Here is a 56539-nt window from a genome sequence, read left to right on the forward strand (position 1 = left end):
TATTTTATTGCGATATTGCAATATTCATTTCATTTAACACGTTAAAGATTTAAGGTTGACAGGTAAGTCAATGCGAGGGTGAAATGGAGAGTATTTATAGAAAATGAAATAACTAGACGAAAGAAGGTCGTGGGGAGAATCGTACGATCAAATATAACTTTGATCTTGATCATTGAATGAAATAGGGAAACTGGAAGATATCACACCGTCGATGTGGTCCCTTAGCCCCCCCCCCCCCCCCCCCCCCCCCCCCCCCCCCACGTAGACCTATGATCCTACCTTCGGAGCTCGTTTTGTTGATTCGTGTTTGTAATAAGTTTAATAATTTATATTTAAAAAAAAAAAAAAAAAAAAAAAAAAATCGAAAAAAATAATTACGAAACTGTTGCAAGCAAATGCCCGTAGGCACACACGTACCAACACACACCCGCACACACGCACGACGCACATTATACAAGTAGTTTCGAGATGCTGTGCTGTCAAAAGAAAAATAAAGATCGCACCGCTCTCACACACTGCACACAACCACACTCGTCTAGACTACACAACCACATTTCTTAAGACCTAGGCAGTGTTTTATAAAGAGTTGCGACTGATTCAAATCCATCCCAACTAGTTATGAGATGGAGCCCCGTCTTCTTATATGGATCAGATTACAAATGAACCCTTTACTCCTGAAAATTATATATAAGGGTACGAAAAAAGAAAATGTATGCACCCTTATAAAACCTGTCACTAGACGCTCGGTCTGTGGTCCCTTAACACAAAACTTAGCAAGTGATCTTGAATTCCATATTTGCGATTGATAGTATTGATCACTACTCGCAAAGATCAAACCTACGATCTATTGCAACGCTTTGTACTACGGGCCCAGAGTTGCGACCACTAAGACTGAGGTCGAGGTTATCGACTAAAACCACTCTCACCCATCGTCGGGCTAGTACACATGTCCCTGTGTGTTTGGTTGATGTAATCATAGCCTTCCATAAACTTTGACGTTGAGGCCATGGATTAAAGATAAACTCCAGTACTGGTAACAAAAAAAAAATAATTCTCACAGAATCAAACGAAACTTACACTGAATGTTCAAGATTACAAATAAATGACATGTGCCAAACAATTTTGGAAGAAAATGTATACTGGCTGAGTAATGAGCATAGAAAGTCAAGGAAATCAAGGTAGTACTAGCCCCGACACCATGTGTGTTGTCCCATATATAGATTTCTATGTGAGTGCTTGTTACTTTACCAAGACTCGGTTAAATTTATTATGATTTTGATGACTCCAGAACCTTGCAGTGCACACCAATACTTACATGCTACATGATCAACTGTTTCTGATCCTTTCCACACCTTTTCTTTCACAATGCAATCGCATTACCAGTACTAAAGTTTATCTTTAAGGTTACCAAACAATAGACAATAGATAAATGACAACGTTAATTAATGACACAAAAATGTAAAATGATGCTTTGTTGAGGGAAAGGATATGTAGTTTAATTCATTTTAGGCGCTCGTCCGTTTACAGGCACACTCGTTTCAGTTGAAATTGGTTAACATGAAAACCAATACATGACTGATATATGATTAAACATGTGACAGATATTTGAATCATGGCTTATTGATTGTAATACTTACAACGGAACCTACGTGAGGGATTGAAAATGTTCAGGATTCCAACTTAATCTGAAACATTAATCTCCCAGGGTTGTGGGTTATTCCACATAAAAAAGGACAATTAATACAGAGGTTAAAACTTAATTTTTGTTCAAGTTCAATGAAAAGGGAGATTTAGATATAATCTTTTGTCGGGTGTCTACCTAATCTGATGCCATTCAACAGCTAATTGTGGCACGTGCTGCACTTTTTTGAATAATGACTCTGTACTACCATTGCATTTTTATAAGGGCAGTGTAGCCAACATAACGCAGAGACCCCCCCCCCCCCGGTAGTCGTTTGGACTGCTCATTACAGCAAATATGGCGTTTCGTATGCCTCAGAAAGGGGGGGGGGGGTCATGGGAGGGGAGGGCGGCATGTAGTGCCGCTTTTGTCATCTTGCTACATTTTGACCCCTGTTACTCAATTTCTAGATACGCCATCAACGACGGTTAATAAACTTAAAGTACAAGCACATGACATGGTTTTAAGAAATGCAGTTATCATAAGAGAGGTCTTCTGATATTCGAAACGGGTTCAAATCAAAATGAGAACACCGAGTATGATTATTGTTATATACAAGAATAATACAAATTTACATTTCATATTGGAGGTACGATTATACTCAGATTTGGTCAAAAGCCAGGAATATCATCTGGGGCATGTCTATATGAAGTAGCTATTATTATAAGACCAATATTCTTAGTTATTCTACATGGACGATAAGATATCAAACAATGTTCACCTATTCAGATTGCAAGTACAATAGACAGTCATACTCTTACAATTCTTCCTTAATATTGTTCTCATTTCGCAAATCTAATGAATTTGTTATATTTACATCATTTTTACTTCTTCTTCATTTTAGTGTATATTATCGTAAAAGGCTTCCCAGAAATGTTTTAATGGCAAGCAAAGGAGCTCAGCAACATGATTACATATTATATATAACTTATTTGATTAAAATAAAAAGCGATTGGATTGTATGTACAGTATAGGTCAAAATCAACTTGAAGGATTGCATTTAGTTTGTCAACAGAAAACTGCACCTCTTTTGAACTTCATTGTGTACTGACTGTGTAATCGCTCAACGGAAAAAAGAATTTCGATTCCTTTTTTTTAGCCCGAGTTTTTTTCTTCAAATGCAGTATTCTTGATGTTCATCGGATTGATACGTCATTGAGCAACAACAACAAAAGATGTAAATAAAAGGGAAAACTAAGAAGTAGTACTAATTATAAGTCTTGTGTACGGGTAGATGACTTGACAGCCTCTGGTGAACGTCTGATCCGAATAAAAGATATCTATTTCCTGCTAACTGTAAAGGGGGAAGAGAACGAGTTTTTAATTGAGAGAGAGCTGGTAATGAAAGGCTAAAGATCAAAGAATCATGTTCGTCTATATCACATATTAAAATAGGAATTAAAACGTTGAATTAACCAAATCATAAAATCCTGACAACACACAAAAAGAGGTAACAATCTCGTTACATAACATTCTATCTTACTCCTCTCAAGTCGTTTTTCTATTTGATAATTTTCTTTAATATTTATTTTGTTGGGTGTAAATTCAACATTACTATGAAGGCAGGTACTAATGGATTACGAAGTGTTGTTTCATACTTATTCAGTAGTATCTCTCTTTGATTTTTTGTTGTTGTTCCAACTGCTGTTTTTAGTTAATTGATTAAGTTATACCTTAAAGGTACTACAAAGTTTTGGTATGGGGTCATGAATTTGGTTCAAATTAACATATTGGAAGCATATGCATTCCTACAATATTCATTGATCGTTGTCGCGGTTGAAATTGAGTCTAAAGTTATGAAATAATAAATAATACAGGTAAACTCTTTATGTTGTATAGCTCCCTCTCAAGGTCAAGATATTAATTTAGCTATGAAACAATGTTTCTTGACTAAAATCGACCGATTAGCTATTTCCGTTTGGAAATTATATATCACAACTACATATTCTGAGATTTTCATGGTCGCAGCTACCATTGTACGGCCATAGGCGCTATTTGAAATTCATCAAAATTTACCGGGAGCACCGGCAAATTTTTATATTTAATTTTTCTCGAAAACAGAAGTGTTTTAGGGGCTAATTTTTTTAGTGTTTATAATTCATCCCCAGGGGCATCCAAATATATCAAAATTGTAAAGATTCACTATCCACCCAATTTTCAAAATTTCCCAAAACTTTGTATTACCTTTAACACAGATTCATGAGAAACGTAATCCATCGTTGACATAAAAGGCCTACCGAATGCACAAACAACAACCATCAGATGTATTGATGTTTATTCCAGAACACGAATAAATACTTTAAAATGATATTGGACTTAAATACCCGATAGCCCTGAATAGGGAATTCACATCACATATAGATCTTGGGATTAAATTACGATTTAAAGACATTAAAACTAAACAAAAACGCATCCACAAAAAAAATGATGCTTAATAAGGAACAAAACAATTACGTGATACGAACTATTGATTGCGAATGATTTGGTGGGGTCAGTTTCACATGAATTATTCGGTTTTTTCCAAAGGTTCACTTTTCCGAGGGTTTATAATTCTAAAACACAAATTTCACATACTAGGGAGTTTATAAATGAAATAGGGCTTATAATTCCAAACATTCCATACATGAAATATATAAAATGAAATATATTTTGTAATTTAGAAAAATGAAAAGGGTTTATAAACACAGAAATGTAATATGGTTTATAATTCCGAAAAATGAATAGGGGTTCATCCTTCCCCATTTCATTTTCGGAGCTAAGAACCCTTTTTAGTAAAATAAAATTATGAACGAAGCTTCGAAAAAACAACCATTGGAAAAGCGACATGTAAAGCCTCGGTCACAAATGCCCTTACGAACGCCGTACGAACGATTTTCAGACAATGGAAATTCGGGAAGACAATGGAAAAAACAGGGAGATTCGTACGAAATTATTGTTCGTACGAACCTTTGTGACCGTAGCATAACCGATTTCACCCATGAACAATTCCCTGTGGGCCTCACACGAGACCCAAGTCAGACTTGGGATCCGTAAGAGCCTTATTTTATGCGAGCGCATACGGTTGCGTCAAGTGGTCTGCTCACAAGACGCCCTTATGTCACTTGAGAGTGTATGAAACTTGCAAAATTTCTTTACATAAGTACCATTAGAATCTCATATTTTGAATATACTATGACGACTTGGATCTAGTTCTAAAACACAGAAAAAAACATTGTTTGGTGATTTTTAAAGTACAAAGTTACTTACTTGCATTGTTGCAACTGGCAAGAGACTCTCCTTCCACTCTGTGGATAGATCATCTCGTACCTGTCGCTAGTTCCTTTGCCGTACTCTGTGCACAGATAGTTATACGGATGGCATCCGATCGCTGTACAAAAGGGTAAAAGTCAGATGAAGTCAGTAGGTTACATACTTAACTTTCCCCAGTCAAATAAAACTACTGATGTAATTAATGTAAGCGATGATTAAAAAATGTACTAGGCCCATGTATGCATTATATACCCACACATGTGTTTGTGTCCATATACGACAAATCAAAACTGATTGTACCCTTTTGAAAAGTGTGGAATGCAAAGGCTGCAAAAGTTTCATATACTCTTGATTAGGGGCGTACTCACTTGTGCTGAATATCGTGTGTGTAGACCCTACAAATCACGGAGTTCCAAATTAAAGTTTGACCAATCACAACAACCTTTTGTATCCTTCAAGGGGATACAACACACAAAAATACATTACACAGATAAACTTTAAAATAGTTTTTAAAAATGAATATTTGAAAATTTGAAAAAATGTCTTACCGCCCATATTGAAATTAAAGCGGATGCCGTTGATACTCATAGAACCGCCAGGGACAAGGGATGTCTTGGCCTGCTTGGGTGTGAGAACATTGCCAGTGTATCCGAGTTTGTCGCGGCCCGAACCATCACTCTGTGAGTTACCGTAGAAAGCAACGTGCCACAGGTTAGGGCCAGCAGGCACCCCGGACTCAGGGGAAGAGGTTAGGTCCATGTTCGCCGTAATTGGTACATCGCCATCTGACACAGGGTACCGATCAAAGTTCACATTCATGTTGAGTAGGGTCACTTGAGGTGGACCAGATGATTGTTGACCTGCACAACACCAATAACAAAAAGACCGTTCTCATTCAGTGTTATCCAGTGCTTTACAGGCATCAAAAGCCCCGGTGAGAAAATCCCATCGACAAAACGGCAGTTCATAGAGACATTTTAATATTCAACATGACAATTTATTCTACTTACAGTCAGGGGCGTCGCTAGACCTTTTTCAGTGGGGGGGGGGGGGGTGTAGAGGCCAACGATTACCGAAAAAACTAGCCACCAATTACCGACAAAATTAAATGTCCAATATCTACAAATTCAACACTATAAACCTGGGGCCGAAGGCTAAATTGTTTTTCCTATGTACTATCTATAGTACTTGCATATGCGCAAAATTGTCATTTTCCTCAACGACATAAATATACGAATTATTTCTTCAATTTAGTCAGCATCATAGCTATATATTTTAATGCAGGCGCGGAGCTAAGATCTTATTTTAGGAAGGGGCGGTAGTGAGCAAGAGAATCACTTAAAAGCGCGCTCCTTATGGGCCTCCCGCGCGAAGCTTAGACGCTTCCTTAAATTATTAGAAAAAGAAGACGATTAATTGTACCGTTTTCGACTGTTAATCCTTGGCTGAATGAAGTCCCCCCCCCCCCCGCCCCGCGCGAAAGCTATGACGTTTCATTAAATTATTATTAAAAAAAGACGATTTGCTGTACCGTTCTCGACTGTTTATCCTTGTCTGAATTCAGTTCCCCCCCCCCCCCCCCTCCCACGCAAAGCGCGGAAGCTTAGACGATTCGTTGTACCGTTCCCGACTCGACTAAATGTAGTTTTCCCCTTCCGCGCGAAGCGCGAAATTTTTGGCGTTTGATCACAATATAGAGAAAGGAAGACGATTCATCGTACCGTTTTCGACTGTTATTAAGCCCTATTCATCTGAATTCAGTTTCCCCTCTTGCGCGAAAGCTTTGACGTTTCCTCAAATTATTAGAGAAAGAACACGATTCGTTGTACCGTTTTTTACTCTAAATAAGTCCTATTAATTGTGTCTGAATTCAGTTTCCCCCTCCCGCGCGAAGCGCGAAAGCTTTGACATTCGTTGTAACGTTCTCGACTCGTCTTAATTAAGTTTCTCCTTCCGCGCGAAGCGCGGATTTTTCGGCGTTTCATCACAATATAAAGAAAGGAAAACGATTCGTCGTACCGTTGTTGACTCTTAAACCTTGTTTGAATTTAGTTTCCCCGAAAATTTTAAACCTCTGATTTCTTTAGCTGATACTATAGGAAAGTGAAACTTCAGGAAAATACAAATATTTTAGTTGTAGTCACTCTCGAAGTCGTCACAGCGGAGAGACTTGTCGGCCGACCGACAATATACCGTGTGAGTCAAAAAAAAGTTTACACCTAGAAAATTGCTAATTGTTTTAAAAATCATCTATGAACAGTACATTATTATACACCTTATGAAAGAGTGTTTTATCCCAAATCATTTGGTACCAATTTTGTGTGGTATATGTTCACGCTTGGATGAACAGGTGGCATTGTTTGCGAGAGTGCAAAAATTGATGAAAACAAAAGCCTATAATTACATGTCAACTAACGACTATGACATTTGACCTTTGACTTACATACTCTAAAACCTAATCAGATTTTCGTCCTATGGTAATACATATTGTCACCAAGTTTGAAGTTCATACCTCAAGTAGTTCTTGAGATATCGTGATGTCACAGCTAATACCTGTAATTTCAGAGATTGAACCCTATGACCTTTGAACTTTGACCTTCATACCCCAAATTCTTATCAGATCGTATTCCTATTACGGTATACTATTAATTAAGTTCATACCTTAGGCGGTTCTTGAGATATCGTGTTAACGAGAAAGCGAGACGGACAGACGATCAACCCGAAAACATAATGCCGCCTGCACCACTTTCGGTGGGCGGTTTGCCGCGTCATGTCTGAACAAGCCTTTAAAAAGGCTGGGTATTGACCTTTACTTACCACCACCGCCAGAGTTACCACCACCACCCATAGCACCACCGCCATGACCGCCACCACCACCACCTGTTGAGGCGGGTTCGTTTTCACCGGGAAGGCACGCCAAGGGACTGCACTTGGTGAAGACTTTGCTGTTTGGTTTGCCCTTCAGGGTGAATCCAGGTCCAGTTTTGGAGATCTTAATGCATAAGAATTTGGTACTTCCACATGCCTGGCCATTCAGATCAAAATCGTAAGGAATACTGTTGAATCTGAGCACACCTCCTAGTTCAAAGTTTTGTCGAGCTGCGGATCCCAGTCTGAGATTAGCAGGGGAAACTTTGGCCTTCTTGCCATTCTTCTTAGGACTGCCCCATGCTTCGAGAGCCCATCCTGGATTGCCGGTGATATCGGTAGTGGTAGCCCTGTCGTAGACCACGTTGATGTCCAGGGTCATGTCATTACTGCGACCTGATCGAACAGCTGAGAAAGGGACGCGAACCACTCCAATGGTCGACACTGTGAACTGTGGCTTAGCCTCGGCTGTTGGATTGGAAGGGTTTGGGGTAGGAGAAGGGTGCACAGGAGGAATAGGATGGACAATACCACGAGAGGGAGTTGAGGTAGAGAGCAAATCAGCAGTCATGTTAACACCTATTCAATAGAAGCATAAATTAATCATGATGAAGTACAGACCATTTGAAACGATATCATAAATCAGGCAAAGCTACGTTACATACAGATTCATCAAGTGGAAAACACCAATTGCAAATCATTATGGACAAGCCGAAGGCATATTGTGTCCCAAATGTTGACAAGTTTCATGGGATATTCAATATAATAATCAACATTAGCATTATCATTATCCTTCATACTTCATCTGATCCAAGCTATAGTAGGGCTTCTAGATTACAAATTTTAGGAATACTAAAACCTGTCATCTAGGCGGTAACGTATAGAACAAAATACCTGAGCCTTTCCCTCATATTTCGTAAAATATCACAACACCATTAATTTTCATAGTAATATATGGCTAGTGTTGAACACATCAGACTATAAGGACAATGATGCCCTTTGTGTAACTCATGCAATCTTTACAGATCCCTGTCAGGACTCGTACTTGTTCCTTTAGAGTAAGCCCCCCCCCCCCCACCCCTCCTTTTCACACAGGGGTAAAATTCTTTAAAGCTGATTTCTCTAAAGAGCTGTAAACTAATCAGCTTTAGATACAACATCATTCACACACAGAAAATTTCGGTGCGGTTAATCGAGATTCACTGCTCTTTAAACGCTCAGTAGGGCCATTGCGCATTTACGAGCAGTGACTCACTTCTCGTAAATGTGCAATGGCCCTACTGAGCGTTTAAAGAGCAGGTCTAGTAAAGGACGTATATCCATTCCCACACAAAATGTCTTGCTCTCTAGATACGGGGTTCGTATCTGCATCCTGCTTTGACCGGCGTATGAATCGCGACTTTGTATCTGTCCGAACATCGTATAAACGACGTTCACACAAGGAAAATTTTCTTTAAAAATAATCAGCTTTAGATATGATGAATTTTACCCCTGTGTGAAAAGCCTTTCGAAGATGTGGGCAGCTACGACAATGGAAACAATGGGTACACACAAAGACACGAGATGCGTAGTCTAATTCACTATGATCGTATGCTTTTATACAAACAAAAAAAGGTTGTTACATCACACGCTCATGCACGTATACCAAATTCTTGAGTGCAACGTGACACATTTTACGCCAATCGAATACTCATTTAGAAACTCGGTATTACATAATTGATGTATTAAAGAGTGAAAATATATATCAAATAATTGAATCTTACCAATGCATCGGACTTTGACACAACCCATGAGGTTATCGGCATTATTATCTCTTGCCATCAGTTTGAAGTCAGGTTGTGGACGGTCCTTCTGGAGTCGGGCGCATAGGAACTTCATTTTCTTACATTTCACGTCAGGCCTCATTTCGATTGTATGTGAAAGTCTCTGAAAGTATGAGCATTAATAATGAAAACGATATATATTATGTATCATAATTATACACTTACCAACGTAAAAAACTCTCCGCCGCCCCTGATGATAGCGATAATAATAATAGTAACAACAATAACAATAAAAAAAAAATTATGAAAAAAAAATAATATAATACAGAAATTATAATAATATTAATGATTATAATAACGACAATGAAATAAATAATTAACAAGAATAATTAAAATAAGAAATATTAATAATACATTCATGATAATAATAGTAGGCCTAATGATAATAATAACGATAATAGTAATTATGATAAAGTGAAAATCTAAAATGTAAAGGAAGAATGAATATTGACAAGGCTATGATGACTGCGATATGAACATTTGATTCAAATAAACTGAATTAATGTTCTCTAATAACCTCCAACTAAAAACAAATTCGAAATCAAAGGTTTGTTCTATTTCTTTTTTAATTGATAATTGTTAATAGAATGTAGAATGTGCACAGATCCAAACACATGCTACGATCCACTTATCATCCATGACACACACCCATATCCGCGCACACCCTCACACATACACGAACCCACACCCACGTGTATAGCAGTACCTGGAACTTAAACTCGGGTCTCTCAGATCCCATGTCTACTGCGGTATCCCTTTCGAAGTCGCCCAAAATCTGATCGGTGGGAGAAATTTTGTCCTCGGTGTCTCTATCAGTCGCCGAGCCCCATGCCTGGACCTTCCATAGATTCCGACCCTGCAGGCATGAAAGTCATTAAAAAAGCAACATCAAAGTATCAAAGAGTGGCGAAAAAGGATTATATAGATATTGAATGCTCCGTAGTTTATGTTAATCAAACTATATACCATGCACGATCTCTCTAAGGTGAATGGCATAGTACTATTGTATTAGTACTCAACAATATGTTATGCAATATATTATGTATATTGTTGACTGCCGCACGGCAGCTAATCAGCCAATAAGACGCTTTCTAAAAAGACTAAATAAGGGAGTATCTCACGGTGAAAGGTCTTAATCTCGATGGTCAAACAGTAAAAGAGTTTGGAGTACATTTAAATTTGCGTGCAAAGTGCGCCGAGTGTATGCAATGACAATTTCATTACACGACATTCGTAAAAATTTGAATTCACAATTAAAATCTGTGCGTTCAGAAATTGTCGATAATGTCAGGGATTCAGAATCCACCGATCAGAAGTATATGTAGGATTTACAAAGCAACTGTAGATCTGGGGGGAAATGACATGCGTTACCTTCTCTCAAGTATTGCAATGAATACTGGATATGCTAAGAAACTGTGAATAATTATGAAGAACATTTCATTGTTTGTTCTGAATAACTGATCTGGATAAGGATGATATTTACTAGCTCATATTCATGAGTGGGATATGGTAAAATGAAGCAATAATTGGCTTAAGACAGAAAAGCATAGAGACACAATAATTGTTTGAGAAGATCATAATGGGGTCCCTGAGCCCGTGTTAGGACATATCCCACGGTAAAATTTGCTTCCAAAAAGAAGTGCATTCATATTATTTATTTGGGGTGTTTCAAATAAGGATTCTTATACAACAAACTAAATAATTTTGCTAGAAACTCGCCAACATTTTATATGATGTTAGAAAAAGATTTTTGAGTTGCAAATACCTCATATTGCACCTTGCACACACAAATTCAATATGGGATCTTTTGATATTTTAAAATGAAAAAAAATCACTTCATATGTTTCTCTCTTAAATCTATTTTATCTTAAAGTGGGACTGCACTACTTGTAGCTACTTGGTCCCTTTTTCTCATGAGAGCTGATTTGATGAGAAAATCACCTGCCAGTGACCATGCAGGGAGGTGTAATCCATCATGACCAAACTAGTGCTTTAAATCATCTGTAAATATGTACGATCATAAAGCAATGAGTAGTATGCGTCACAAAATGGGCTTACCCGAATGCCCATACTGGCACCACGGTTGTACTTGACAAGGACATCGAAATCGACTTCGTTTTGCTCTCCCTCACGTATTTCAATGCCTTCGCTGCTTGTAGGCCTTACGCTGTTCACTAAAATCTTGGGTGCTGTCAAATCAAATAATGTAATAAATTTTTTGCATTTACCTTTTACCTTGATTTTTATTAAGTTCCCTCTGAAGAACAGTACAAACTAAATTAAAGCGAACCTGCACGCACGTTTCATAGTTGTCAGTGTATGGATTTTCTTACTGCCAATTTGTTGAAGAAGTACACAATATACATAATCCAGACGTTTTTTTTTTCTTCTCATTTCGCCTTTTCAGAGGCTTCAGATGTACTACCACGAAAGTATATGTTCATCACGATGAAATAAATCTCCTACAGATAACATTGTAGTTATAGAGACAACGTTCACTACTGGTGAAGATGAGAACTTATTATCAAATTTTTCATCCAATTATGTTACTGTGAAAGTATCATAGAAGAAATTCTTTGAAATTCTTTGAAATGCATCGCTCTTAAAAGGCCGTCATGTTCGAAACATGAGAGGAAATGACTGAAGTATCACTGAGTCAATTTATCATCATTTTGATGATTCCAAACCTTCAAAATATACACGAAATCTTATGTTCCACATAATCATAATCAACCTTTTCCTATTGCATCAATACACTATAATTAAAAACGCGCTTGCATGACCAGAACTCAACTTACAGGTTGATTTAAAAAAAGATCATCCTAAACAGTTCTTTTGCACATTACGACATTACGAGTAGCATAAATGTGTGTACTGCAATGCCTCACTGTCATTTATATTAAACGTATGTAGAGTAGTGAAGAGTTTTCTTCGTGAAAAAAAAATATTCATAATAAAACGAGGACTTACTTATTTTACATTGCTGAACCTTGCAGGATACCCTAGTGCCTCCGTCTGATTTCGAATCTCGTATGGTATATGGCGGGTTGGGACGACTGCTCTTGCCGAACTCGAGACACAAGTAGCGCTTTCCGTCACATCCGGCATCTGAGATATTTACTCTACAGGAGGAAGAAATGTGTACACTCAACATATGAGATAAATTAAGTTGGGCAACCACTTGTTGGTTAAAACTCTACCTATTTCAAAGCTATTTGTTAAGCAATTCAGCTCAAGAGAACTTGACCAAATTATGACATTTTTTTATCTTTACCTAAGGCCTAAAAAAAAAAAAAAAAAAAAAAAAAAAATATGTTGCCCTTTGCGACCGACCCCAAAATCTTGAAATCTACGGTCGGCTTTAAAAAAAAAATTACCATTTTTTTGAAGAAAAAAAATGTATTAAAGCATTCAAAACTGAAGAATATCAGCCCAAAGAGGGGGTAAACAAAAATTAATAAAAAGATTTCCGACCGACCGACCCATGTTTTGGCACCTAAAGGGCAATATAACATCTTTCTTTTTTTAGGCCTAATAATGAGGTATATAATTACCAACGATTCCTGATGAATGAGGGTTGAGAAAGACTTACTCATGTTTGTACTAATTTTATCAGGTTTGGTAAAAACGCAATAGCTGGTCCAAACAAAAATTAGCAGACAGTGAAGGGTAAATAGCTTTAATTTCTGGCAGTATGTTAACGCATTATACCCTCTATTTCCCTTTTTCTCGTTCTGTATCTACCCCCCTGTATCTTTTCTTTTATCCAAGACCTTGGTAATCATTACTAAGATCAAAATATATCAATAGACTACAATGCAGCCTATCTTTTTTTTTTGAAAGAAAGGTTTAGAAACATCACTGAGTGAAATTTTAAAAAAAAAAATCACTTTATTTTCTTTAATTTAAATTTACATTTTTCGCCGACATTTCAGCCTGCGGTCGCCAAATTTGTTATAAAATTATTTGATGATCAGACAATGTTTGCAAAACATTCAGCAAATGAAAATACATATCATAAGCCTTTTGAAACTAAATATAACCCACCAATGACTTTTAAATCACAGTAAATATAAATCAATGATTCGTACCTGGGATTTCTTATTTGGAAAGTATTGGGCCTTCCTGATACAATGGACCTTGATCTGTCTCCCATATCTAAGACCTGGGGGGCTTCGTCATTACGACTGGTCCCTTGGGCGTCGTCACTCGCGAAAACTCCCATCCTCCACAAGTTTGTACCGTCGAAAGTAGATCCAGGAGACACGTCTAGGTTAACAGTAGCCTCAACCGAGTCAAAGAACCCCCCACGAGACAATTCAGGCGCCCATGCTAGGCCAGTGATGTCAATATTTTTGTTCCTGTTGTCTTCTACATTTGACCCACTACCACCGTTTCCATGACTACCACCGCTAGGACTAGTACCACCGCTAGGACTAGTACCACCGCTAGTACCACTGCCAGTACCACGATTATTGTTTCCTCCGCTGGTACCAGATCCCCCTGTTCCGTGTCCGCCCGTCGATCCTGTATTTACATTAAAAAAAGTACATAAGAACGTACACCGAAATCATAAACAAAAAAACAGATAAGGGTAATCTGTGCACATGACACCTACCTCTACTTTTCCTTCCATAACGACTTAACTGTCAATGTAAAATATCTTATATAATTAAACAATACCTTTTCATATGAAAAATCCTTTTTTTTTTTAAACAGGCATAGTTTTAGAGAATAATTTTGTACTTTTGTACATGTTTTATCAAAATATCATTGGTTATCATGATTTAATTATGGCATTTCCTGTTTAAAAAAAATTGTTTTGTTGTACTCTTGTTCTTATAAATAAATATCTGCATAACGACATGAATGTCATTAGCATCAGCAAAAATCACTCCATGTCTACATTATATACATCTGTTCTTCAATAAAAGCAAACAATCACCTAATTGATAATAAAAAGCCTAGATTATGGACTATCTCGTCACGTGAACCCGTTCAAAGCTACGATGATGCATGTGCATGTAGAACACCCTTAAAGCGATACTGAACTGATTAACTTTCTCCCCTTAGCGCAACTCAATGCCCAATTTCCACTTTGCAGACAGAGGACTCGATGCGAGAACCAACAGCGCAACAAGTTTTGGACCATACTGCTACAGCTTAACTGAGATGGCGCCACAGGGGATGCTACTAGTACAGTGCGGCCGTGATCTCGACAGTAGTGAGTTATTACCTCCCCGTAAAAGTGCCGGAAACGGAATTGCCCCTGTCATACCATGCAAATGATCACCTTTACAAACACAAAATATGAAATTCCCGTGAGCTTACCACTGTCACACTGTTGTTCTTCACAGAGTACGATTGGCGACATGGAAAATTCGGTGGATGGATTGTCTCCTTTAGCGTACTCAAAACATAAATAGCGGTAGGCATTATTGCAGCCCAGCTGATCGGCATCACGGAAAGTAAAAGAGCCAGACAGCTCCATGATGTTATCATCCCGTCTTGTAGGTGGCTGGAGAGTTTTGCGCCTGCCAAGATAATCGAGGATGTCCGGGACTTCGCCACTTCTGTGAATGCAACGAGTAAGTGGAAAGGTTAAAACATCTTTCGAACAGAAATTAAAAACTTAAAGAATAAAGAACTGCTATACAATATTCTAAAACAGAAAGAAACAGCTGGCGAACATAGGAATTCGGTAAGGGGTAAGAATGAACTTTGAATAGAATTTGGAATTCTCAGTTTGTGGTTCATTAATTGTGCTAAAAAAGCATTGAGAAAAAACAAATGTTTCAAGTTTTGGATAGCTCAAGAAAATATACCATAGGATTCGGTTGAAGTGGGGCATACCAAAAATGTACCTAGGTTTTAAGAATACAGCATATGGTGGAAGAACTACTGTTGAACACTTACCTTCGTCCTTCGCCCCGTGAATTTGCACTGCCAAAAGCTCCGACCCTCCAGAGTCCATCGCCGCTAATGATGTCCGTATTCTCTGCGGGGGTCACACTTAGAGTGGCGCTCACACGTGTGTTTCTTCTGCTTAGTGAGGCGCCGATATTGGTGTACCTGGCGGTTTTCCCCGAGGAGCTGCCCCCGTTGCCCCTGTTTGAGGGCTCGTCTGTAGGCACATAACAATAATAATGATAATAATAATCATCATCATATTAAAAATATTACGAATAAGATTGATTTACAAACCTAACTACTCTACTCCACTCTACTCTACTGCGCTACCACCACATGTACAAGTACCTTCTACATGTAGAGGATTGGAATTCATGTTCAAAATAATAGACTCTACTTTCAGAAGAATAATCAAACCACTTCTCTGGAGCTAAATGGTTTAAATTCCAAAGTGAATCATCCATATAGACCATATTTATATGACTCCTAAAAAGGTGGCTTTCATCACCTCTGTTTTAACCCTTACTTCACCGGGTGACAAATTTCGCAACATAAATGTTGACCCGCTGCATTTGTTCACGCCACACCACGCGCTGACCCATTACTTTTAAGTCTTGTGATTCTTTTAGCATCATTATAGAGTATCGTAAACCTCTGTGGCCTCATACTAGCTTGAAAACGGGAAATTTGTGTAAAAAACAAGATGGGAAATTTCCTTATGTTTTTTTAAAAATAAGTAATGACATTAAGATGTAATATTCATAATGGATAGTCATTCAGAGACCTAAAAAATGACAAACTGTAAGTAAGAAGAACATTGAAATACACGGGGAAAATGTAAAACATTAGCATACATAAGTACTCAAAATGTGGAATTTATTTGAGCTTACCACCGCTACACGTCTGTTCCCGGCACATGGTATTCGACTGCATTTCAAATGTCATGGAAGGTCGGTCTCCTTTAGCAAACTCGAAACACAGGTACTGGTAGTCAGCTCTGCAACCCAAATCGGCTCTCCGGGGGAAATCGAATTCGCCATTCAGAGTCATTTCGCGACCAGCTTCCATAGGAGCACGCAGTGATTGTCTGTCAAGGATGTTCCTTACTTCGCCGTTCCTACGAATCCGACCAGAGTAATAAGAAAACACAGTCAGTTCAGGACGCTATCTTATTTAAACTTGCGATTAATCGTTAATTATTTGCGATTGAGTTCAAAGACAACTATGTACATAGGAGATAGGAGACTGCAAACTTGCAATTGATTAAAGGATTTTCGATTGATTTGGATCAATCTCAACTCTTTATAAGACGGGGCCTAGAACTTTTTTTTTGCCCATGCAATTTCAAAACTTTCACAAAGCTTTCGTTCAATCATGAAAAGACAAGAGTTCGTTCTCAACTTTCTCTTTTTTCTTTCATAATTTGTATTATTATTATTTAGTTATTTTTTCGCCGGGGGAGGGGGTGGGGGAGTCTCAACCTGACATAAAGCCTATGTAGCATTTAATATTCTCGCCGTATTCGGCAAACACTCTGTTTTGCGAGGTCAATATACCTTGTATAACGAATATCAGTATGGGGGACATTGCCATAAAGTAAACAAAACCAAAATATAAAAAAATATATAACGTATGTTAATCTGCCTATTAAACGACATTTTTAAAACGACAATTATACCCTTTAGTGGTGGATGCCCAATAATAGTTATCGTACAGATGGGTCTTCATCGCCGACTTGAAAAAACCCTTAACAAATAAACTCCAGTGGATCGATACATGTATGATTTAAATCTGATGAACATTATCAATAGGGTTAATAGAAATGTTGGGCCGTGATTTCACCTAGTGCCTGTGCCTTGAGCATTTCTACTGGCGAAAGCTGAAACTTTCCACAGTCCATCACCAACGATTCTAGTGGTATCAGACGCAGGGGTTATAGTAAGTGAAGCACCAATCTGGTTTCCACTTGAAGGCATGTCTATCTGAGCGCCCATCCTCGTGTACTTGGCGGTATCACGTATAACAGCTACGTACAGTAACAAAAACAGAAGACAGGCAGGCTCACATAAATGCAAATATTAAATCCACTGCAAGTACTGAATCGATAATTTTTCATATCAGACTTACATTATTTTGACTAAATTTGATGTATATTGAAATACAGTTTCTCCTAGGCCCCTGTAACACATTGCGTTCTGGTTTGGGGTCCTAATTGAGGTGATCTCAAATACGCGATTAAGAGAACCCATAGAAAAAACAGACATTAATGATAATATTATTGTACACTACAAACGGGAGAGTTGTCCGTGACGTCGTCCCAATCCACTGACCAAATTGTTAATATTTTTAGACATTATCTCTTATTATTGGTCCAATTTCACTAAACTTTAGCCGTCCGGATTCTCTTGTTGCTCAGCTTTTTTACAAATGAGCTTATTATAAAAACGGAGTGCACGTCAAAAAGACGTCGAAACAGTTTACGAGCGACATCATTGCTTTTTATTCCTAAACAATAATTATTTTATAATTGTTGATAGGTACATATTTTGATGTAGGCCTATGATAAAAAGTTAAATGTGAAGAACAATATACGACACGAAACAACACGTCTACACTATAACTTAAATGAATAATCACAAACATTTATCACGGGGTATAAGACGTCTTGTTCTCTAAAAATAATGCATCTCGAAATATTTGTACTACATAGATGTCGCAATATAAGTGCGTTATACAATTATCATTATTACTATAACTATGGAGTAAGGGTATTACTCAAGATCCATTTAAATTTGTCATTCAATAATTAAGCTCCATAGTATCATTTTTAACGAGTTTCATTGTCTACATGAAAATTGAAATGATAATTTGTTTTACGCTCCTGATAACCAACAAAAGCACTTGCAGTGTATCAAGTAACTAATGTCAAAAGATAAACCTTAGGCATTTGTAATGTCCTTGTCTGTCACCTATGGAAACATGCGAAGAAGTACGAATATGAAAACGTATTACGTTATCCGAACATGATTTGTATGGGACATACAATAGGGTATTGGAGATTGCCCTTGAGCTGATATTTCCAAAATGGTTGCGATCGTCTTGTTATTACACCGGTCAGTTACGATCCTGCACGTTAAAGGTCAACGCACACACTTTCTTTCACTGAAGAGCATTCCAGAAAGTCCCTGTTTTTCAGGCACATAAAATACACATAAAATACAGTCAAACCTGCTTTAGTGACCACCTGTCTGCAAAGACCACCTGTCTACAAAGGCCACTTTTGTGTTTCTCTTAGGTGGTCGCTATAGACAGGTTTGACTGTATATTGTTCACTACAGACAAACGAAAGCTAAGAAACCGAATACAATGTATTTTGCAGTATACCAACCGCTGGGTCTACCCCTGAGACACGTGGCCCGTTGACAGGAAACAACTGCCCCTCCTCCAGGTAAAGGAATATTAAAATTTGGATCGGGGGAGTCCCCTTTACCGAACTCAACGCACAGAAACCCAATATCGTTACACCCAACCCTCCACAACTCAAACTGTGTAGCGACGTCAAACTCGAGGGGTGCTGCAGCATGCATAGGTGCACTGGCATCACGTCGTGCCAGGATCTGCCTGCGATAGGCGACTTTACGTCCTACTCCAGTTTGTGACGAGCTTCCGAAGATGCCCAATCTCCAAAGACCGTCGCCATAGATGTAATCGGTCGTTGGGGATGGGGTTATCCATGCTTGGATATTGACGTCGCTTGACTCAGCATCTCGATATGTTGTTGGTTCTACGGTCCATCGGAAGTTGGTAAGTCTTGCTGTCTTGAGGTGATCGTTCTGATTGCTGACAGGACGAGGACCTGGATTGGGACGTGGGTTGGGGACAGGATCGGGATTGGGATTCGGTCGTGGTCTTGGTCTTGGAGCACGGGTTGGCCTTGGATTTGAATCTGACGTGGGTGAAATATAATATAAGATTAATACATGATACCAAGACGGCTACCCCTAGATTTCAAAACCCTGCAAAATAAATCCCTAGGACATTTACATCCCCTTTGACAATAAGCTCGCTTCGTTCGCTCGCGATATTTGGCATACGGGTACGATATTTTCTGGCAATAGGCCCTCTCGGGTATATGTACAACTATGTGTAGGAGGGAAGGAAGACAGATCCTCTCTGATGAAGTTTAGATTGGGGTAAAGCAAACAAAAACTCCTAAAAGGGTGCCGTGGCTAAAAACAAAAACAACAATTGAATACGCTGATTTAGTAGACTAAAGACTGGTGTCCCCCCCCCCCCCCCCCCTCCCGATGACTGAGCCACGTTACGCCACTGGTCATGGGATACTAATTCTAATATAAAACATGATATTATATGAAAGTACGTCGCATGCATTAATGTACCTTAAAACATAACCGATCGAAAAGCGACAAACCTTATAGTCATGTACATGTACTATAGGACTGTTTTGAAGAAGAAACAAACAACAATTTGAATGTTTGTATTGCAGTCGGGCTTAAATCACACTAATACAAATTTTTAAAGACAATGACAAATTTAGATCAATCTTCATAAAAATGTATAGCCCTTGACGCTGTAAATAAAATAGCTGTAGGCCTACACTCACCTCGACATCGATACAGGTGACACTCGACGAAGTGGTTATTGACAATTGGTAGATTAAAGTTGGGTCGCGGTCTATCCCCTTTTGCAAATTCAAGACAAACGTAGCGTTTGTCCCCACATCCAACTCCTTCCATGTTAAAGTTTGTGATTAAATCAAATATCAAGGGTGACGACACGGTTAGTTCTCTGCTCGTTTCATAGTCATCGAGGATCTGACGAACATATTGGTGCCTAACTCCGCCGCCATCTCGCTCGCCGCTCAAATACAACCCCACCCGCCACAGACTCGACCCATGGATGTAGTCGGTTGCAGCCTCAGGCATAACGATGAGCTTAACACGGACTGTTAGGGCTGCTCCTGGAGCTCCTAAAGTTGACATTGGAGTCAGCAGCCACTGCATACTAGAGAAGCGAGCCGACGGCAGACCCGCAATATTGCCGCTTGTGTCTGGGTTGGAACGAGGAAAAGGGAAGCAAATGGGGGCTGGTCCAAACATTGTGCAGACCAAAGACGACAGAGAAAGCATCGACCAGGTAAAATATTCAGTTTTGTGCAAGTCACCAACATTCATGCTTCAGGCAGGTGGAAGGCTGCATCCATCTTGTCCATTCTACTTCGTTGATGTTACGGTGCTCCATTTCAAACGGTGCAACAATGCATTCAGTGCGTGCGGCGTATGCAATTACCAAGCAATATTTCCTTACTTTGATCAAAAAGTTGGCGGATGCAATAAAACAACATTCTGAGGCTTAACATTGACATAAACATGAAAATCAATATCAAAACATCAACCATTAGTTTCAGAGTAAGACACCTATTTTACATGTTAGTAATTGTGTTTGCCTATGTTAGTTTAATGCACGCGCGCGTTTTTGTTACACGCATTGTGGGAAACATTTACATTTTAATTCCCTCGCTACGCCCTTTATGAAAATGCATCACTCCATTTAGAAAAAAAGGTTAACTATGTGCCAACATGATTTGCATACAATTCTACATCATTTGCCATTGATGCGATATAATTTCTGATTTAAAATCGCATGAATTGTATTCGAAATATCATTTCAACTCAAAATATTATGTTTTATGTTAGACATAGGCATTACAAGTAAACTTATGTCGCCGACCGAATACGATGTGACTGATCGACGACTGTCCCGATATGGTAAGTCAACATTATCGGGGAAGGGGAGGGGGAGGAGGAGAGCTGCCGTTCACAGCTGCTGCTCACTATGATTGGACTAAATGGTAGTTGTTTTAGCACTGGTCGGGTATATACACTGCATCTCTTCCAATTAACTTTTGTACAAAAAAGAGAGCATCGTTGAGACCGACGAAATGACAATATTTCAGGTTTCTCGGTCTACCGTGGTAGCTTGCGGCCCCCACCATATTTTTGTTGTTAATATACACACACTCCCGGTGAGAGGAAATGCACTTCAGCTAGAAAGAATAAGAAATTTGACCACTCATACATTCACACTGGACTCATGCACTGCACTTGAAAATGTATCACCAGACTGTGCAGCTAATTGACTCGTTCCTGAATAAAGACACAAGAAGACTAGGAGGTGGTAAATATTTTATCTACATGTAATTCTACCTAGCTAACATGCTACAATCAACACTCATAGTTTATGGTTAAAGTTAGATAGTACATGATTGGGTTTGAAATCACTCATGTTTGTTGTACACGACTGTATTATTAGCATCGCTAATCAAGTGTGTCCGTGCAATACAAAGCCAATAGTTCATGCGCCAGTGAAACAAAGGTTTGATTGCACTTTTCATTTTGCATCCACCCCATTTTTTTACGATATCCATCTCAGAAGGCGCGTCAATAACCGAGCCAATCGCTGACCCAGTCCTGTGTCAGGCAAATGACGGCTCATGTGCAACGCAACGGTTATTAGCAAAATAATAAATGTGTCAAACAAGATCGCGATCGAGCTAAAGCATGCCTTTACACACTAAATCACATGTCAACATGCATTTAAATACATGTATATGCAAACTATTGAAACATTGATATTCACATTTACTTGAGGTCAAGGTTTCCTCGAACCCCTCCATAAATTATACTTTCTTCTCAGAGTATAAAGATTCCATCTCAAACTTCCATGTGAATACCTCCAGCAGGAGAGCTCAGAGAATAATTCACAACATCAAAAATAATCTTGACTAATTCCACAATGTCTAATACATATCTATTGAGACTGAATGGCGTAACTATTATATTTCACTCCATTAGATGCCAATTCTATAAATATTCGTTGAAAATATTTAGGTACGTTAAGTCTATCTTATTTTGCACCGATTTTCTGATTATTGCACAATGACGACAACAATCGTAATACATATACATAACTGAATGATACATGGTTTAAAGGAACACAATCGTAATCGACTTCGCGTAAATTTGTAATCAAATTTTATTTACCTTACGTAAAAATATTTCCCTGGTGGGATCATAATCATTTAAATAAATCAATGTCGGTCATAAGTAGATTTAGCTTTGGCACCTTTTGGAATACTCTCTTCATGTTTCCCATAATAAAAAACATGGAGAGATATCAATAACACTACAAGACAATGACATCAAGTTGGAAATAATAAATGACGTAAGGTGTTCTTCTTTTATTAATTTATATTGCATGTATATGATTTGACTTCAAATTACATTACGTAATGGAATACATGGGGATGATCTCAGTGTACATGACTTCATAGGTTCCAACAGAATGGTTAGACCCTATCGGATGATGTACAGGCATTGTTACCTTGGCAATTGAAGCGGTTGCATACTTTTAAGATGCCTCCACTGATCGGAATGGTAAAATCCACGGACGAAGCTTCATTCCTGCGCATTTCAACGCAGAAGTATGGGTGTGGGTTTGGTCCATCGCACATAAGTCTAGTGTCGAAATCAACTTCACCGGACAGAACGAGATTGGTTCCATACTGACTGTAATGGCAAAATTTAAGAAAGGAAAGTTGAATCAGTCGTAATTGTTGTATTACCCTCTTTTGTTCTCAGTACAGACAAGAAGGGTTTTCTTTAATGCCCGTTGTACATGAGGCATCTTTTTTTTTTGACGAAGTAATTAGTAAGCAATTTCGCAGTACTTCATGCTTCGAGCGTGTGTGACAAATTCATCCATAAACAGTGAAAGGAAAATGAGCTTTTGGCACATATGCACTCTTATCTTCCATTGGCTTCATTGGTGTGGGTTATAGCATGGCAAAATGGTAGGTAATAACATGATGAATGGAAGAATGTATCAAAACAGAGTAATGTAAATATCGTACTAAAACTCAATGTAAGTTAATTCAGAGTTATTTCATCAATGAATCAAAATATCGAAGTGAATAGAGTGAAGCATAGTTTTCAAAATTTGGTCCAAAGGTGTACCATTCCGGCATCTTCTATCATGCCTTTCCCGTAAACCAGATTTCTAGCAAGCGAGCGTAAAAATATAAATGTATAACAGTCTCAGGCAATGCACATTGTGCATATTAACTTACATTGATACTAGCTTGCTGATAATAATACTATTGCATGAGTTCTTGTACAGCGCTCATATCTGTCAGACTTGATGACACTCCTGGCCCTCTCGATTATTACCCTGGCTTTAACATGGCTGCCATTACGGCGCTCTATAGCATTTCAAGGAATTAATTCATGCCAGGTACCCATTCACATCACCTGGATTGAGTGTGGCAAATGTAGATTAATGTCTTGCCCAAGGACATTAGTGCCGCGGACCTTGCGATCCACAGTCCGGTGACGTATCAACTCGACCAAGACACCTCTACTCGAATATAAGATAACAATTGCCAAAATATTGGGAGATTAGAAAACACCTGTTCGACTAGCAATGCCCATGAATTCATCAATAAGGAATAAGTACATGTTTCGTGATTTATGGTGACACATCGACATATCTAAAAAATTGCGAATTTTCTTACTAGCTAGGCGTCATCATAGCTTGCTGAGTGAGTATGTTTTGCCTGTATCCATACTTGGTAGGGTTCTCAGCTCGTTGGGAATCCGTTGCATAGACACCCATCTTCCATAGGTTGTTTCCCCTGATGGTATCACTACCGGTGTCTGGTGTTAATGTCATCGTTACCTCGATATTAGCACTAGGGGATCTTACGCTTTGCCAGTTTGCTACCACCCGCTGGAAGAGGGCATTCTTTTGAGACTGCGCCGCTGGGGTTTCAATTAATTTACGGGGGGTGGTGGAATAAAGGGTTGTAGAAGAAAATAGAACATGCAAATTATTACAGTATCAAACGGCTATTCAAAAAATATATCTTCTTTTCCTGTAAGGAAGAAAATAAGTCAGTTAAGAGTGAAAATATCAACTTCGCAATCACACTCTCACAAACTCCACCATTCACTTCACCTGTTCTGTCCGATTCATACCAACTTTGACATCGCACACACATTACCCGCTCATGCACCTCGATCTACACCATCACAACATACAAAAACGAACTACATTTGAACACTAACAAGAGGGTAGGGTTGACAAGGAAAGGTTTTATTTTTTTACAAACTAAATAAGCATAGGTTGGCTAAAAGGATATGCGTAATGACAGTAACATAACAAAAACACACGAGTTGAACAGAGTTACAAACACAATACAGCAAGCATGAAGTAAGGCGTCGGGAGTGGGATAATTTTGTGGTTTTTCATGTACACTTACCCAACTAGAAGCAATCGTAGATTCACGAAACTATAAGAAATCGTTTCTTGTTAATATGATATACACTAAAATCAGAAGAAAAATACATGGGTAAAAAATGAAACAAATATTACGACACGGGGAATATGGTAAATTTAACGAGATTCATTGTTCGAAATCTTCATTCCTGAATTTGGAATCACGCAGCTAGCGCTTAATCTTAGCCATGTGGCAAATATCTATTTCGATATCATTGTAGCCATTTACTCTCGAATTATGGGTAATGCTATTATCCAACTTGTCTATAATTATGAGTTATCTCTTTATCTTGAGGAAAGAATGGCAGCGTTAGATGGCGACTACGCATGCAAGCTTGAAACAGCAGACTCACCTTGGCAAGTTATTCTCTTGCATGAAACAGCTTCGTCATTACGCAACGGTAAATCAAAGTCCGGGTTTGGAGAGTCTCCCTTGGCGAACGAAATGCAGATGTAGTTGAACTCTGACCCTGTGCATCCCATACCAGTTACGTCGACGGAAGAGAGCACGTCTACAAAGTCCAGTGGCATCTGTAAAATGAGGGAAATGAGAAATTTCTGCAGTCCTTTTCCGAATGACTCAGTATCCGAAAGATATAAAGTTTGGATAACAATTATTAGTTAACATTAAAGATCGTAGTGCAATCAGGTAATTTCTTACTACTCTTCATTTAAAAAGGAAAAGTCATGTTCCATCTGCATACTTACCCCGGGAGTAATAGGAGTCGACGAAGCTGCCTCGGTTAAGATCTGCTCCCGATGCTGTCCTCTGATAGCACCTCTGTCTGGACCATTTTCGCTGGTGAAAAATCCCAATTTCCACAGGTTGGTACCGTTGAGCGGGGACGATCGTTCTGAAGTAGCAATTGTGACGCTGATGCTTACATTGTTTGGGCGGCCGATGTTGTGCTCAAGCAGATGTAAATCCCAGTCGAGTGAAAGCAGACGAACGACTGGTTTTGAAGGACCTTTGTATCATAGAAAAATTGCTGACAGAATCAAATATTGTTCAGTGACAGAACGTTGACAGGAGTGGATGCAGGCAACCAAAGATCGGGTAAATGATAAGAGAGTTGTGATTTTTTTAAAAGTCAAGATCCTTATTAATATGGGGAGTCTCTCGCTGCAGCCGTATTGGTAAAACGTGATGGCGCACGTGTGCAGAGCTAAAGTTTTCTAAGAGGGAAGACGCCTATAAAAATGTTGTCAAATTGGGGGAGGTACTAAATTATCATTTGGAAAACTACAGTTGCTTTTGAACGAGCAAATACCGCCATTCTCATCTTATGATAGAGTAGCCATACTTTTAACGTAAAGTGTGATACTCGTAATATATTTTAACAGACGGTTGAAGAAGAAATGTTATCAGCACCCCGTACCATTGGTGCAAGCACTTCGTAAGGTTATCGTTACTGAATATGGTGATTATGTATAAAGAGAACGTATTAAACATGTTCCAACACAGACAAAATCTATGTATGCATGCAGTTGTCTTTGTAACAATCGACAATCCCCAATTCGTATTAGCCACTTTTATACGTCAGTCACACCTCCAAACCCACCTAAAAAACGATTAATTCTTGGCCATACGAAGTAATGTAATTTCATGTTTGACTTGTTCTTAATTTAGTGACAGTCTTTAGGATGTGAAAGCGGTTTACATTTCTCGTACATGCTATGTAGGATTAACCAATTTGCTTACCTGGACATGACACGGATTTGCAGAAGATAAGGGGTTTCTGCGCATCGTTGTGAAAGACGAAATCTGGTCGAGGTTCGTCACCCTTCGCGATCTCGAGGCATATATACTTGAACTTCGAGCAGCCGAGCTTCATAATGTCAAACTGAGTTGGAAGAGACGGAAAGTTGATTTTTCCCCCGGGTATGACAGGTACAGATGCCTGGGAAGGATCGAGGAGCTGCCGTACGTAATTAAACCTCTCATCGGAGCTCCCATTGGCCATAGGGCTGCCGAACAATCCTACTCGCCAAAGACCTTGTCCGCGAATGACGTCACTGTCAGGACTGAGTTGGGCATTCAAATCAAGTACGATGTCACTGGGAGCGCTTCTACGGGCGGCCATCACTGTAAGCCCCCAAGTGACTGGTCCAACCGCCATACGGAGCAAACTGGCTGGCAGAAAACAAATTACAAAACAAAAGTCTTGAGTTCATCATGGTACAGATGGTTTAGAATTAAAACGTAATGACTCAAGTTATGCCACAAAATCAACGTTTGCTGTAGGTATTGGCTTGGATGAAAGCAGCTAAATCTGATAAACAAATTAGGAGTAATTGTTGCCGGATCTACAACTTGTTTACGCACAAGACCAACTGAACTAGCCTATACAACTCGGAAAATATGATTGAAAAGGGTTTATGCCTGTTCACTACTCACCTAGTGGGTCACACGGCGCCGCCCGGCAACTTGTGAAGACCTCCTTCCCACTGTTGGTTTGGAATGGAAAGAAAGGTTCCGCATTATTGCCACGAGTGAACTCCATACACATGAAGTGGAATTCGTTACAGCCAATCGTCCCAACGTCGAAAGGAAACCGGGCTCGGATTGGAAGCGGAAGGCCAGATACCAGTATCTGACTCGCACTTTTTCCTTCCAGAATCTGCCACAAATGAATCAAAATGTTAATCAGCAACTGATAAAGAATAGAGACTGTGATTTGTCTCTTTCATTGTACAAAATGTCTTGAAAATAGACTTAAGAACGTTTGCATCTAAATTTCAACGCTGCCCATTAAAAATATTTGTGAATAAGTGCAAGTACATTACTTAGACTTAGTGCCTACTCTATGAGCTTGCAATGCTGTCTCTGTTTAACGTAAACGACACCGACAGCCGCTCCGAAGAGATAGTGGCTACTCCTTAAATTGCTTGGTCAAGGAAACACCCGTAAGTCACCATTTATTCATCATGCTTTATACAGAGTATTTTGGGAACAGTTCCCACCTGTGGAATGTATCCAAACTTTGGTCCTGTTCCATTGACGTTCATGCTGCCAAATACCCCCATGCGCCAGAGATTCGTTCCGGCCACGCTCTCACTGGACTCGTTTGCAAAGAGGAAAGCTTCCATTTCCAGCTCGGTCAGTTCTCCAGGCTCATTGCTCACCACTCCGGCTGACCAGAACATACTCTCCATAATTACTCCTGATGAGCGAGAAATTTATATTGAAATATAGTTAGGTTTTGAGGTAAATAGTACCCATTGATAATGCGCATTGCACACGAGACGTCATTTGCTAACGTAGCACCGCGTCATTTACTGAAGACGCATCAACAACAGGTGCGGTCTTTGACGAACCATATGAGAGCCGTATCGTATGTACGGTAAATGCACATTGTACGGTGGAAATATCGTACTGAATGACTGGCACATACATAATTATTTTCATTCATCAGCGTAGGTAATAGCGCAACAGGAATAACGCTTCGAGTGTAATGAGCTATGTTGTCTTGTATGACTGGAATATCGATTACTCCACAATGGATTTTGACTTTTAAAATTCAAAGACTAAAGCTTACCTATATTGTTTTATTCAAAACAATGGATGTGTTATTTACATTTAATATCAGCAAATAAGATTTCTATGAATGCTCTTGTATGCACTTTAATGTTAATCAGACACAAATTAATGTATATGCATCAAAGAAAAGGGCTTCTTATAGAAAGTGTATGGATAGCATTGCTCTTATAGTGCTGGCACATATACATATGATTTACACATTATGATTTAATCTAAATAAATATCACACTAGAATGTGGCTATTCTAATATAGGCCTACGATGAATAAAGGTGCACAATAGCCAACACAATCCCAATATCATTTCACCTAGCTGACCTGCGTGACTTTAGACCTGACAATTCCATTTATAACTAACCTATTCGACATTCGCCATAGTAGGCGACCCCCACGTTTTGTGACAGACATCTTACTATGTTGTCGATTTCGCAGGAACTCGAGTAGGTGATTCCGTCATTGCCACAGACCGGCTCAGCATCGCCAGGACAAGGGAGGCGACATGTTCTATCCACTCCTAGAAAGGAAAGAAATAGTTTCGATCATAGCGTATCGAGAAATATAGTGCGGAAAATGGAAAATATTCGTTATTCTTATATATTTGTATTCTACGTTCATTCAGCTTTCCATTGATATAAAGATGTATTTTCATCGAATAGAGCTCGAAAAATGATCATCCGACAGCACTTGACCTTTAACCCGCTAACTCTCTACCGCCACTTTCTGTCTCCCTCCATCGACCAATCTTATTCATAAATCAGGGTCGGTGTACATGGGAGAAAAAAAAGGTGGCATGAACTTCGGAGAAAGCTGAGATCAGCGAATCTCTGCCATTGCTTCAAAAAACACTTTCCATGTGTTCAACCCCACGGTTCGATTAGTGTATTATCCTCATGACGCGTCTTGATGGTTAGATGAATCGGTGGGTGTTACTTTCTTCACCTTAATACTATTGTACAATCCCAACCCGATTACGATGTTCCCCGTCCTTCTAATACCTTTTCCCTTGGTTCATAAATATTTATTTTCATCAGCTAGCTTTGTTTCTTCTTTGATATATTGATGGAACAGACCTATAATGCAGGATATGTGGAAAATATGGGGAGACCATACACCACATTGTCTCTGGCTGCCCAGTACCAGCAAAGATCTAGCCAGCAGCATACCTGCACTGCAAGATTTGCCAGCATTACAAAAACAAACCTTCTGAAATGGTATAAACGCTTTCCTCGAACAGTAACTGAAACTGTAACTTCACCTGGGTGGAGAGTGGCAAGTGTAGAGTGATGTTTTGCTAAATGACATTAGTGCCGCGGCGGGACTCGAACCGCAAACCATGTGACCCAAAGTTCGGTGATGCATCCACTAGACAACGACACCTCTACCTCTTTGTTTGCATACATAATTTCTACCTGATTGTTTTTGTTTGATCCTAAACTAAACGGGCTGGAAAATGAAAAAAAAACATATAGAAAAGAAAAGAAGAAGATACATGTATCTTACCATCACCGGTTCTCCCATAGCACGGTATCTCGGTGCATAGAACAGCGCTTCCGGTTAATGATGTAATAGTGAGTGTGTAGGGTGGGCGAGGGTTATCTCCCTGAGAAAACTCTACGCACAGGTACAGGAAGTCACTACATCCTACCTGTATGGTGGAACAGACAATGGTTATCTAATTGAAGACCCGTTATTGTTTTTGTTTTTGTATATATTGATATCTCTATTAAAAAAAGTCATATTAAATGGAAAGAACTCATATCGTACGGCATATATTGACGACAATTCGAATTTCAATATTTTTTTCCTCTCTCTCTCTTACAATCCATCATCATATACATTGGCTTTTTCCTAAATCCAACATTAAGAGGGCATTGGTCTTACTTTGTAGTTGAAATACGAATTTGGAAAGCTATTAATTTGTGGGAGGGTGTAAGATGAGTCAACTTCTTTTGGTTCATCCCCCTTCTATTCCTTCTCTCTCTCTCTCTCTCTCTCGCTCGCACTCTGTTTTTTTTTTTGTCTAGTGCTTTTTTTTTTCGCCATATTTTAAGGGGGGCTATGAGCTCCACACTTCCTCCCGTAAATACTGCCACTGAGTCTAGAATAAAAAAAGAAGCAGACACTTACCTCATTCAAATCATACACTGTTTGGAGGTTGGTGAAATAGTGAGGTCTTCCAGTACGAACTTTCATGGAAGCTTCCTCGTCGCTCAGTAACTGCTGTACATACGGTCCAGCTCGATCACCAAACCCGTCTTCAAACTGACTCCGATACAGACCAGCCTTCCATAAACCTAGCAGACATGTAAAAATGTTCAATACATGACCTTGACGGCAGACAAATTCTCTCACCATTATCCACAAACTATAGGGTGAACCTTATAAAACAAAACAAACTCTCTCTCTCTCTCTCTCTTTGAATAACGCAGAACTTATTTGGGGAAAAAAGCTGTTGGTTCTCCAAATTAGGTTTGTGTGTTATTGTTTTTTTTTTTTTTTTTTGCTGTTTATTTATTTATTTATTAATTGCCTAAAAATGATCTTCCGCAGATCCAGGCCATAAACTTAAATTATTATTATTGTTATAATTATAATTCGGCCAGAGAGAAGGGACGAACCTGCACCTACTGGGTCCACAAGCTAGCTTTTGCAGGCAACCGTGTTATAATTAGGTACAATTTTTGTGAAAAATAACTTTGCCTAAAATTGTAAAGCTTGCTTCTTTTCTTCTTTTTAATGTTTCGAATCAAACTGTTATTAAAATAAAACTAATGATTTAATTCTGATAATGAGTATACTTATTGTTGAGGATTATGGCAACCATTCGTCTGTTTGTGGATAATGTTTCATTCATTTTTTTTGGTAATAGATAAGCAATGAACAAGATTGCAACTACGGGCACTTTCGAAAAATCAACTTCAAGAAATTTAAATAGCCTTTTTGGGGGGGGGGGGGTCTCGAAATTTGATAATTTGACACTTTTCTTTGTTTGGGGGGTGAAGGTCACCTATTTTAGGTCAGCCATGGGCATAATTTTTTTTTTTTTTTTTTTAATAATTAAAACAAAAAACAAAAAAAAAAACAAGGGGGGTTTAGGGGGGTTTCCTTACAAATACACACATAAAAAATACCAAAGGGGGGGTTTAACCCCCTAACCCCCCCCCCCCCCCCCCCCCCCCTGCGTACGCGCCTGGCCTTGTGCGTCACCTTGTGAAATGTGTGAACATGACAATGACATATTACGAAATCCAAAAATGCGTTCTATGAGACATACAATAGGGTATTTAACGAATTGCCCTTGATAGTTGATTTTTCGAAAGAAATATTGCGATCATATTAATGGGCGTTCATAAAATACCTCGTCCTTGGATGGTATCGCCCAACCTGGATGTCTGGAACGTGACATTGATGGATATGTTGGGATGGTAGTAGCCGAGATGTTGTCTGGCAGCGATTTTCCAGGAAATCGCCTCCAAGATGACATGTTTTTGAGCCCGCCGAGATCGATGATGGGCACCTGTCGGTTGATGTCATGATGTCATATATGCGGGTAGATGAGGAGGAGCATGAAGATGATGGAATGATGGTGATGGATTAGGTGGAGTGACGAGTTGGAGGAAGAAATGACAAGGAGAAGGAAGGGGACGATTAAGAGGGTACAGAAAAACGCATTGCAGTAGAATAATGCACACAGTGGTAAGAGGAATTATAAAAAAACAAGGTTAGTTGGTGGCAAAATGTTGAAAGGAAGATATAATGGACGATGATTCAATGTCGAAGATTGATCACAATATCATTGATATGGAATCATTAATAGAATGGCGTCAGTGTCCATTAAGATTGATTGGAAAATTGCAATAAGGAAAACGGTGTATTTGATATCAAATCGGTAATTGGAAGACACAAAAGCGGAAACATGATGATGATGATGATGGTGATGATGATGATGATGATGATGATGGTGGTGGTGGTGATGATGATGATGATGGTGGTGGTGGTGATGATGATGATGATGATGTTGGTGGTGGTTGTGGTGGTTGTGGTGGTTGTGGTGGTGGTGGTGGTGATGGTGGCGGTGGCGATGGTGGTGGTGGTGGTGATGATGGTGGTGGTGGTTTTGGTGATGGTGGTGGTGGGGATGGTGGTTGTGTTTGTGGTGATGGTGGTGGTGGTGGTGGTGAAGATGATGATGAAAATGAAGATAGGGAGACAAAATTATGTTCGATTATAATAAATTGTATCAAATATTTACAGTTTCTTTCTGACTTGTGTGCTCAAATGTCATGCGGTGCTGACCCGGTTAGTCCATTGTGGTATATCATGGTAAATGTATTAACAACTCCAAAGTCTGTAATTCGAAGTCATAACAGTATTAAATATACTCATATATATATATATATATATAATCTTTTTTAATAAATCACGTTTATTACAAAGAGATGAGATCTACGTTACTTTGAAATAAATGAATTCGGTAATAAATATCAAACGAAAATGAAAAAAATAAGGAAAGTATACCTATCGGCTACGTGTGTTTTTTCCAAAAATGAAAATGAAATCCATATTGTTGAATAAAGTTTTGGTTAATGCAAACAATTAATGGAGGTATTGTGCAAAAAGTCAATTGAAATTAATGGCTGGAGTATACGGCAAACGAAAAATGATATTGCTATATCAGTTTAATACAAACTTGAATGAAATTTATTATCTTTGAAGCAAATTAATGACAAATATCTAAAAGAATCCAATGGAATGTAAAGTATATGAAATGAAATGAATAAGTACTTTCAAAACCTTCACCTCTCTTTCTATGTTCGAGGGAGAGAAAAATCACGACGATATTCGATACATACTTTATTTTTGAGATTTTTCTTACGAGTAAAGGTTACGCTGCCGGTAAATGCAAAATAATTTCATATTTAGAAATTCTTACCCACAATAGGTCACATATTCAAAAGTCAGCTAGTTACTGCAATTCCTCTGCAAGATACTACATCGCGATGCCAATGAAACGCCTACGTAGGATCTATGACGAGGCAGCTGTACACAACTTGTTCCAACATGGCACGTTCCAATTGGCTACATCTCTTTCAGGATTACGCCCCCCAAAAATCTTTACCTCCATCGGTCTTTGATGGCGCTCATTTTGGCGCAATCACCAATAATGTCATTTAATTAAGCATTTTAAAGTCTGATAGAGAAGAAGAGTCCATTGCATTCAACCAATCACCCGTAGAAACAAGCTTTCACGAAAGTGACAAAAAGGCTGCTGCACATCAGAAATTCTCTTCTTTTTTTTCCTGCATGGGCTTTCGCTGACTAAGAATATAGCATTAACCTTGCATTATATGAGGGCGGGAATATTATGATTCTAGAAATTTTGTTTTCCTCCTCATCCTTGTATAACTATAGCTGCAGCTGTGTCTGAAAAGACAGCAGTTGGCGGGACCTCCACAGACAACAGAAAGGCAGGGTAAATTGACACATAGATGTAGACATACATGGGAAAATATTGGAAAGAAAGAAAGATACGGATAGAGAGAGACACACAGAGAGAGACTGAGATAAAGAGAGAGAAAGAAAGAAAGAGAGAGAGAAAGAGAGAGAAAGAGAGAAAGAAATTAAAGAGAGAGATTAAGCTAGCTAGGGAGAATGATAGGAGAGACTGAAATAGGGGGATTAGAGAAAGTAAATTAACAGGAGAGACAGATATGTAGATATACACACAGAGAGACAGATAGACAGACAGGCAGAGAGAAAGAACGAAAGAAAGAGAGAGAGAGAGAGGTGGATACGACTGGGTGGATGAAATTGAATTTTCATCACAGCCATTCTGCATGACCCTTTTCCTTGGCTTTAGATTTGTTAGCATTAAAAAGCCACCGGTTCACCATATGCTGCCAAATCCTACTTTTTCCTTTCATTTTCGTTTTTTTCTTCTTCTATTGGGGGGGGGGGGGCTCCCTTTCATTCCTAAAAAAGGTCACCTTGTTTGTTTTCCCATGCGGCAACGCTTCAAATGATTCTGCATCATTATACTAACCAAATAATATTCATGAACTAATTCCTGGTGTCATGATGATTTGTGGGCCAAAACAATTTGTTGAAGGGTGACATTGTGAGAATTCTTATTACATTATTTGATTATTTTGATAATGTAAGATTTAACTTTTTAGTATTCTGTGAAACGATTATTATATGTACGTTTCTTCATATTAAGGCCAATTTCATTTCATGATATACAGAAATATCGGGTTTTTCGTCCAACAATCTTTTTTGATTTTAACTAATTTTATTTATCTCTTTTTGAAGTGTATGCTCAGCTAGTGTAAGAAGGCATGATCTCTAGCATTTGGGCAGAGGGGAATTTTTCTTCGTTTTACCCGCATGTCTGCGTCCATTATATTGTAAATATTTTCAAAAATTAATGTTTTTGTGCAAGTTCCGTATTCGTTGGATAGTATTACGTCCATAATTATATTCATTGGTTACGTATAGTCTCCCTTGGAAGGGCTCAAGGCGAAGCAGAGTAATTGGTAGGGTGTAGCCGGATGGGAGGGGAAAAATGCTTATTGGTCGAGATCCTGCTCTGACGTCATTGGTTCTTATAATAATCCTCAAAGTAAATTATGTGATTAGTTATAGGGTCAGGTTTCGACAGATTTCTACAACAACTTTAAAAACAAACATTTCCGAAATAATTGAGACTATTTCCTTCCAACTCCCTTCCATTTCCCAGACACTATCAAAAAAACATGTCAAAATTGACTTACCAACAATACCATCTGTCCTGCGTCAGCACGTATGGCTCGTCTGAAAACTGTGATTGCCATCAGTATCCTCCAAAGGTGTGAGGCATCTGCCATCGAAGGGTTTGCATGCAACTTCACGTCGACAATATCGTCACATTCGAACAAAGTTGCGACAACGGATGACTCTACGCCATCAAAGGGTTCGCATGCAACTTCAAGTCGACAATATCATCACATTCAGACAAAGTTGTGCCAACGGATGACTCGCAAAACTTTCCAATCAATACAACAAACATATATCGTTTGGGCTTGCTCCCTCGGGTTTGCAATTGCTATCCACGGGGAACTAATGATCCACCATCTTGGGGGAGCTAGCCGGTATGGTGCTGACGGTGGCACCGGGTTGTTGTTATGATAGAGTATCTAAAGGTAATCCCAAGAGACAAAGGTCAGGGGAAACAACGACCCGTTGCGGGATCAGCAAGGGAAAATGTGATATCTTCTGCTTGTCATTTCCTGTTTTGAGCATCAAGTTCACATTCTCTGTCTCTCTGTCTGTCGTTCTCTCTCTCTCTCTCTGTCTGTCTTTCTCTCTCTCTCTCTCTCTCTTTTTTTTCTTCCTGGCCCTCTCTCTCTCTCTCCATCTCTCTCCATCTCTCTCTCTCTCTCTCTCTCCTTTCTCTCTTTCTCTCTCTCTCTCTTTTCCCGGCCATCTCTTATTCCCTCTTTCTTTCTTCTTTCTTTCTTTCTCTCTTTCTTCTACCTCTTCGTCTTCTTTCTTCATATCTTCCCCCGATCCCTCCAAACCTCCTATATCCTTCCCTCGATCCTTCCACACATTCCTCTAATTCCTTCTCCCTCTATCTCTGTTCTATCTCTGTGTCCCTTAATTTGTATTGTATTTTGTTAAGATACAAACAGAATGAAATTCTCCTCCCACCTGCTCAAAATCAAGCTAGAAAGTTATTCAAAGAAATATTATTATATTTCAACCTGATGTTTCAGGTTATAGTGTGAAGTACTGATGTTTGTTAAAGGTATTACAAAGTTTTGGTATGGGGTCATGAATTTGGTTCAAATGAACATATTGGAAGCATATGCGATCCTACAATATTCAGTGATCGTTGTCGCAGTTGAAATCGAGTCTGAGTTATGAAATTGTAAATAATAAACTCTTTATGTTGTATAGCTCCCTCTTAAGGTCAAGATATTAATCAAGCTATAAAATAATGTTTCTTGACTAAAATAGACCGATTGGCTATTCCCTTCTGAAAATTATGTATCACAACTACATAATATACTGAAATGTTCATGGTCGCAGCTACCATTGTATCGCCGTAGGCGCTATTTGAAATTTATCAAAATTTACCGGGAGCACCGGTAAATTTTTATATTCCATTTTTCTCGAAGCAGAAGTGTTTTAGGGGCTAAATTTTCTAGTGCTTATAATACATCCACAGGGGCATCCATTTATATCAAAAGTGTGAAGAATCACTATCCAACCAATTTTCAATATTTCCCAAAAACTTTGTATTACCTTTAAACATTTTCTTATTAGAACAATTCGTGGTGTCGTGAAAATGGTCGGTAATCGGTAGAGGGAGACAAAGCATTTCTTTCAAATTTCAGACTTGACTACCCTCATGGCGTTGCATTCGTTATCGAGATCGATGGGTAAAGCAATCACCACAAAGATTATATTTGGAAGGAAAAGAAATATGGGTGCTGTTGATTCTATCCTGTGTTTTTTTTTTCCTTCAATGTCTGACTTTGTACACTACTCGTGAAATAGAGGAAAATTGAATACCTTGTTAAAGTTATAATAACGTCTCTAATATGTGGTAGATAGATACATTATGAAATCGATATCGTGACAAAGAGGTGCGTTGTTATAATTGACATTATATTATTAACGAATTCAAAAATTATCTCCAAGTGCCATAGTTTCTTTGATTTTTCTATGTTGACTGGATTCGCGCATATTTTGATCACCTCTTTACATCACGTTTTTAGCGACACCTGTGATGATAATATGAGAGGTTCAAAGGTCATGGCTAAGAGGGATACCTGGTGTGGACCAACCTCCCGCGTCTTAGGAGCAACACACCGTTTGAGTGGCGTAGCCAGTGTGCCCAACCATTGATGGGGGCGCTTGTACCATAGGGGGTGGACCTACCCAGGGAACAAAAGGTGATAGAACAAGACCCTAGTGTTTGTAGTGGATATGGAAGGGAGGCGAATCGTCTTCTTTTTCCGTCATTTTCTCCTCTTTCATTTTTTCTTCTCTTTTGTTTTCTCTCTCTCGCTCTCTCGTTCTCTTTTTAACTCCTCTTTTCAACTTAGGGGCACTTGCACCGAAGTCCCTTTACAGCTACCCCACTGATCAAAGGATATGTTTTCACAACAAAGGTTGCTTGACACAAGTTTCAAGCTCTTCCCACTCTTTGCCATGTGGGAACATAAGGCGCTGTCTATTCCTGTCCGTATTTAAAAGCTATATGAACCTAGAAGACTTTGTCTTGCCTTTCCTTCCACAAGAAAATTTACCCTCCTACCAGTTGACCAAGTTTGGAAACGTACGAGTATTTTCTCTGCAAAGGAATTTCAAGTTAGTAGAATTCATTTTTAGGCTGTAAAAAGAAATTAAAATCATAACAGCACAGTTAAAGGATAAAGATATGGACACACAAAAAATGGTTACATGAAGTATAGAGAAGGAAAAACATAACTGAGCATTCATGTATTATGTAAATTAGGACTGTAATTTGTATACATGAGATGGGTTAGGTCAATAATGGGAACAACATATATCAAGCAAAGGAAGATGCAACAGAGGATGGGATTTGACAAAACGGCTTCATCTCTCATCGCAACCACTATCACCAACACCACCACCACTACCACAACCACCATCACCATACCGCAACCACCAAGACCATCATCACGCACCTTTAGAATACTATTATCATTATCATTAGTACAAATCATCACCACCAACACCACCATCGCCATCGTCATCATCAGTAGGCCTACATCGGCCATCATCATCATCATCACCACCATCACCATTATCAGTTCACTTTTTTTTATTACGATTACCATGCACCCCTATCATCACCACTGTCATTAAAAAAATCATCATAAACATCAGGCATCCGTTTAATTACTGTTATCATTCTCATCACTATCACTACCACCATCATCACCATCTCCCCCCCCCCTCCTCTCCCCCCCCCCCTCTCTCTCTCTCTCTCTCTCTCTCTCTTTCTCTTTCTCTTTCTCTCTACCACTTGAGCTTCTTCCTTGTTCCATCCCACCTATTTGTTCACATTCTACTTATTTACTATGAATTAAAAATGCATGAACATGACTTTCAAAAATGGTATTAGCAATTAAGAATTCGTAAAGACCCATCGATCATAACGTAACTTATACACATATTCATTAATAATTTATTAATTTATTAATATATATTTCGTGACTTACCTCGCCTTTCTCTCGTCTTTCTTACGCAATCATTCACATCGTCTGTGAATATAACTGGGGAGATATCTAGTCCTGTTTCGCATCGGTACACTTGTAGTCCGCACAAGGTGTGGTAGAATTCTCCGTTTGAGGCACAGACGCCCTTCTTCTCCGCCCATGTTTTTCGCCCACACACCGCTGAGATCGAGCAATCTATATTTTGAAGAAAAACATTAATTAAAAAAAAAATTCTTTGAATGCTGTTGATGCTGATAATTTTTAACTTTCGACGGTTTTAAAACTTTAACTGTTACATTTATATATCTAATTTTATTTCTATACTGTGGATTTTATTTTACGTTACAATGCAATCATTTTCATATGTACTTGAAAAGCAACTTCTTGATAAGCCACACATTATATTCAACATAATCATGTCTAAACATAATTAAATGAATACATATCAACCACTTTTTGCTCAGACCTGTAATGAATCAATGAATAAATTAGCTAAAATGGTATGTTACGATTATAATTCTATAACGACAATTTGAATAAATGTATAAACCTTGTTATACCCGTTGAATAGCTATGTTTATTCATCCGTATAACTATGCAACTAAGACATTGTTTTATTCGCAGTATGGAATTCACACCTATAACAGTATGCACGTCTACAACCGAACTGTTTTTTTACATCTTAAATCGTATTAGACTGGACATTATTACCGGGGAATGTTGGCATATGAATATCTGCTGTCGATATTTTTTATTAAAGCAAAACAAATCCACCTTCCTGTTTACCATCTAACACGTACTAAAACGCTCATTCTCGATCTCCACCACCCCTTCCTAGCTTTCCCCTCTCTCTCTCTCTCTTTCTCTATCTCTCTCTCTCTCTATCTCCCCCTCTCTCGCTCTCTCTCTCTCTCTCTCTCTCTCTCTTTCTCTCTCCCCCCCCCCCCACAACTTTTACCTCAATCGTATTAAATTTTCTTTCCTGCAGGTCCGGATTACTTTATTGTATTCATGTTGCTTAACCAATCTAATTTGAATTTCCCAGTTTATCATGTATTTTTGTATCTGTCTTATTGCCTTTCCATTCTCTAGTTGACTCGCTTTGGCATTTCCAATACAATTATATTTTGCACCTTGTAATTTCTTCAAATCTACTTTTCTGTCAACGACACACGTAAGAAAATGTCAAGGAAGCTGGCCTGAGAAAAATCTAAACGTAATATAGCAATTTCACTTTCATTCAAAATTAAAGAGATTATGGTGTAATTCGTTTCAATCAACTTTCTCACTACGCCTATCACCGGTGCAACCAATACACAGCTGACTCGCCAGGGAACCTCAGAAACATTACAAACAATTCTATTTATGATTTGTTGGAAAATCCTATCTGTTTACGCCTACGTCCGTTGTGGACATAATATCAAAACTGATTTCACTTTGGTTTTTTTCATGGCGTGCAATGATTCACGTAGGACCATCCATCATGGCTTTAAATGATGTTTGAGGTCCGCAAAGAATTAGGACTGCTTTCATCATGCTGCGATCGCGGTGGGACAGGCGGCTTGGATAAGGCTATCCGCTATCATCTTCACGATGCCTGGAAACTAGAACGAATATGGTTTGGCTAGGATGTATAAGACCAATCACAGCTGATCAACAATGACATGCAACATGCTATCCAGGTCATCCTTTACTGTCCTAGGCGGATCCAGGGGGCCCAAGACCAAGAGGGTCACCCCTCCCCCTATCGTCGGAAGGGCCGTCAGAGATCTTAGTGGTGAAAAACGTTGTGGATAAGAGATACTACGGTTCTGATCATTTAAGACCCTTGCAAGACACTTTTCTGACGAATGTCTAACCGTCAGAAAAACTGTACGCCCCCTTTCTCTTCACCGCTACAAATATACCAAGATGGTCATGAGATTAAAAAAATATATTAAAAATCTGCCTATCGCGTGGGGTATGTTTTCTTCTTTTTCGCCCCTTAAGCTCATCTTCACATAATTAAATGATTGCTTAAATCATTACAACCCTACTCTGAAGAAGAAAATAAAGTTATGTCGTTTTGTCTCACTTGATTTAGGCTGCTAATATTGTTATTATTGAACACAGTTTAAGATTGAAAAATGAATTAGGGTCTTCAATAGATAGCTGTCAAAAGACAAGAACTGAATTAGGCATAAAAAAAAACTCAATCTGGTAGGAAAAAAAAGTTTTTTAGGTAATAATTTGATTAGACATACGATATATGGATCTATATGGGAAGTAATCGGCCGCCCCCTGCCCTTATTGTAACAAAACTCAACATAGACACTGATTGACACCGTGTGTTATGCTACCCAGATACCATGGATTTTCTTTATTTCTCATCCTATAGTATACCCCACTGCATCCACCCTTGACCTGCATTTTCTTCTTCAATTGACTTGAAAATAATTAAATTTTAAAAATAAGTCACCGTTCTGACCTCAAAACAAATATATTTTATTAGATGACCGAGAATAGTAATGACGCTGTTGGAAACCAGGAGAGTTCAGTGAAGTGAAAGAAACAGGAATGTTGGCTTTTACAAACAGTCAATTACAGTTTAAGAGACAAATAACAAGAATCCTATTTTTACTAGGTTAGGGTCATCTTTGAGAAACGGTTCAAGTTTATAACAGTTTTTGAAATACATATCGATCTTCTTTTTCTGATCTTTATACTCCAGTCACAGCGTGAAATTTCAAAAAGGGAGTAGAAAACGCATACAATTCAAAGTCACCAATTCTATTCAATGGTGAACGAATTTGTTATCCTTAAAGAGGATTTTCGAAAATATTGTATTCCCTGGGTGGGCTATGATGCCCCCCCCCCCCCCCAAAGAGGCGAATGTTTACTTGGAAGAAAAATAGAACTGAACGTGACCCAAATCTAAAATTTCTCTCCCCAACTAAAGATCACTTATCACGCTTTTAAAAAAATCGTCCTCTATAATACTCAGAAATAATAAAGGTCAATTTGTGTCACCCAAAACAACTGTCACGATCTTGAATCAAAGCTCACAGTGTAACCCAGGGGAACAGGAGTGCTAAAAAACAAAAACATAAACAAGTAAATTATGCTGGGACAAGAAATCAAATTTCAACCCCATTTCAGGGTGCACGGTTTATAGGGCACCATGGTAAAATAATAGAGCAAAGTTCATCAACTACTTCTCAATTCTGAAGTAGACATATTTTATATGTTGCTCTTCGAATATGAATAGATTCGCCTTCTCTTTTAGCTCCGATTATATCTGTAAAATATGACTTGTAATCTTCATAAAATTGACAAATATCCAAGCGCTTTCTAGACCAAATGAATGAATTAATAGTTCATTGGTTGACGGGCAGGTTGGCTATTGATAGATAGATTAATTGATTGATTTATTAATGGATTAAGTTTTTATCATTTGTTTTCAAGTACAACAATGCAATAAAGGTTATTAGCCCGGTGAAGCCATATGTTTACCCAGTCCCCTTAACATTTTCCTGTCCAACTAATAACGGGTGAAGCTGAAATGTTTTTGCAGTCGTTTTCAATCCTTGAACCACGACGACACAGTAATAGGTGTGCTCTTTTCGTTTGATTGGATAATAAGAGAGCACTTTTGGACCGTAATTGCGTCATTAGAACTGTCTACAAGTCGAACGGAGAAGAATTAAGTACTACACAGATCACATCTAAATATACACTTAAAGATCCTAAATGTCAAATGTATATTAAATCAATGTCGGTATCGTATTCAATTATTTGGCGCTACTCATTCTTTGTAAACCATTGAAAACGTCCACGTTACCAATTTTTATCCTATAATTGTGAATGCTAAAATGAAAACACATAAAAGAGCAAAAAAATTTGAAAGAACAATTTAATGAGTGATCAAAAAGCTGGGTGAACAAAAACTAATTCCATACAAACTTACATCTGTGGAGGTGTTAGTAAGATATCCCCACTATGTATATTGCCTCGGGTGTTGGATTGTTTCGAACATTTCCAAACATACAATTTACAATAATTTGCTTTATAAACTTGTGACGAGACTTCTTGTCATTTTACAAATCACCCTCCTCCCAAGTTCCATGGATCAAGAGTCAACCGACATAGCTACTCTCTGGAATATTAACCGACCGGTCATTAGAACTTTTTAACGACCGGTCGCGCATTTAGACAATAAAGTACCTGGTCACGTGTAGGCTCTCAACAAATTGTATGTTTAGCATCAATGGCATCATTTTAAAGAATTAGAATTTATTCCTATTGTATCGAAGTCTAGTGATTACACGTCAGCGTGTATACACCGTTCAGCAAATGTCATTCATTTATCAGGCGATGTTTATCAAAAATGACTGCTAATTTAATAAGAGAACATGAAACCAGTGCGTAATATATTTGTTATTTTTACCTCCTTCCTCTGTTTATTTCCCTTCCATCCCTTCTCCCTTATGTTTCCCTCCCTCCGTCTCTCTTCATCTGCTCCCAATGTCATCGTCTTCTCTGTTCTTTCTAGTTTTCTCCTCTCCATCCCTTTTTATCCTCTCTCTCTCTCTCTCTCTCTCTCTCTCTCTCTCTCTCTCTCTTTGTCTGTCTATCCTACTGATCATCTTGGTATTATTTTTATCCTCAGGGTCTTAATGCAGTAATTGTAGAGGCATTCTAAGAATGGATGCAGAGGAGAGGGGCGCTCAAAATTACGTCGATGTGCTTCCAATGGTAGCCTGGGTAACAGCACACGATGGGTGTATGTCAGTCACATTACATACATCGGGCATGTTTTGTGCGTATGTTTCGTCGTACCTAATTATGTTTCCAATTTTATATTTCGGGCCTGTTTCAGCTTGTTCTTTTTTTAACAGTCATGATGCTTTGAAAGGAATATGTTTTAATCCCTAAACTGACGGTTGTTTCATTCATTGATTCAGTCACCCATTGACATTAGGGGAGAAATGTATATACTTATTGTATTGCCTCAATGAATGATGACATTATATTAAACATTCATAGAATTATTGACCAAAGTGTAGCAAATTATTAGCACATTAATTCGTTGGTGGAGCAAATAAATTGGTTTTTGTTAAGTCTGTCATCAGCTTAAGATGAATCTTGTCTCTGCCTCCAGATCTCAAGGTAAGCAAATATCATGTATAATCACACTAAATCAAATTCTTATAAATCTCAGTATAATTACAATGAGCAGTGAAGACAAAATATCAAATCTAACAAAGATATTGATATAAAATGTATACAAGGAAGATAACATTACTGAATATGGAGTGAGGTGAATTCCTGAAAAGAAGCCTTTCCCCGAACAATACACAATGTCTTTACCATATGATTTTTATCATTTTGAAATTTCAGCAGATTTTGTTAAGCCAGCTCACTTTTCGAAGGACTAGACTGATGGATATTTCCCTGAATTAAAACTTACATTTAGACATTATTCTCCAAAACTGAGTTCAATTTCCTGAACTCCGTTATCTTTAATCCTTTAAAGTGCTTCCGTAATGGTCACGGAATAGGTCTAAATGCGTATGCACCCTCATGTGGCAGAGAATTTAGGGGTAAATTAGGGTAAAAGGTTTTTTTTTTTTTTTTTCTGACATACCCGTCCCGATGGAAATTTTTGTTAATTTTGTTGTGTTTTGTGATGTGCAGTCATACTTCCCACTGACAAAGCTTGGTCCATGGCCTATAGATGGGGTGAAATTGGCCCAACTTTGGGGTCTGTTTTTTTTTTAAAACATGTTTTGGTGGGGATTTCTGGATGCTAAACACTTCGTCATTTGCATTGCAGATAACATTCGAAATAGCCTTATAGGAGTCCAATCTTATTATATGGGTTTGATGTGGCCACTATTTCGACCAGGCTCGTAAAAAACATCTCAAGTTTTGCTTTGTTAGTATTATTGTTCTCTCTGTCTTTCGAAGAAATTGGAACCATCTCCTTCTCATCCTGGTGGTCTTATCTCCATCCTTCTGTTCCTCACCCTCCCCCGCAAGCTTTCCTGTTTTTAATTTTGCTCCTTCTGACACTTTCTTTCTCTTCTTGCAATTACTACCTTGAGGTTTGCAAAACAGTGCAAAGAGAAAATCGAAAACAAAACTGAGCCCCTGATGATTTTTCAAGAACACCTTCATGTTGGTGGGTAATTATACCCATGTGCTTCGACATTGACATTGTGACATGGATTATGGGTGGTTTTGTCTCCAGAGACAGTCTATCAACTTGACGAGTGGGTAGTTTCTCTGTAATTATATACCAGGGGTATATTATAGTGGGATCTTGATCGGGTCAAAGGTGACTGAGTACTTCCGTCGTACCTCGTCGTACGCGTTCCCGCCAGGTAATAAAGCAATAATCTATTCCACTTCAATCAATCATGATAGGAAATGTTAAATGCATTCAGTTTGATAATGCTTGGTATTTCTCCAAAATATAATTTATCATGATATGCTTATTATTTCCGCTTTAATTGTTAATATCAATCGCATTCCACATTACATTCCCTGGGCCACACCCCTCCCAATATCTCACTTTCTCTTACATCATGTCCAAGCTTTTAAAAGTGAAGTGCTATACACATTAATAGTGACAATGTAGTCAGCTTCTCCTTCTCTTTCTGCTTCATCTTCATCTTCTTCTTCTTCATCGATATTCTTGATCGTCAGTATTAATGTCCCACTTGCCAAGTAAGCAGAAATAAGAATTCATCTATTCATCAAATTCAAAGAATCAAAGCAATTTTCTCATTACAAACCACAACTCAAAACATTTCGTGAAAGATCTTCACAGCATCTGCTGTCTAATTTTTGTCTACTTTGCTAGATGCTTCTCAAAATCCCCCGCCTCCGGAAAAATGAATGTTCTTGACCTGTTCGCAGTAAGAAGCTCGGCAAATGCCATGGACAATTAATTGTGAGGAGTACGGATCTTGTGCTTGCTAGTCTAGCCTAGCCATTTTAGTTTTATATTCTTTGATCATTCCTATTATTGCGACAGATGAATCCAGTTATTCTCGAAACCTAAAGGCTTCGATTGTTCTTGAAAAATTATCAACGCCCCTTTTTTGTTATCCACTTACCCTCCTCGTTCTAGGAAATGAAGGAATAAAGAGCTAATTATTTGAGTATCTATAGAAATGTTCCCAAGTTATTGTAAGACATAATAATATTTTTTGATTAGGCCTAAATAATGCGCTTGCCTGTTTCGGGGAATCATTTTATTCTTATATACTAACAGACTTTGTGGGGATGGGCTTATTTTTTGGTATTATAGCTTTGCCTATCATGCTAGAAGAACATTTTTGAACTTTGATCACCATTTCCTTTTCAGCATCTGCTTCTCCAATTAGCGATTATTTGATTTTCGTGTTGTTCAGGTCATTTAGCTGAATAATTAGAGAACTGTAATTAAATGAACCGCTTGAATAGTTGAAACCAAAGCAGCAAATGCCTCCTTTTCTGATGTGACTTTAGGTTTGTTACCGACCGTCGTGTTTGTAATTTGAGAAAGTGAACAGGAAGGATTCAGGATTTCCTAATTTTTCATTTGAATAGATTTGTATTTTATTACCACCTGGTGGGTCATAGTAACTATACATAATGTGTTTTTCTGGTCTCGGGACAAGATACTCGACATCGTAATATAACTTCTGGGTATCTAAAATAAAAAAAGGTTTAAATTTGCCATTGAATTTTAGTTTTGAAATCTATGTTAAAACTAAAGCATTAAAACATTAAAATATATGAATGAAATATATATTATTCGTCATTTCTAATTGTTATCTGAGATCTGTGTATATTATGTCTCTGTGTGGATAATTTAGACCCTGTATAACTGCATGGATTCAGTATTGCCACGGGAAAGGGGCTGTCGCGTCTCTCCTGGATCAACTTTCTACTTTCCGGGGGGGGGGTTAAAAAGTTGAACGAGCGAGCGTCGCGAGCGAGATAACTTTGGGAAGGCGGCGGCAAACAAAGATTAATTTTGAAGAAGTATATGCCATTATTCAATTATGTCTTACAGTACCTAATATCTCGTCCTGCTGATATCATGTGAGGTTATGGTTTTCCAAAAATTGATAGTTTTCAAATTCTCAGAGGGAAAACAGCTGAAGACCCCAAGCCTCCCCACCTCATTCCGCAAATGACCAACTAACTTACTTTGGAACAGCATTCATAAGTAATTTATTTTCTCTGACTTGTTTATCACAAGTCATGAGATTGCTGAGAGGGTTGAATATTGATTAAATTCCAGATTAAGATGTAAACGATCTCGAAAGTAACCATCAAACTGTCATCGTTGATTCTCAGATAACACATGAACATCCGAATAACAATAATCCCTTTGGGGAAAATCCCCAAAACGATGAAAGACGTGCCATGATTATCTTGGTGTCAAGGTAGACTTAACTCCAAATAAAAAAAACAGGAGTAAAAAAGTTTAAGATTTAGCCCGGCCCTGGCCTGGCAAGGCTAGCTTCCCCGACCTTTGACCTTGGCAATGACGATCAAACTCCCCAGACGTTACTTTTACGACCTATGACATGGGCAATGATTAAATGATGATCCCTACGTGTATATTCGAATTTGTAAGTACGTGCGGAAGATATGTTGTTTCCAAGAGCAAAGTCAAGGGTATTGACCGGCAAATGCCATTTCTTATTCCCACATTTTGAAAAGAAGTTCTATCATGTAGGACGGAAAAAAGAAGCTTCTGTCATAAATTGATATCGTCATCAAACCATTTTTCAATCATTAAGCACAGCACGAAGAGTTTGGCTTGATTCTTACAGAAATGGAAAGTTCTTTCATATCATCTCCAACTTTCGTTTTTATCTACAAACTATGAAACTGCCCCCCCCCCCCCCCCCCGCCTTCGCCCACGTCCAAAATTCAACCCGGAATATGCGGTTTTTAACACCACTTCTAATCGAGAAATTAAAGACTTGGTCGGTTCCCAATTTAAAAAAACATTATGCGAGTAAGCGCAGCGACCGAGTGTTTGAAAGTATCTCAACATTTCAGCATTAACGATCATTACTACTTTACTATTGAAGACGTTTAACCAAAATTTTAAGTAAATATATTCATGAGAGGAATGCGACTGAGCATTATGTAGTTTTCACATTTCGATCCCTTTTCACCCACTTTTGGATGCACTTCACTTCACTGGAGGGTGGAAATTAAAGCCGAATCACGAAGTAAAATATGCCAGGAAGCATGTGAATGTTTTTTCTCCGTTTTTCCCCTTTATATTTTGTTGTTGTTGTTGCTTCTTTTCTTTTCTTTTTTTTTTTTTTTTTTTTTTTTTTTTTTTTTTTGGGGGGGGGGGGGGGGTTGTATCCCTTCAAGTGGTATACGGTATACCCCTCTGTCCGCTCCTTAACTGAATATTATGAATATGATAATATCCACCTTCTTTGTCTTCGTGTCCACCCCCCCCCCCCCCTCTTTCTCTCTCTCTCTCTCTCTCTCTCTCTCACCCTCCTTTTCTTCCCCTCTTTATTTATCCCTCTCCTATATCATGCCTCCTGATCTCTCGCTTTTCCCCTGATCCTTTCTCCCCCCCCCCCCCTCTCTCTCTCTCTCTCTCTCTCTCTCTCATGTGAACTTATTCCAATTCTAAGTCTAAAATCTTTTTGCAAAAGTTAATATATTTTACTATTCTCCTGTAGATATTACCTTGATGGGAATGCTCTCAATATTTGTTATGTCGCTTATAATGAAGTAGGCCTATATTGAACTTTAAACTAGGGTTATACTAGGGTAAGATGTGTTCACTATTTATCCAGTTGAAGAATCGGAAAGAGTAAACGGAAAGATCTTTCCTGATATGAAGTAGATTGTGGTCTGAAGTCAGTCGGTAAGTAGTCCAAATTTGTTTTGATTCTAGGCACATTTTGTGAACCACATCCGGAAAAATATATATAAAAACAGTATAGGGAAACAACTACAAAAGTTCAATGTATTTTTTTAATTTAGACCAATATGATCATAGACTTTAAGGGATATTTTAAATGCTTTCTGGATTCTTATAGCTGAATCATTATGTAACATTTTAAATGAAAACTGATGTCACCTATTCCATCCAATTCACACATACAGCCGTTTTCTTTTGAACTGTGTCCGAAGTTAAAATGAAACGTTAATTACCCCCGTCATGAACCGTCTTGGGATGCTATACACGTTGTAACAAGTTATAAGTGATATGGTCAACAGTTTAAATGGCGTGCATAGTTTTACCCCCCCCCCCCCTCCTCCCCTACAAAAAAGAAGGAGAAGAAGAGAAACTAAACTTGTCAAAACTATTTCGAACATGAAAATAACTTCACGAATATCCCAAAAATCTTCATAAAGATAATAAAACGATTTCCCAAGTGGCAGTTATTCAATATGCCAGACATATTTTATATCAAGAATGGGCATAGGGGCACTTTTTGTTGGGGGGGGGCTGTCATTCTTTGCCAAAATACCAACCTTTTCACTCCACATTACTGATTTACCATAATTATCGCAAAAACACAACCTTTACTTCTGATCTAATTTGTCCCTGTCCTTTTAATGACAAACGGCATTCAATTTAGCCACAACATACGCGAAGCACGCCAGCAAAAAGATTCGTCGCTCTTAGCCACTGATGTTACATTGTTAATTTTCTTTTGTTTGTCTATTTCTTATTAAAAAAAATATGAAACGGTCATATTGACAATAAGTGTTATCATTATCCCTAATAAAAGTTTGTTGTTTTAGGTTACTTATTGATTGTTTTCATCATAACGGCTGCACCCTAGCTGATGCCCGAATATGAGAGTTTTAGAATGATCTATAGCTCTATCCGCAACCCAGTCTAATATACCCAGGGGGGGGGGGGCTTTTAGAATGAGAGCAGCCCTTTCCCTTCCCTTTAGAACAATCAGTTGAAATTATTGTATCTTTTTGTAGCCTTCTCAGTAACTTGATCTACAAATTATTGTCACAGTTCGTTTAGGGGGTGAGGCTTGTTGGATTTTTTTGGACCAAGTTGTCATCAAATTTGGTCACGACCCTACACCCCTCCCCCTCCTACATTAAAATGGTCTAGCGGTACCCTTGCATGCATAGTATGTCTACCTGTGATGAATACGATATAGGATAAAGTCATTCGTGAGGTGCGTAATACCGAATAGGTCTGTTCGTCGTATTGACATTCAATAAACACCAATATTTAAGAGGATAATCAAGAGATGTCCCAATTATCAGCAGGTAAGAGGACATTGAATAAATGTGCTATATTACTCTAACGACTAACACTATCACCCGTGTTTTAGCACTATGTATCTACAAACGCTTGATTATTGGACATGAGGTGAGAAAAACGCTTTAAATAAATGAGAAAGAAAATTGACTTACCTTTGTCGAGATTCGGAACATCGTAGGCGATCACCAGGGTGACACAGGCCAGGCAGACCAGATGAAATATCAAACAGTCTCCCATCTTTCTTTCTAGTGCAGTCTTATCCACCAACTCATAAACCGAGAGATGGACGAATGATGATGATGAGGGAACGTTTACTGAAATGTCGCCGTCCCGACCAACAAGGAGAAATATTTATCTCAGCTTGACGCGAGGTTTCGAGTGGCGCCAGCGTGCGCGCGCGCAGGCGATTACAACACCGTCGTCAATAGGTAGCTAGCTAGGCCTATAGATAACTCTTTGGTCTAAACTCGTCCCTAGGTATGCTGCGGCATGGAGGCAGATTAAAGGGCTTGGTCCGAAGTTGGTCTTGGAAATACGATTGCTCGAGACGCGTGTTTATAACTAGATGATGTTTTGTAATCACCTATAGCATGATCGCAATACTTTCCCCCCAAATCAAACAAAGGCAATTTCAGGCTTGTCCAGTACCTAATGAAACTAGCCAACATTGACACCCAATAGGGTATTGAAATTGTCGTCGACTTGAATTTTCCTTAATTCTTTGTCATCGCATTTCACGCTAATCATAGTCTACCGTTTTATAGTCTTGGAATTACAAGCTCTTTAGAGCTCAAACTAAACTCTTGCTAAGGAGGGGGATTCAAGTACTTTTTGTGTGTGTCCCCCAAAAAATGTCTGACAAGCAAGCAGCCCCCTGGATTTGCCAATGTCTAGAGTTGGTGAAACATCTTATTTTGAACATGTTTCCCTGACATATTTACATCTAGTGATATGTTTCAAAAGAGAAAATTATGATACGAAGATTTAGGTTAAACTTACACACAATCATTATCTCTTTACCCCGTGTTCTAATCTAACAACCATCCGCTATATTGTGCAGGTCTCCAAGTTTCTGCCTCTTTAAGGTTTGACGATTCTTGCAGACACTTTTTTAAAGTGTTTGTCCCCCACCCCTTTCTTCTCGGTTGACAAATCATAGCTATACGACACTGGCCTTAGAAAAAATGTATGTATAGTTGAAGTCATTAGCAGAATTTCATTCAACAAATACTTTGTAAAATTAATGTGAATATGATTTTTCTGCAATTTAATTCATGCCGGCAATTCGCAGCTGATTTTTTTTATAATATCGACACTGTACCCTCTGGATACATGTTGCATTGTTTGGGGGGAGGGGGTGATTTTGCAAGATATTCTTCGTAAACGATCTTTACGTGTGCTAAATACCCTTCATGCCTTTCATTTCGTTTCATTTCGTCTTTATTTCACAAACCATGATTAAAATTTTTGTTTGAATATAACGTAATATATATGATATAGATCTGATGATATAGAAGTAAAAAATTGCATACAACAGTGAATTAATGCATTAACAAAATTGGTAAAATAAATAAATATTGGGGGGGGGGGGGTAAACTAAATTGTGTTCTACAATAAAAATGGTTTGCGGGGCACACATAAAAAGGCATCGAGGTTTTTGGACAAGGTAGCCCACGTAGAAATAAATAATGTTAGATTTTTTTTTAAAGAAAAAAAAAGAATACTACGGTTGGAGCAGTGCCTTTTGTAAGGCATTGACCCTCGTCATCTCGGCTCTCCCATGTATATCTCATTTCTACTTGTGTCTCCCATTACGGTGTCAAGATGTGATTATCTCATTTACTTTAGAAGATGTTCCTGGCAAGGGTCCCAGTTAATGATGATCTCTCACATTGAAGTTTGTTTTCATCCTTTTTCTCCAGAGTTGATTGAGATGAAATCATGATACCTCAGTCACAACGCAAACCGACTCCACACCGACTCGTCCAAACCAACCGGTCCTTTGCCTAGTCGGGTATCGTAATTTGTATGTTCGGTCGATCAGGGCCCCCTTTCACAAAACTTGTCATCAGTGACAGATGACAGTTTTTTGTTATAAGCTAGTGAAATCCTTGCTTGTGATTGGTTATCAGCGGATTTTTTTCATTTGTCATTGAAAAAAGGGTTTTGTGAAACGGGTCCCTGGTGTGGGTCTTGCTGGTGTGACCGGGGTATCACGGATGGAAAGCAGGCTCCTGACCACCTAGAAGGCTTCATCAGCATCAGCATCATTGCTTTGGATCGCATCCCACACGTTATCACGATGGTGTATCCATGAACAGAGGTGTAGCGTGGATCCAGCCATTGAGGGGGAACTGGTATCATCGACGGGGTTGGGGGGGGGGCAGGAGGGGGTGAGGGTCATACTCCGTGAATGAATGTTGAATTAATTTTAATAAGACCACTGGGTAGATCTTTTATTTTCTCTCTTTCTCTCTCTCTCTTGTCAATGTATCACTCTCCCTTACTTTTCTCCTTTTTCTCACTTTTATTTTTAATGTCGACATTCGATTCAGGAGGGAGCATATGCATCCAGTGCCCCCCACCCCTCTCCGTAGGTAGGTGGCTACGCCATTGTCTAAAATTCGATATGATGTGTACCGGTATAATTTCTTCCCGGAAATGCATTGTGCGCTGATAGCGGTGGTAGATGTTAAAGCTATAACGCAATTACTTTAGAAAATACTTCGGAAGCTCATAGGCACGTTCTGAAATGTTTTTCACAGAAACAGAACATAAACAGAGGATGAGATTAACAAAGTTAACATCATTTATATCCGATTAAAAGCAAAAACCTTGCAAGTAAAAATAAATCATGGGGAAATGGAAAGCGTAAGGAAACTAATCCTACATTTATCATTAAAATGGTCTGTTGTATTTCCATATAATACGGACGAGCTCGATGGAACACTTACGATGAAACAGAAAACACATAGTTTACGTGTAACTTTTAATTTAAAAAAATACCTTTTCTTTCTTTACCAATGACTACTTTTCCTTACACACCTATAGTTAAAATGATATTCCCATATTAGGATAAAGTTTGAGACAGTTTCTAAGAATATCAGAAAAGAAGTTCGCATTATTATCTTGGGGATATGTTCGCAATGCCACATAATTGGCATGTTTGATTAATCCTCCGATAATGGGGCACTGCTTCTTTCAAGCGTTAAAAATAATTTTTAATTTATAGTCAATAGATAAAGATTCTCTCATAATGGTCCTGCACGATGACTAACAAAATAAATATAGCTCTCTGAACTAAAAAAGCAAACAAAAAAACAAAATGGGCAATTATATTTTCACTTAGTTGAAGATTATAGCATGGTTAGTGAAGTTAAGAAATTTTAACAAGCAGAGCGAGCAACCTCTTGTACCAAACACAACCATGCTATCTTTTTATTTTATCTATTTGTACCGATTTTACACCAATGTTTTGTGCCCTTTCATGATGGCCTTCGTTTTTTGTTTAATCGTAAAGGTTGTCTCACAAACAGAAGAGTCATTAGGAGCTTGCGAGGACATTGAACTACCATGCAATTTAAATTCGTGCTATTTATACATTCATGATGAAAATCGCTATACAACTTCAAGTCCTCTGCTTATTTCATTTATAAAATCAAGTTTGGAGGCCGTTGAGACGTAGCTTTATAAATCGAATTTGTTCGACTATTTGTTCGAAATTTTATCTATTTGTACCGATTTTACACCAATGTTTTGTGCCCTTTCATGATGGCCTTCGTTTTTTGTTTAATCGTAAAGGTTGTCTCACAAACAGAAGAGTCATTAGGAGCTTGCGAGGACATTGAACTACCATGCAATGTAAATTCGTGCTATTTATACATTCATGATGAAAATCGCTATACAACTTCAAGTCCTCTGCTTATTTCATTTATAAAATCAAGTTTGGAGGCCGCTGAGACGTAGCTTTATAAATCGAATTTGTTCGACTGAGTCTATACAAAATCAAAACAACATCTACAAAAAAACTCGCTTCTTCCAAAAGCAGTTATGACTGTCGAAAGTTGTTGACATCCATTGACCTCTGTTCTTAGAGGTCAAGATCTTATAACGGCGGTGATAAATTGAATTTGTTCCTTGACACTGCCGTACAATAATGCATCGATCAGCCAGGAAGTAGCATGATCCTTCTGATATCATGTACAGGTGCTTTCAATAAATCGACATTGACTTCTGACTGTTGCGTTGGCGACGGGTGTCAATATTTCTTCAATAGAAAGTAGGCCTATATGCATGCAGGGTAGCAAGAATTCTGTTTTTTAAATTTTATTTCCATAATGCTTAGCAAAACGATCATTTTCCAAGGTATCCCAGAAATTGCATAGGTGGCAGGTTTATGGTTCAAAGAAGGGAATGCTATTTGAGTGGTTAGATCAGACAAAGCTCAAGCAAGGTTGAGAGGCAGGAACCAAAAAGCTAAAGGAAGTTATTTTCGAAGAAAAATGTCCCCATTCGCGAAGCGCGGAAGTTTTTATGTTTCGTTACATCATTAGAGAAAGATGACGATTCGTTGTACTGTTTTCGACTCTTAATCCTTGTCTTGTTTCGTTTCCCCCCTCTCCCACGCGAAGCGCGGAAGCTTCCACGTTTCATTGAATTATTGGAGAAAGAAGACGATTGGTTGTACCGTGTCCTTGTCTGAAGTCAGATTCCCCCCTCCCTCGCAAAGCGCGGTGGCTTTGACGTTTCATTAAATTATTAGAGAAAGAAGACGATTCGTTGTACTGTTTTCGACTCTTAATCCTTGTCTGAGTTCAGTTTCCCCCGGCCCGCGTGAAGCGCGGAAGCTTCCACGTTTCATTGAATTGTTAGAGAAAGAAGACGATTAGTTGTACCGTGTCCTTGTCTGAATTCAGATTCCCCCTTCCCGCGCAAAGCGCTGAAGCTTTGACGTTTCATTACTCTTAATCCTTGTCTGAACTCAGTTTTCCCCTCCCTTAATCCTTGTCTGAATTCGTTTTCCCCCTCTCCCACGCGAAGCGCGGAAGCTGCCTTTGTTTCATTAAATTATTAGAGAAAGAAGACGATTCGTTGTACTGTTTTCGACTCTAAATCCTTGTCTGAATTCAGTTTCCTCCCGCGGAAGCTTTGACTTTTCATTAAATTATAAGAGAAAGAAGACGATTCGCTGTACCGTTCTATATTCTTAATCCTTGTCTGATTTCGGTTTCATTAAATTATCAGAGAAAGAAGACGATTCGTTGAACCGTTCTCTACTCTAAATCCTTGTCTGAATTCAGTTCCCCCCCCCCCCCCTTCCACGCGAAACGCGGAACCTTTACGTTACCCTTAATTATTACTCTTAACCCTTGTCTGAATTCATTTTCGCCCATCCGCGCGAAGCGCAGAAGCTTTCAGGTTTATTTAAATTATTAGAGGAGAAGGCGATTCTGGACCGTGTCTATGTCTGAATTTAGTTTCCTCCCTCCCGCGCGAAGCAAGGTAGTTTTGGCGTTTCATTGAATTATAAGAGAAAGAATACGATTCGTTGTACTGTTTTCGACTCTTCAGTAAGCCTAGTCTGAATTCAGTTACCCCCTACCGCGCGGAGCACGGAACCTTTGACGTTTCATTAAATTATTCCTATTAATCCTTGTCTGAATTCATTTGCCCCTACCTGCACGAAGCGAGGAAGCTTTGACGTTTCGTTAAATTATTAGAGAAAGAATACGATTCGTTGTACTGTTTTCGACTCTTCAGTAAGCCTAGTCTGAATTCAGTTACCCCCTACCGCGCGGAGCGCGGAACCTTTGACGTTTCATTAAATTATTCCTATTAATCCTTGTCTGAATTCATTTTCCCTTCCTGCACGAAGCGAGGAAGCTTTGACGTTTCGTTAAATTATTAGAGAAAGAATACGATTCGTTGCACTGTATTCGACTCTTAATCCTTGTCTGAATTCAGTTACCAGTACCGCTTGAAGCGCGGAACCTTTGACGTTTCATTAAATTATAGGAGAAAGAAGACGATTTGTTGTATATTTATACTCTGAATCCTTCTCTGTAATCAGTCCCCTCCCTCCCCCCCCCCCCCTCCCGCGCGAAGCGCGGAAGCTTTGACGTTTCATTTCATTATTAGAGAAAGAAGACAATTCGTTGTACCGACTCTTAATCATTGTCTGAATTTTCAAAAATGTTTCTCTGTCACATAAAAAGTAACAGTTCATACGGGAAAAAAATGCCCGCCGACCGACCGACATTATAACACCTCACCGACTTCAAACTTATGCATTGATATAGTACACGACGATCGAGCACAGGGTCTGGTTTAAACGTTTAACTTCGAATCCGCGGCTCGGGATTTTATGTGGCCTGCCCCCTCCATTCAATAACCCCCCCCCCCCCCCCCCCCCACTCCAATAACGTCTCCCAAGCCTTCTCGAATGACCCCTGATCTCCCGATTACAATTCTGCTCCTCTTTGTAGGGGCCGGGCGCGGCTTCTTCATGAGTGCTTTTACATGAACCTTTTTAAAATAAATATATTATGCTGGATTTCGACCCGGATTGCACAAACTAAAATGATAGGATGATCATCCCCAATATACGCATGTTGTTC

General features: G+C 38.7%; 1 protein-coding gene across 1 annotated transcript; it reads right to left on the reverse strand.

Annotated features, from left to right (window-relative positions):
• Positions 1 to 1470: 1470 nt before the first annotated feature.
• LOC582310 lies at positions 1471 to 50430 on the reverse strand. Its single transcript, XM_030973370.1, has 26 exons — positions 50075 to 50430; positions 38666 to 38857; positions 31786 to 31944; positions 30555 to 30721; positions 29928 to 30072; positions 28786 to 28941; positions 27853 to 28052; positions 27287 to 27509; positions 26591 to 27022; positions 25597 to 25856; positions 25242 to 25419; positions 24125 to 24371; positions 22936 to 23120; positions 17374 to 17557; positions 16422 to 16648; positions 15538 to 15745; positions 14953 to 15194; positions 13713 to 14148; positions 12592 to 12743; positions 11680 to 11810; positions 10328 to 10477; positions 9562 to 9724; positions 7748 to 8377; positions 5479 to 5790; positions 4928 to 5048; positions 1471 to 2975 (listed from the first exon to the last, which is right to left on the reverse strand). The coding sequence occupies exons 1-26, from the start codon at positions 50157 to 50159 to the stop codon at positions 2972 to 2974; spliced, it is 5589 nt and encodes a 1862-aa protein (XP_030829230.1). The 5' UTR covers positions 50160 to 50430; the 3' UTR covers positions 1471 to 2971.
• Positions 50431 to 56539: the final 6109 nt, after the last annotated feature.

The sequence above is a fragment of the Strongylocentrotus purpuratus genome, unplaced genomic scaffold (assembly GCF_000002235.5).
Source record: "Strongylocentrotus purpuratus isolate Spur 01 unplaced genomic scaffold, Spur_5.0 spur5_scaffold_6, whole genome shotgun sequence".
In the NCBI taxonomy this organism is placed as follows: domain Eukaryota; kingdom Metazoa; phylum Echinodermata; class Echinoidea; order Camarodonta; family Strongylocentrotidae; genus Strongylocentrotus; species Strongylocentrotus purpuratus.

Excerpts from the sequence above, each read along its gene's own strand:
- LOC582310 (XM_030973370.1), bottom strand. The coding sequence starts at position 50,159 with ATGGGAGACTGTTTGATATTTCATCTGGTCTGCCTGGCCTGTGTCACC. Across the intron at positions 30,722-31,785 it reads CGATACCATCCAAGGACGAG|GTTTATGGAAGGCTGGTCTG; the intron begins GTATTTTATGAA and ends CATGTCTGCTAG. Across the intron at positions 25,420-25,596 it reads CGACTCCTATTACTCCCGGG|ATGCCACTGGACTTTGTAGA; the intron begins GTAAGTATGCAG and ends CTCATTTTACAG.